The sequence below is a fragment of the Oncorhynchus keta genome, chromosome 33 (assembly GCF_023373465.1).
Source record: "Oncorhynchus keta strain PuntledgeMale-10-30-2019 chromosome 33, Oket_V2, whole genome shotgun sequence".
Taxonomy (NCBI): Eukaryota; Metazoa; Chordata; class Actinopteri; order Salmoniformes; family Salmonidae; genus Oncorhynchus; species Oncorhynchus keta.
The window spans coordinates 9,996,361-10,068,449 of record NC_068453.1 but is presented as its reverse complement, the minus strand read 5'-3'; the positions used below and the strand labels follow the sequence as shown (position 1 = coordinate 10,068,449).

The following is a 72,089-nucleotide window of genomic DNA, read 5'->3' as shown; positions in this document are numbered from 1 at the left end:
CCAGATCGAGGGAGATTATCAGTGGTCTTGTATGTCTTCCATTTCCTAATAATTGCTCCCACAGTTGTTTTCTTCAAACCAAGCTGCTTACCTATTGCAGATTCAGTCTTCCCAGCCAGGTGCAGGTCTACAATTTTGTTTCTGGTGTCCTTTGACAGCTATTTGGTCTTGGCCATAGTGGAGTTTGGAGCGTGACTGTTTGAGGTTGTGGACAGATGTCTTTTATACTGATAACAAGTTCAAACAGGTGCCATTAATACAGGTAACGAGTGGAGGACAGAGGAGCCTCTTAAAGAAGAAGTTACAGGTCTGTGAGAGCCAGAAATCTTGCTTGTTTGTAGGTGACCAAATACTTATTTTCCACTATAATTTGCAAATAAATTCATTAAAAATCCTAAAATGTGATTTTCTGGATTTTTTTCTAATTTTGTCTGTCATAGTTGAAGTGTACCTATGATGAAAATTACAGGCCCCTCTCATCTTTGTAAGTGGGAGAACTTGCACAATTGGTGGCTGACTAAATACTTTATTGCCCCACTGTATGATGAACAGAGAGGAGCAGTAGCACAAAAGAGGGGTTGGCGGGTAGTGGGTGGCGGGACACAATTCCTAATTATTATTTGACCATGCTGGTCATTTATGAACATTTGAACATCTTGGCCATGTTCTGTTGTAATCTCCACCCGGCACAGCCAGAAGAGGACTGCAGCATTGCAGCATTGCAGTAGTCTAACCTAGAAGTGACAAAAGCATGGATTAATTTTTCTGCATCATTTTTGGACAGAAAGTTTCTGATTTTTGCAATGTTACGTAGATGGAAAAAAGCTGTCCTTGAAATGGTCTTGATATGTTCTTCAAAAGAGAGATCAGGGTCCAGAGTAACGCCGAGGTCCTTCACAGTTTTATTTGAGACGACTGTACAACCATTAAGATTAATTGTCAGATTCAACAGAAGATCTCTTTGTTTCTTGGGACCTAGAACAAGCATCTCTGTTTTGTCCAAGTTTAAAAGTAGAACGTTTGCAGCCATCCACTTCCTTATGTCTGAAACACATGCTTCTAGCAAGGGCAATTTTGAGGCTTCACCATGTTTCATTGAAATGTACAGCTGTGTGTCATCCGCATAGCAGTGAAAGTTAACATTATGTTTTCGAATAACATCCCCAAGAGGTAAAATATATAGTGTAAACAATAGTGGTCCTAAAACGGAACCTTGAGGAACACCGAAATTTACAGTTGATTTGTCAGAGGACAAACCATTCACAGAGACAAACGGATATCTTTCCGACAGATAAGATCTAAACCAGGCCAGAACTTGTCCATGTAGACCAATTTGGGTTTCCAATCTCTCCAAAAGAATGTGGTGATCGATGGTATCAAAAGCAGCACTAAGGTCTAGGAGCACGAGGACAGATGAAGAGCCTCTGTCCGATGCCATTAAAATGTAATTTACCACCTTCACAAGTGTCGTCTCAGTGCTATGATGGGGTCTAAAACCAGACTGAAGCATTTCGTATACATTGTTTGTCTTCAGGAAGGCAGTAAGTTGCTGCGCAACAGCCTTTTCTAAAATGTTTGAGAGGAATGGAAGATTCGATATAGGCCGATAGTTTTTTATATTTTCTGGGTCAAGGTTTGGCTTTTTCAAGAGAGGCTTTATTACTGCCACTTTTGGTGAGTTTGGTATACATCCAGTGGATAGAGAGCCGTTTATTATGTTCAACATAGGAGGGCCAAGCACAGGAAGCAGCTCTTTCAGTAGTTTAGTTGGAATAGGATCCAGTATGCAGCTTGAAGGTTTAGAGGCCATGATTATTTTCATCATTGTGTCAAGAGATATAGTACTAAAACACTTGAGCGTCTCTCTTGATCCTAGGTCCTGGGAGAGTTGTGCAGACTCAGGACAACTGAGCTTTGAAGGAATACGCAGATTTAAAGAGGAGTCCGTAATTTGCTTTCTAATAATCATAATCTTTTCCTCAAAGAAGTTCATGAATTTATCACTGCAAAAGTGAAAGTCATCCTCTCTTGGGGAATGCTGCTTTTTAGTTAGCTTTGCGACAGTATCAAAAAGGAATTTCGGATTGTTCTTATTTTCCTCAATTAAGTTAGAAACATAGGATGATCGAGCAGCAGTAAGGGCTCTTCGGTACTGCACGGTACTGTCTTTCCAAGCTAGTCGGAAGACTTCCAGTTTGGTGTGGCGCCATTTCCGTTCCAAATTTCTGGAAGCTTGCTTCAGAGCTCGGGTATTTTCTGTGTACCAGGGAGCTAGTTTCTTATGAGAAATTATTTTAGTTTTTAGGGGTGCAACTGCATCTAGGGTATTGCGCAAGGTTAAATTGAGTTCCTCAGTTAGGTGGTTAACTGATTTTTGTCCTCTGGCGTCCTTGGGTAGACAGAGGGAATCTGGAAGGACATCAAGGAATCTTTGTGTTGTCTGTGAATTTATAGCACGACTTTTGATGTTCCTTGGTTGGGGTCTGAGCAGATTATTTGTTGCAATTGCAAACGTAATAAAATAGTGGTCCGATAGTCAAGGATTATGAGGAAAAACATTAAAATCCACAACATTTATTCCATGGGACAAAACTAGGTCCAGCGTATGACTGTGACAGTGAGTGGGTCCAGAGACATGTTGGACAAAACCCACTGAGTCGATGATGGCTCCGAAAGACTTTTGGAGTGGGTCTGTGGACTTTTCCATGTGAATATTAAAGTCACCAAAGATTAGAATATTATCTGCTATGACTACAAGGTCCGATAGGAATTCAGGGAACTCAGTGAGGAACGCTGTATATGGCCCAAGAGGCCTGTAAACAGTAGCTATAAAAAGTGATTGAGTAGGCTGCATCGATTTCATGACTAGAAGCTCAAAAGACGAAAACGTCATTTTTCTTTTGTAAATTGAAATTTGCTATCGTAAATGTTAGCAACACCTCCGCCTTTGCGGGATGCACGGGGGATATGGTCACTAGTGTAGCCAGGAGGTGAGGACTCATTTGACACAGTAAATTCATCAGGCTTAAGCCATGTTTCAGTCAGCCCAAAATTATGATCAGTGATTAGTTCATTGACTATAATTGCCTTTGAAGTAAGGGATCTAACATTAAGTAGCCCTATTTTGAGATGTGAGGTATCATGATCTCTTTCAATAATGACAGGAATGGAGGTGGTCTTTATCCTAGTGAGATTGCTAAGGCGAACACCGCCATGTTTAGTTTTGCCCAACCTAGGTCGAGGCACAGACACGGTCTCAATGGTGATAGCTGAGCTGACTACACTGACTGTGCTAGTGGCAGACTCCACTATGCTGGCAGGCTGGCTAACAGCCTGCTGCCTGGCCTGCGCCCTATTTCATTGTGGAGCTAGAGGAGTTAGAGCCCTGTCTATGTTGGTAAATAAGATGAGAGCACCCCTCCAGCTAGGATGGAGTCCGTCACTCCTCAGCAGGTCAGGCTTGGTCCTGTTTGTGGGTGAGTCCCAGAAAGAGGGACATTTATCTTCAAATTCTATCTTTTGGGAGGGGCAGAAAACAGTTTTCAACCAGCGATTGAGTTGTGAGACTCTGCTGTAGAGCTCATCACTCCCCCTAACTGGGAGGGGGCCAGAGACAATTACTCGATGCCGACACATCTTTCTAGCTGATTTCCACGCAGAAGCTATGTTGCGCTTGGTGATCTCTGACTGTTTCATCCTAACATCGTTGGTGCCGACGTGGATAACAATATCTCTATACTCTCTACACTCGCCAGTTTAGCTTTAGCCAGCACCATCTTCAGATTAGCCTTAACGTCGGTAGCCCTGCCCCCTGGTAAACAGTGTATGATCGCTGGATTATTCGTTTTAAGTCTAATACTGCGGGTAATGGAGTCACCAATGACTAGTTTTCAATTTGTCAGAGCTAATGGTGGGAAGCTTCGGCGTCTCAGACCCCGTAACGAGAGGAGTAGAGACCAGAGAAGACTCGGCCTCTGACTCCGACTCGCTGCTTAATGGGGAAAAAAGTTGAAAGGTTGAAAGTTTCTGTCGGCTGAATGAGCGACACCGGTTGAGCGTTCCTACAGCATTTCTTTCCAGAAACCGTGAGAAAGTTGTCCGGCTGCGGGGACTGTGCCAGGGGATTTATACTACTATCTGTACTTACTGGTGGCACAGACGCTGTTTCATCCTTTCCTACACTGAAATTACCCTTGCCTAACGATTGCGTCTGAAGCTGGGCTAGTAGCACAGCTATCCTCGCCGTAAGGCGAGTACAGCGACTGCAATTAGAAGGCATCATGTTAATGTTACTACTTAGCTTCGGCTGTTGGAGGTCCTGACGAATCGTGTCCAGATAAAGCGTCCGGAGTGAAAAAGTTGAGGGGAAAAAATATATATATATATAAACGGTAATTAAAAAGTAAAAACCGTAAAGTTGTCAGGTAGCAAAATAGGTTGGCAACAAAACGCACAGCAACTCGAAAACAAGTCTGCAAGTTGTAACCGGACAACTTTAACACTTTTTTGGTTACTACATGATTCCATATGTGTTATTTCATTGTATATTATTAGTAAAGACAAACTAAAAAAAAAAATAGTTTAAAAAAAATAAAAACTCTTGAATGAGTAGGTGTTCTAAAAATGTTGACCAGTAGTGTAAGTATTATACATAAACTACATGACCAAAAGTATGTGAAAACCTGCTCGTTGAACATCTCATTTCAAAATCATGGGCATTAATATAGAGTTGGTCCCCCCCTTTTGCTACGATAACAGCCTCCACTATTCTGGAAAGGCGTTCCACTAGATGTTGGAATAGAGAATTTGTCAGTACGTCTAAACGGCCTCACACACCAATCGCATGCCAATTGTACTTTTTGTGCGTATGGAACATTTCTGGGATGTTTTATTTCAGCTCATGAAACATGGGACCAACACTTTACGTGTTGTGTTCATATTTTTGTCCAGTGTAAATACTGCATTGCACAAGTGATGTGAGGGTATGGAAACTCGTATCAGACGTACAGCCTGAAATGTAAAAAATATAGCTATAATAATTATTGGACCATCAAAACATTTGGGGCTGGACCGAAAAACATCCGGGGATTCAGCCCCGGAAGCCCAGGTCTAACGACGCCACTGTCAGTGTATGAAAAAGTGTGTTAATGTGAATGTGTGTATGTGCGTCTGTGTATGTGTGTGAAAGAGACAACTCAATCCCCTGGCTGACAGAGCCTTGTAAACAGAGTCCTGATTGTCTTTGTGTAGCCTGCCTTTGCTTTCCGGTACTCTGTGTGAGGAATGTATGCTGCAGCAGCACAGACAGGCGATCTGCCTTCCTTCCCCAGCTAACAGCAGGATGAGTCATTGTTTACAGGCCCTTCCATTCTGCCATGCTATCAAACGACGGTGACGCCACTTTTCCATTGAATCACAACCTTTGCATGTCGCTACATGACACAAAGCTGGGCCTACGTTTCCTCTATAAAATGAGACACTCTCTCTCTCTCACCGGCCTCTTGACCATCCTGTTTGTCCGCTGAGAATCGGTCATTGGTATTTTTACCAGCTGCTGTACAATACTGTAGAAATATGGCAATAACATGGGAACAAGTCAAGCACTTTAGAAGGTGAAGAAGAATATCAACAACAGGTCTTTCTGGACCAAACATTTTTACCACTTCAGAATGCACCAAGTAAATACAAACATACACCTCACTGGAACGTTAAATGGAATCGCAGGCTGCAGGGTAATGTTGGCAACACCCCTGGAAAAAGTTACTGTTGAATTAGCCTTCTGTGTCACTGCCGGCCGCAGAGAATACACTTCTACCTCGGAAAAATGCAATCCAACCAGGAACTGTATGGCTTGCTAATGTATATCAGGTTTTGATAAAACCACTACAACAGTGCAATATCAAGAACCTCAAGCACTGCATAGAACACAAAGCTTTTGTTATAAAAAAAACAGCACAGGCATTTAAGAAAAGATGCCCAAGAATCACACCTCGGCAAGAACCAAGAGAGATAAGGAATGAACTGTACTTTGTTTTCCCCCTGCTACAGTAGGCCTTCCCTTCGGAGAGGCACCGGTAAGTATCCTTTCCGTCATACAGATATTAAAAAGCTTAACTGGAGATAGTTTTCAAGTAAATTAGAGAAAACAAAATCTCCTGATTAGCAAATTAAGCGGCACATTAGCCAGGGAGTTAATTAAAAGATAGGGCCATAGTCGTTCAGGATACGTCGCTAAGGCAAGAGGAGTGTTTGAACAACTGGTGCTTATTAAAAAACACATCTTGCACATAGAGCTACACAAACAGATTGTCACACGGTGCCAGTCCTTGGATTCCACTATGTAAATCTTTGGGATGGGAGAAAGCGAGGAGATGGAGAAGAGAAGTGCCATGCTTCACACCATGCTGGCACGTCAAGACGTTAAAGCTTCCTCCAATCAGGGGCTTAGTTTGGCTGCCACAGCAACCGAGGAGGAGAAACACACAGTTCTTACTGTTCACTACGCGTTAATTCTTCTAATTGCTGAAATGAACGTTTTTTAACGTTAGACATAACACATCTCTGGACTGGCGACAAATCTCAGCCACAGATGCTTAACTCCAGAAGTGTCTTGTTTCGCATGAAGGTTTAGCTTGTGCAGAAACAAGGCTGTGGGATGCTGTGTTTGTAAGCAGACGCAATCATTCAGAAGAACATTCAGCGAAAGGGGAATGTTACACCTTCAGAATGAAACAAGAAAAAGAAAAACTCCCTGAGCAAAAGTCAGGAGTTGAGGCAGAGAGACCCCAAAGAGTAAGGTAAAACATCCCAATTCAGTGGGTGTGTGTGAGCCCGCGCATGTCTCTCAGACTGAGCCCTGAGAGTTAGGTACACTAAAACATCACAGTTCACTGCACTGTGTTGCCGCCTCAGCATCACGTTCAATCCGGAACAATGCGACAGCTGACAGCTCACGTCAAGGAGCATCACGCTAAAACTGAATTATTTCTGCCACGTGTTCATTTATTAACAACCTATGCATGCTATAATGTAGGCACATTTGCATATACATTTTTAACCTGGAAGCTGAATCATGAATATTCTTGCCAGGCAGGCATGAGGAATATTTCTCTTTGTTACGTGCGTTTGAATTTTGAAGGATGGGGTGAGGGAAGAAATAGGAGAAAGACAAATGTGTGTGAATGTCTGCAGGCCACTTCTTTAAGGGCAGATATCAACACTTCATCACCTAGAACATATGAGCTATGGCAATACGATCTGAAAGCTCCTCCGCCCCACAATCCTGTCTCTGCAGCTGCAGCTGTTTGTCTAAAAGAAGCAGGCACATACAGAAACAGGTTTTAAACTAACTGGTTTGAAGTGTCAATGTCTTTATACAGTTGAAGTCAGAAGTTTACATATACCTTAGCCAAATACATCTAAACTCAGTTTTTCACAATTCCTGACATTTAATCCTAGTAAATATTCCATGTTTTAGGTCAGTTCGGATCACCTCTTTATTTTAAGAATGTGACATATCAGAATAATAGTAATAATAATTTATTTCAGCTTTTATTTCTTTCATCACAATCCCAGTGGGTCAGAAGTTTACATGCACTCTATTAGTATTTGGTAGCATTGCCTTTAACTTGTTTAACTTGGGTCAAACTTTTTGGGTAGCTGTCCACAAGCTTCCCACAATAAGTTGGGTGAATTTTGGCCCATTCCTCCTGACAGAGCTGGTGTAACTGAGTCAGGTATGTTATCCTCCTTGCTCGCACACGTTTTTTCAGTTCTGCCCACAAATTTTCTATAGGATTGAGGTCAGGGCTTTGTGAAGGCCACTCCAATACTTTGACTTTGTTGTCCTTAAGACATTTTGTCACAACTTTGGAAGTATGTTTGGGGTCATTGTACATTTGGAAGACCCATTTGCCACCAAGTATTAACTTCCTGACTGATGTCTTGAGATATTGCTTCAATATATCCACACAATTTTCCTTCCTCATTACGGCATCTATTTTGTGAAGTGCACCAGTCCCTCCTGCAGCAAAGCACCCCAACAATATGATGCTGCCACCCCCGTGCTTCATGGTTGGGATGGTGTTCTTCGGCTTGCAAGGCACCCCCTTTCTCCTCCGAACATAAGAATTGTCATTATGGCCAAAGAGTTATATTTTTGTTTCATCAGACCAGAGAATATTTGTCTGATCTTTGTCCCCATGTGCAGTTGCAAACCGTAGTCTGGCTTTTTTATGACGGTTTTGGGCAGTGGCTTCTTCCTTGCTGAGCGGCCTTTCAGGTTATGTTGATATAGAACTCGTTTTACTGTGGATATAGATACTTTTGTACCGGTTTCCTCCAGCATCTTCACAGCGTCCTCTGCGGTTGTTCTGGGATTGAATTGCACTTTTCGCACCAAAATACGTTAATCTCTAGGAGACAGAGCGCATCTCCTTCCTGAGCGGTATGACGACTGCGTGGTCCCATGGTGTTTATACTTGCGTACTATTGTTTGTACAGATGAACGTGGTACCTTCAGGCGTTTGGAAATTGCTCGCAAGGATGAACCAGAGTTGTGGAAGTCTACAATTTTTTTCTGAGGTCTTGGCTGATTTTGAGGGATTTCCCATGATGTCAAGCAAAGAGGCACTGAGTTTGAAGGTAGGCTTTGAAATACATCCACAGGTACACCTCCAATTGACTCAAATGATGTCAATTAGCCTATCTGAAGCTTCTAAAGCATTGACATCATTTTCTGGAATTTTCCAAGCTGTTTTAAGGCACAGTCAACTTAGTGTGTGTAAACTTCTGACACACTGGACTTGTGATACAGTGAATTATAAGTGAAATAATCTGTCTGTAAACAATTGTTGGAAAAATGACTTGCACAAAGTCCTCACATACCTTAAGGGAAGAATTCGGCAGTACCTGTATGGTTAGTGAGAAAGTCCATATTGCAAATGTACGGTCCCTTACTAGACGTCCGAAATCGTTTGTAAAATTCGCGGACGGCGTCGGGCCGAGCGGCAGGGCCGGACCTACCAGGAAGTCATCAAATGAACGTTGTCGGACATTCGGTTTCCGTTTACAAAAATAATAAGATTTATGTCATTTTTCCCATGTCCCGGAAATTCCCACAAGAGGGCATAAGCAATCATATGGCTATTGCTACAAAACATCACGATTCACGACGGGGCCTTATCTCGAAAACTGAAAATATTTAGAAGCCGAAACTCGGTGAGCGTAGGGGCGGCATAATGGGCAGTTGGCCCCGAACAAGATGGCGTCTAGGCCTCAACGGTTTTTGAGTTATGGCCATTTATCTGGGATTAAAGGTCCAAAATGAAAATAGAGAAATTATTTTTCCACTTCACGTCAAAGTCAAGGAGCCTCCGGTGTCAATAAAAAAAAGAACCAGCCATTTATCTATCGTCATTTAAGAGAAATCGCACAACGACACCTTGGTGATGTTCACGGATAGGTGTTTTTTTTTTCAACGGTTACAGATCCAGTTGCAGGTTGTTCTTACGAATCTTTTTAAAGTGTGCTGCGGAGCTCTGCGAGATTTCTGTGATTTTCTATGATTTTCTGAAATAACACACACTCACTAAACCCTCCGTAAATAACTCAGTTCTTAACGTAAAGACTTAAAACTCGGGATTCTGTAAAGGCATACCCCAATCATGATATGAGTTTATTTATAGCTTCCTGTGCCAACCGGAAGTGCCTTTAATGGTGTCACAGTGGCAGTTTCCATGGGTTAAAAAGGTCAGATCTTTTCAAAACTTCATATGTGTGACTAGGTAACCCTCGTGAACTGTAAATCAGTCATTTCTCCCAGCAGATGTCAAAGAAAAGCTCTCACACGCACACACAGCAAGGATGGAGTGAAAACGTGTGGTTCTTAAAGACACAGAGAGCAGGCAATGGCATAAACATAATGTCTAGGCCGTGCCGAGTTCAACGAGATATCCCGCTTGACCGTAGCTCGCTCGGTCTGAGCGCAGCGACCATTAGAAAAGTAGGCCCAAAATGAAGCCTGCCCCACAACGTCATTTGCTTTTGGGTGACAGTGAGAGAACCGTTAGGGTGAGAAGCACAATTCGACCTCAGGTATGTTCCTAAGGTCCTTCCGATCCGTGCAAGCCTAACGTTGACAGTGTGGCATTAACCCTTAATAGTTAAAAGATGGTGTTTACTTCAAAAGTTTGCATTGATTTCTCTCCCCATAGGAATACATTGCCTTTACCCCTAAATTCAACCTGAAGTCTATATGGGTTATGAATGCCGTATGAACCTGTCTTTGGTAACAGTCCATCAGGCCAGTATGAGGTCTACCTGTGTTGATTCTAAGCTTCCTGGACCAACCGGAAGTGGTTAAAATCACCCTAAAAGTGTTTTCCATTACCTGCCTGCAGTTTGATAGACATAGTGCATTCAACCCTGTGTAAATCAGTCAATTCTTAACGTAAGGACTTAAAACTCAGGATTCTGTAAAAGCATAGCCCAGTGAGGATATGTGTTGACTTATAGCTTCCTGTGACAACCGGAAGTGCCTTAATTGGTGTCTCAGGGGCTGTTTCGAGGGGTTAAAAAGTCAGATCTGTCCAAAACTTCATATGTGTGATTAGGCAACCCCCATGAACTGTAAATCAGTCATTTTTCCCATAAAATTTCAAAGGAAAACTAAATCACACAGACACACAACTTGGAAGGAGGGACGTATTGGGGTTTGTAGAGACAGACAGTGCCTCCAATAGTTAGCTTTGTTCGAGCTAAAAAAGAACCGTCAGACCTAGAGTTCGAAACTTTAGAAACCTGTTCTAGACCTCGGGTCGATAGTGCGTGGTGAGTTAGGTGGCTCTAGAAGGTTCTCGGACCGAGAAATAGCCTCGTACATTTGTAATGATTTCAATTCATTTTGACCATTACGAAAATGGCGACATTTAGAAAAGTCTCAGAGACACAAGACTAGGTGCATTGGAACCGGCTCGGCCCATAGAGACGGACCCCAACGTTTCGGTCCGATAGCTCATTCAAGGACCCCATAGCAAGGCATGGAAAAAAGTGGATTTTCAGCACCAATTAGGGTTTTACTCGGGCACCGAAGGACCTATCGAGCCGAAACTCGGGATTCGGGGTCGCCTCACATAGGCCTTCACATAATGTCTGACCTGGACCCGCAGCTAGAACGTAACTATGTGTTTTACGTTTTTATTATGTTTTAAACTAATGGCGCTGTGAATTATGGGCCTGCTCTGACATATGTGATAGTTGGCTTCTAAATGAGTTGGAAAAAGTGGGTTTGGTGTCAATTGGTATCAGTTTGGTGTCAGAATGACATCTAATTGACTGGTGGACACTGACTTGCTAGTTGACTTTTGTACATTAGCAATATGTTTAAACGGAGAGGGACCATCACCAAAATGGCATTCTGAAATCAACACAAAAAATGGCATCACCATAGTCTCCAGGCTGTGCAGAGTTCAACGAGACGCCCGCTTGACCGTAGCTCGCTCTGAGTGCAGCGACCTTGAAAAAAAGAAGGCGCAAAAGGAAGCCTGGCCCTCAATGTCATTTGCTTTTGGGTGACAGTGAGAGAACCGTTAGGGTGAGAAGCACAATTCGACCTCAGGTACGTTCCTAAGGTCCTTCCGATCCGTGCAAGCCTAACCTTGACCGTGTGGCATTAACCCTTAATAGTTAAAAGAAGGTGTTTACTTCAAAGAGTTTGCATTGACTTCTCTCCCCATAGGAATACATTGCCTTTACCCCTAAATTCAACCTGAAGTCTATATGGGTTATGAATGCCGTATGAACCTGTCTTTGGTAACAGTCCATCAGGCCAGTATGAGGTCTACCTGTGTTGATTCTAAGCTTCCTGGACCAACCGGAAGTGGTTAAAATCACCCTAAAAGTGTTTTTCCATTACCTGCCTGCAGTTTGATAGACATAGTGCATTCAACCCTGTGTAAATCAGTCAATTCTTAACGTAAGGACTTAAAACTCAGGATTCTGTAAAAGCATAGCCCAGTGAGGATATATGTTGACTTATAGCTTCCTGTGACAACCGGAAGTGCCTTAATTGGTGTCTCAGGGGCTGTTTCGAGGGGTTAAAAAAGTCAGATCTTTTCAAAACTTCATATGTGTGACTAGGTAACCCTCATGAACTGTAAATCAGTCATCTCTCCCAACAGATGTCAAAGAAAAGCTCTCACACGCACACACAGCAAGGATGGAGTGAAAAAGTGTGGTTCTCAAAGACACAGAGAGCAGGCAATGGCATAAACATAATGTCTAGGCCGTGCCGAGTTCAACGAGATATCCCGCTTGACCGTAGCTCGCTCGGTCTGAGCGCAGCGACCATTAGAAAAGTAGGCCCAAAATAAAGCCTGCCCCACAACGTCATTTGCTTTTGGGTGACAGTGAGAGAACCGTTAGGGTGAGAAGCACAATTCGACCTCAGGTACGTTCCTAAGGTCCTTCCGATCCGTGCAAGCCTAACGTTGACCGTGTGGCATTAACCCTTAATAGTTAAAAGAAGGTGTTTACTTCAAATAGTTTGCATTGACTTCTCTCCCCATAGGAATACATTGCCTGCACCCCTAAATTCAACCTGAAGTCTATATGGGTTATGAATGCCGTATGAACCTGTCTTTGGTAACAGTCCATCAGGCCAGTATGAGGTCTACCTGTGTTGATTCTAAGCTTCCTGGACCAACCGGAAGTGGTTAAAATCACCCTAAAAGTGTTTTTCCATTACCTGCCTGCAGTTTGATAGACATAGTGCATTCAACCCTGTGTAAATCAGTCAATTCTTAACGTAAGGACTTAAAACTCAGGATTCTGTAAAAGCATAGCCCAGTGAGGATATGTGTTGACTTATAGCTTCCTGTGACAACCGGAAGTGCCTTAATTGGTGTCTCAGGGGCTGTTTCGAGGGGTTAAAAAAGTCAGATCTGTCCAAAACTTCATATGTGTGATTAGGCAACCCCCATGAACTGTAAATCAGTCATTTTTCCCATAAAATTTCAAAGGAAAACTAAATCACACAGACACACAACTTGGAAGGAGGGACGTATTGGGGTTTGTAGAGACAGACAGTGCCTCCAATAGTTAGCTTTGTTCGAGCTAAAAAAGAACCGTCAGACCTAGAGTTCCGAAACTTTAGAAACCTGTTCTAGACCTCGGGTCGATAGTGCGTGGTGAGTTAGGTGGCTCTAGAAGGTTCTCGGACCGAGAAATAGCCTCGTACATTTGTAATGATTTCAATTCATTTTGACCATTACGAAAATGGCGACATTTAGAAAAGTCTCAGAGACACAAGACTAGGTGCATTGGAACCGGCTCGGCCCATAGAGACGGACCCCAACGTTTCGGTCCGATAGCTCATTCAAGGACCCCATAGCAAGGCATGGAAAAAGTGGATTTTCAGCACCAATTAGGGTTTTACTCGGGCACCGAAGGACCTATCGAGCCGAAACTCGGGATTCGGGGTCGCCTCACATAGGCCTTCACATAATGTCTGACCTGGACCCGCAGCTAGAACGTAACTATGTGTTTTACGTTTTTATTATGTTTTAAACTAATGGCGCTGTGAATTATGGGCCTGCTCTGACATATGTGATAGTTGGCTTCTAAATGAGTTGGAAAAAGTGGGTTTGGTGTCAATTGGTATCAGTTTGGTGTCAGAATGACATCTAATTGACTGGTGGACACTGACTTGCTAGTTGACTTTTGTACATTAGCAATATGTTTAAACGGAGAGGGACCATCACCAAAATGGCATTCTGAAATCAACACAAAAAATGGCATCACCATAGTCTCCAGGCTGTGCAGAGTTCAACGAGACGCCCCGCTTGACCGTAGCTCGCTCTGAGTGCAGCGACCTTGAAAAAAAAAGAAGGCGCAAAAGGAAGCCTGGCCCTCAATGTCATTTGCTTTTGGGTGACAGTGAGAGAACCGTTAGGGTGAGAAGCACAATTCGACCTCAGGTACGTTCCTAAGGTCCTTCCGATCCGTGCAAGCCTAACCTTGACCGTGTGGCATTAACCCTTAATAGTTAAAAGAAGGTGTTTACTTCAAAGAGTTTGCATTGACTTCTCTCCCCATAGGAATACATTGCCTTTACCCCTAAATTCAACCTGAAGTCTATATGGGTTATGAATGCCGTATGAACCTGTCTTTGGTAACAGTCCATCAGGCCAGTATGAGGTCTACCTGTGTTGATTCTAAGCTTCCTGGACCAACCGGAAGTGGTTAAAATCACCCTAAAAGTGTTTTTCCATTACCTGCCTGCAGTTTGATAGACATAGTGCATTCAACCCTGTGTAAATCAGTCAATTCTTAACGTAAGGACTTAAAACTCAGGATTCTGTAAAAGCATAGCCCAGTGAGGATATATGTTGACTTATAGCTTCCTGTGACAACCGGAAGTGCCTTAATTGGTGTCTCAGGGGCTGTTTCGAGGGGTTAAAAAGTCAGATCTTTTCAAAACTTCATATGTGTGACTAGGTAACCCTCATGAACTGTAAATCAGTCATCTCTCCCAACAGATGTCAAAGAAAAGCTCTCACACGCACACACAGCAAGGATGGAGTGAAAAAGTGTGGTTCTCAAAGACACAGAGAGCAGGCAATGGCATAAACATAATGTCTAGGCCGTGCCGAGTTCAACGAGATATCCCGCTTGACCGTAGCTCGCTCGGTCTGAGCGCAGCGACCATTAGAAAAGTAGGCCCAAAATAAAGCCTGCCCCACAACGTCATTTGCTTTTGGGTGACAGTGAGAGAACCGTTAGGGTGAGAAGCACAATTCGACCTCAGGTACGTTCCTAAGGTCCTTCCGATCCGTGCAAGCCTAACGTTGACCGTGTGGCATTAACCCTTAATAGTTAAAAGAAGGTGTTTACTTCAAATAGTTTGCATTGACTTCTCTCCCCATAGGAATACATTGCCTGCACCCCTAAATTCAACCTGAAGTCTATATGGGTTATGAATGCCGTATGAACCTGTCTTTGATAACAGTCCATCAGGCCAGTATGAGGTCTACCTGTGTTGATTCTAGGCTTCCTGGACCAACCGGAAGTGGTTAAAATCACCCTAAAAGTGTTTTTCCATTACCTGCCTGCAGTTTGATAGACATAGTGCATTCAACCCTGTGTAAATCAGTCAATTCTTAACGTAAGGACTTAAAACACAGGATTCTGTAAAAGCATAGCCCAGTGAGGATATGTGTTGACTTATAGCTTCCTGTGCCAACCGGAAGTGCCTTAATTGGTGTCTCAGGGGCTGTTTCGAGGGGTTAAAAAAGTCAGATCTGTCCAAAACTTCATATGTGTGATTAGGCAACCCCCATGAACTGTAAATCAGTCATTTTTCCCATAAAATTTCAAAGGAAAACTAAATCACACAGACACACAACTTGGAAGGAGGGACGTATTGGGGGTTGTAGAGACAGACAGTGCCTCCAATAGTTAGCTTTGTTCGAGCTAAAAAAGAACCGTCAGACCTAGAGTTCCGAAACTTTAGAAACCTGTTCTAGACCTCGGGTCGATAGTGCGTGGTGAGTTAGGTGGCTCTAGAAGGTTCTCGGACCGAGAAATAGCCTCGTACATTTGCAATGATTTCAATTCATTTTGACCATTACGAAAATGGCGACATTTAGAAAAGTCTCAGAGACACAAGACTAGGTGCATTGGAACCGGCTCGGCCCATAGAGACGGACCCCAACGTTTCGGTCCGATAGCTCATTCAAGGACCCCATAGCAAGGCATGGAAAAAGTGGATTTTCAGCACCAATTAGGGTTTTACTCGGGCACCGAAGGACCTATCGAGCCGAAACTCGGGATTCGGGGTCGCCTCACATAGGCCTTCACATAATGTCTGACCTGGACCCGCAGCTAGAACGTAACTATGTGTTTTACGTTTTTATTATGTTTTAAACTAAAGGCGCTGTGAATTATGGGCCTGCTCTGACATATATGATAGTTGGCTTCTAAATGAGTTGGAAAAAGTGGGTTTGGTGTCAATTGGTATCAGTTTGGTGTCAAAATGACATCTAATTGACTGATGGACACTGACTTGCTAGTTGACTTTTGTACATTAGCAATATGTTTAAACGGAGAGGGACCATCACCAAAAGTGACATTCTGAAATCAACCCTAACGAGCCATGGAGATGAACCAGAATCACTGCCCAGCTATCCCGAGTTCATCGGGCCAGTCAATTTCACATTCCTGCAGGATTTTTATAGCATGACAAATTCGTGATGGTACCTGCCCATTGAACCATATTGCAAATGCACAGTGACTTTGCAAAAGTGAGAAAACATAAACAAATGGACATGATGAAATCAACACAACGAGTGATGGAAATGTACAACTATCACTGCTCAGCCATCCTGTGTTCATCAGACCAGTCAATTTTGCATTTTTGAGCATGTCAAATTTCATATGGTAAATGCACATTGAAACATATTGCAAATGCGCGCGCACTTGCAATATGATTCTATAGTGTAAAAACATCACCTAATGGACATGATGAAATCAACACAACGAGTGATGGAAATGTACAACTATCACTGCTCGGCCATCCTGTGTCCATCAGACCAGTCAATTTTGCATTTTTGAGCATGTCAAATTTCATATGGTAAATGCACATTGAAACATATTGCAAATGCGCGCGCACTTGCAATATGATTCTATAGTGTAAAAACATCACCTAATGGACATGATGAAATCAACACAACGAGTGATGGAAATGTACAACTATCACTGCTCGGCCATCCTGTGTCCATCAGACCAGTCAATTTTGCATTTTTGAGCATGTCAAATTTCATATGGTAAATGCACATTGAAACATATTGCAAATGCGCGCGCACTTGCAATATGATTCTATAGTGAAAAAACATCACCTAATGGACATGATGAAATCAACACAACGAGTGATGGAAATGTACAACTATCACTGCTCAGCCATCCTGTGTTCATCAGACCAGTCAATTTTGCATTTTTGAGCATGTCAAATTTCATATGGTAAATGCACATTGAAACATATTGCAAATGCGCGTGCACTTGCAATATGATTCTATAGTGTAAAAACATCACCTAATGGACATGATGAAATCAACACAACGAGTGATGGAAATGTACAACTATCACTGCTCGGCCATCCTGTGTCCATCAGACCAGTCAATTTGGCATTTTTGAGCATGTCAAATTTCATATGGTAAATGCACATTGAAACATATTGCAAATGCGCGCGCACTTGCAATATGATTCTATAGTGTAAAAACATCACCTAATGGACATGATGAAATCAACACAACGAGTGATGGAAATGTACAACTATCACTGCTCGGCCATCCTGTGTCCATCAGACCAGTCAATTTTGCATTTTTGAGCATGTCAAATTTCATATGGTAAATGCACATTGAAACATATTGCAAATGCGCGCGCACTTGCAATATGATTCTATAGTGTAAAAACATCACCTAATGGACATGATGAAATCAACACAACGAGTGATGGAAATGTACAACTATCACTGCTCGGCCATCCTGTGTCCATCAGACCAGTCAATTTTGCATTTTTGAGCATGTCAAATTTCATATGGTAAATGCACATTGAAACATATTGCAAATGCGCGCGCACTTGCAATATGATTCTATAGTGAAAAAACATCACCTAATGGACATGATGAAATCAACACAACGAGTGATGGAAATGTACAACTATCACTGCCCGGCCATCCTGTGTTCCCATAGCGAGCATTAATATCAGAATGACCGGTAAATGCATTTACAACCATATTTTTATTTTTGGGTTACCAGTTGCACAACAATGCACGTGCATTTGCAATATGATTCTATAGTGAAAAAACATCACCTAATGGACATGATGAAATCAACACAACGAGTGATGGAAATGTACAACTATCACTGCTCGGCCATCCTGTGTCCATCAGACCAGTCAATTTTGCATTTTTGAGCATTTCAAATTTCATATGGTAAATGCACATTGAAACATATTGCAAATGCGCGCGCACTTGCAATATGATTCTATAGTGTAAAAACATCACCTAATGGACATGATGAAATCAACACAACGAGTGATGGAAATGTACAACTATCACTGCTCGGCCATCCTGTGTTCCCATAGCGGGCATTAATATCAGAATGACCGGTAAATGCATTCACAACCATATTTTCATTTTTGGGTTACCAGGTGCCTATTTTCAATCACCAGTTGCACAACATGCGTATCCATCAGAATATTTTAAACAGTCCATAAAGCACTCAGGACTGCCCCCATAGATAGAGGGCCGTAGTAGGGTACTCCCATAGCGGGCATGGATAATAGGAGTCCCGGTAAATGCATTTACAACCATATTTTAATTTTTGGGTTACCAGTTGCACAACAATGCACGTGCATTTGCAATATGATTCTATAGTGAAAAAACATCACCTAATGGACATGATGAAATCAACACAACAAGTGATGGAAATGTACAACTATCACTGCTCGGCCATCCTGTGTTCATCAGACCAGTCAATTTCACATTCCTGCAGGATTTTTATAGCATGACAAATTCGTGATGGTACCTGCCCATTGAACCATATTGCAAATGCACAGTGACTTTGCAAAAGTGAGAAAACATAAACAAATGGACATGATGAAATCAACACAACAGGTGATGGAAATGTACAACTATCACTGCTCAGCCATCCTGTGTTCATCAGACCAGTCAATTTTGCATTTTTGAGCATGTCAAATTTCATATGGTAAATGCACATTGAAACATATTGCAAATGCGCGTGCACTTGCAATATGATTCTATAGTGAAAAAACATCACCTAATGGACATGATGAAATCAACACAACGAGTGATGGAAATGTACAACTATCACTGCTCGGCCATCCTGTGTCCATCAGACCAGTCAATTTTGCATTTTTGAGCATGTCAAATTTCATATGGTAAATGCACATTGAAACATATTGCAAATGCGCGCACTTGCAATATGATTCTATAGTGTAAAAACATCACCTAATGGACATGATGAAATCAACACAACGAGTGATGGAAATGTACAACTATCACTGCCCGGCCATCCTGTGTTCCCATAGCGAGCATTAATATCAGAATGACCGGTAAATGCATTTACAACCATATTTTTATTTTTGGGTTACCAGTTGCACAACAATGCACGTGCATTTGCAATATGATTCTATAGTGTAAAAACATCACCTAACGGAGATGATGAAATCAACACAACGAGTGATGGAAATGTACAACTATCACTGCTCGGCCATCCTGTGTTCATCAGACCAGTCAATTTTGCATTTTTGAGCAAGGTCAAATTTCATATGGTAAATGCACATTGAAACATATTGCAAATGCACGTGCACTTGCAATATGATTATATAGTGAAAAACATCACAAAATGGACATGATGAAGTCAACACAACGAGTGATGGAAAGGAACAACTATCACTGCCCGGCCATCCCGAGTTCATCAGGCCAGTCAATTTTGCATTTCTGCAGGAATTTTGAGCATGTCAAATTTCTTACGTCATTTGGCCCACAAAAAAATCCTTATGCACAATTTAAAAAAATATATAAAAAAATATGATAATAAAATTGGACAAAAGTATATTCATACAGTTCTTACACATGTGTAATTGACAAAAAATTGAAAGGATTTCAAAAAACGGTCCAGAAAGCACTTTTTTCAGGGTGTGTGAAGTTTTTTACAAAATTTTGACATTTTTGACTTTTGACTTTTGACTTCCTATGAAATCATATTGGAATTGGACAAAACATATTCCTTATGCGCATGTAAAAAAAAAAAAAAAAAAAAAAAAAAAATTATGATAATAAAATTGGACAAAAGTATATTCATACAGTTCTTACACATGTGTAATTGACAAAAAATCGAAAGAATTTCGAAAAACGGTCCAGAAAGCACTTTTTATGGGTGTGTGAAGTTTTTACAAAATTTTGACATTTTTGACTTTTGACTTTTGACTTCCTATGAAATCATATTGGAATTGGACAAAACATATTCCTTATGCGCATATAAAAAAATTAAAAAATTATGATAATAAAATTGGACAAAAGTATATTCATACAGTTCTTACACATGTGTAATTGACAAAAAAATCGAAAGAATTTCGAAAAACGGTCCAGAAAGCACTTTTTTAAGGGGTGATAAGTTTTTGAAAAAAAGTATTGGGTTACATCTCCAATATGAAAAACCCCGGTGGAGCGCATTTGCCCCCTGTTGAATTTTTAAAGTGTTACAACTGGCAATTACCATATGGCATTTGCAATACACTTTGCATGAATCAACGCCGAATTGGGTGGTATTGGCCAATGTGTATATGGTTTGTCCGATGCCAATGACATGCCATTCATTTTTGTCCAATACAGGGGGTATTCCCTTACCGACTTAAGTGTACGTAAACGTCCGACTTCAACTGTAGCAAACATATAGAAGACTTATCCATTAAGTAAAGAATGAAAAAACACACCCTAAAGATGAGGTACTGATTAACGGATGATAAAATATACAATTGAAAAAGACGAGATAACAGTGTGAAGGACAACTAAAAAGTTAAGTATGTTACCGTATAAACTAGTTAACACCTACAGAGCACTGACAAACAATCAAGTAAGAGGCTGGGTCACAGAGTTCACATGAACATAATTGTAACACAGTACTACTAATGGGGCCATAAAATACTTGATATTTTCATCGAGTACGTTGAGACAAAGAGGTCTGTCCCAAGTGCACATACACCTGCAAAGTTTCTCACATATTATTATTCCCCTAGGTTACACATGTGCGAAACCTGCAGATTCCGTCTTTATGTTATGGTGCTGACATCACAATCACAAACAAAGCCCTTGTGTGTAACAGTGACAGGTTGTTAACGAACGGTTGGTAAACAAGGATGTAAACAGAGATGTATTTGTTGACTTTGGATGAGACGATTAAGGGGTTGACAAGGAAACAAACACATCAAGGCGAAGCGTCTGAGTTGAGAGTCTCAGGTGTAGATGTGTGCCTACGGTGGGTGGTATCTCTGTTACAGTGAGATTGAAAGACTAGAAATGCATTGTTAAAAGTGCTATATGAAACGACTCAATAGGTATACGGCGATTGATCAATTATTACATTTCATCTAAAACCATAGTAGGCATTTATTCATCTCTGTACTGCCTTTCTGAATGTGCAGCCACATTGCTGTGTGTGTGTGTGTGTGTGTGTGTGTGTGTGTGTGTGTGTGTGTGTGTGTGTGTGTGTGTGTGTGTGTGTGTGTGTGTGTGTGTGTGTGTGTGTGTGTTTGCCTCTGTGTATATGACACTTCACTTGTCAGTCATGTTAACTCAATGTGAAGAGGGCTGCTCTAAGCAGAAATATGCGTCCTATAGCAGCACAGGGCTGGTAGTATTAAGACCTTCTATCCATCCGCCCATGTTTTTTTCTGCATGGGAGGAGGTAAACTACGCTCTCTTAACTACCAGCCTATAGTCACTCCGCTGGGCTTATTCAGGGGGGGTCCTGTCAGGATTCTAAAAGCCTGATAGCATTGTTGCATAGTGATAGTTTTAAAACGGAAGACATACTACAATGAAGAATCTACAGAGTAACATGAATGTTAATTATGCCAATTATTTATACATTCCGTCTATTTACTATTGAATAAAAATGGGAGCAAAGTAATGATTGATCTGAAAATAGGATACGTAATAAAGCGAAGATTGTATTTTTAAGAACAATCTTGAAAAATAAACCATTGTCTGTGTTTAGTTTATTAGGATACCCATTAGCTACTGCACATGCAGCAGCTACTCTTCCATGTGTCCACATAAAACATACAAACACATAACAAAGTACAGAACAGTTACAGACAAGAGAAAACCTCTTAAGGATCGGACCCTTTTATTCAACTTCCACCTAAAATGACATACCCAATCTAACTGCCTGTAGCTCAGGACTAGAAGCAAGGACATGCATATTCTTGATTTCATTTGAAAGGAAACACTTTGAAGTTTGTGGAAATGTGAAATTAATGTAGGAGAATATAAGACATTAGATCGGGTAAAAGATAATACAAACAAAAAACCATGTTGTTTTCTATTTTTTGTTGTTGTTCCATCATCTTTGAGATGCAAGAGACAGGCCATAATATAATATTGGCATTTAGGTACAATTTAGATTTTGTCCACTAGATGGCAGCAGTGTATTTGGAAAGTTCAGACTGATCCAGTGAAGTATTGCAATACTGCACAACATGTTGTATCAAGTCTGCCCGAATTGGTCAAATTATACATTTTCAAGTACATACAAAAATTGATATGGTAATAACAAATTAAAGTTTACACACTCTCAGAGAGGTCATATATGATTGAAAATTAGCTTCCCTACAGAAAAGACACTAATCTACACACATCTAGATGGCCGGTCGGGGTGGGAGTGGGGCCAGAAACAGCAGGGTTTCAAACTTTAGAACCCAGTTCCTATATTTTAATATAAAAATGGATTTTATCAAACAAAGCTATGCTACATTTTACCTTTGGGATCCTCAAGATGACAAATCAGAGCAAGATTACTGAATGTAAGTACATTGTTTACCTTCAGAGGTGAATGTATCAAACCAAGTTCTGTGATATAAACGTTGTTGTTCTGCACTCTTTTCAAACAATTGCATGGTATTTCACTGTAATAGCTACTGTAAATTGGACAGTTAGATTAACAACAATTTAAGCTTTCCGCACATATGACATGTCTATGTCCTGGAAAGTTGGATGTTACTTACAACGTCATTATCGTCACATTAGCAACAACATTAGCAACAACCGTCCCAGTGTAGGGACACTGATCCCGAAGAGGTTTAAATTCAAAATGAAAAATTAAATACGAGCTATATTTTGTAAAAAAACACTCTACACAATATGCATATACTACATGACCAAAGGTATGTGGACACCTGCTCTTCGAACATCTCATTTCAAAATCATGGGAATTAATATGGAGCTGGTGCCCCTTTGCTGCTATACCAGCCTCCACTCTTCTGGGAAGGCTTTCCACTAGATAAGGAACATTGCTGCGGGGACTTGCTTCCGTTCAGCCACAAGAGCATTAGTGAGGACGGGCACTGATGTTGGGTGATTAGGCCTGGCTTGCTGTCCGCATTCCAATTAATCCAAAAAGTTTGTGCCCAAAGTCAGGACTCTGTGTAGGCCAGTCAAGCTCTTCCACACCTCTCGACAAACCATTTTTGGATGGACCTCGCTTTGTGCACAGGGGCATTGTCATGCTGAAACAAGAAAAGGGCCTTCCCCAAACTGTTAAAACAAAGTTGGTAGCACAGAATTGTCTAGAATGTCATTGTATGCTGTAGCATTAAAATTTCGCTTCACAGGAACTAAGGAGCCTAGCCCAAAACAAGAAAAACAGCCCCAGACCATTATTCGTCCACAATTCCTTCACAATAACACTTCAAGTTGACCGGGGCAGCTCCAGCAGGGCAGAAATTTGACGAACTGACTTGTTGGAAAGGTGGTATACAGTGCCTTCGGAAAGTATTCAGACCCCTTGACTTTCTCCACATTGTTTTATGTTACAGCCTTATTCTTAGATGAAATAAATAAAAATCCACTGCAATCTACATACAATACCCCATAAGGACAAAGCGAAGCCAGAAATACATTATTGACATAAGTATTCAGACCCTTTGCTATGAGACTCGAAATTGAGCTCAGATGCATCCTGTTTACATTTATCATCCTTGAGATGTTTCTACAACTTGATTGGAATCCAACTGTGGTAAATTCAATTGATTGGACATGATTTGGAAAGGCACACACGTTTCTATATAAAATATCCCACAGTTGACAGTGCATGTGAGAGCAAAAACCAAGCCATGAGGAGGCACAGATCTGGGGAAGGGTACCCAAACATTTCTTCTGCATTGAAGCTCCCCAAGAACACAGTGGCCTCCATCATTCTTAAACGGAATAAGATTGGAACCACCAAGACTATTCCTAGAGCTGGCCGCATGGCCAACCTGAGCAATCGGGGGAGAAGGGCCTTGGTCAGGGAGGTGACCAAGAACCCGATGGTCACTCTGACAGAGCTCACGAGTTCCTCTGTAGAGATGGGAGAACCATCCAGAAGGACAACCATCTCTGTAGCACTCCACAAATCAGGCCTTTATTGTAGTGGCCAGACGGAAGCCACTCCTCAGTAAAAAGGCACGACAGCCCGCTTGGAGTTTACCAAAAGGTTATTTATTTACAAGTTTGCAAAAAAGTTCAGAAGTTCAGCTTCTTCAACATGTTCAACGGTAACACTCTTTACGTACAACCCCAGTTGAGGTTTAGGTCTAAGAGAATGTTTTGAACCAAATACAATGCTTTATGTTTCAGAACAGTTTATTCTTAATTACCCATTCTGACACTGATTGTAACTCCTTGCTAAGAGTCTCAATGACTTAACTGGCTGTAGGTGCTGATGTGTAGAGTGTGAAATCAGCACATTAATTAATAGCCCAGGTGTTTATTTCCTTAAATCACTGAACACAACAGGCACTTAGAGCCAGGCTTCTATTTCCTTAATGCACAAAATGTTGGCTCATTTGCATAGTTCATTGTTTAATTCCAACATTTAAATTTGTTTTACCAGGTAAATTGGACTGAGAACACATTCGCATTTACAGCAACGACCTGGTGAATAGTTACAGCGGGGGGGAATTATTGAGCCAATTGGAAGCCATGAGACACCCGCTTAACATTCCATCCGAAAGATTGCACCTTACACAGGACAATGTCCCTAATCACATTGTCCTGGGGTATTGGGATATTATTATTATTGACCAGAGGAAAGAGTGCCTCCTACTGGCCTGCCAACTCCACTTCCTGCAGCATCTGGTCTCCTATCCAGGTACCGACCAGTACCAACCCTGCTTAGCTTCAGAGGTAAGCCAGCAGTGGGATGCAGGGTGGTATGCTGCTGACCTGACGACTGACTGTGCATTTAGCAGTTCTTACTTTCGCCACTAGAGGGTGATCAGACGATTTCTAGGGGTCTGTAAGTAGTTGACTTTTTATGCTTGCCAATTAGCTGGCAGTTCTCAGCTGTTAGCAGCCAATGACTAGCAGTTTCTCATTGGTGATAAAAACTGATTTTTGCTGTCATTACTGAATTATTTAATGTAACAAATCTAACAAACCTCAACCAATTCATGGTAACATCTTAAACAATGAATTTAAACCCAGCGTTTATTTGAAACAGGAATTTATTAGCTTAAATGTGGGCCAATACCGGGCTATTAGAAAGGGACAGGTGGCTATTTGAGACTGCATTTAATTTATGTTTTACATTAGTAATTTGTAAAAATAGAGAAGAGTAACGGCCCAAGGCAATTGCCCTGAGGGATACCTCACTGTACATATCTGATATTATTGTTTGCATTAGTTAGTTACATACCTTTGACAAGCATGGCAGCATTACCTGGTTGTAAATACCCTGAGTATAATGAAGAAAGCACTCAGCATTCCAAACAAACTGTCAATCCTAACGAGATGACTGGAGGCCACTTGGAGCCGTTCATTTAAGTGATGTTAAGATCAAACAATCAAACCAGCGACCCGGGGAGAAAATACAACACATCCACATCAGTAAATGACGGGTAACAATGGTGACATCTAATTTATAGTTCAAGGACCGTGCACAAGCAAACAAACAGGCATTTCTGTTCCACACGTCCTTCTCAATTTGCCTCTCCCACGGTCCATTGCCTTTGGAAGGAAAAAAAAAGTTGAAAGTGCACAACTTTAGTCTGATGTCTCACTTGCAATGCAGAGGCCTGAGCCTGCAGCCCACCAATCTTAAACTACCCCCCCCACCCAAACAAAGGAAACAAGCTGACAGGCCTTGACACAAATGGTCCATTTACATGCACGCTTACTTACAGATACAACCCAGAGGGTGGGGTGGGGGGCTAGAAGGCTGTAATGGGTGGGGGTGCACTTTGTGCAATCGAGCGGAAATGATTTGAAAACATCTCAATGTGTCTACCCTATTTCCTTCCATCCCTCCTTGCCTTCTTTCTTTCCTTCATTTCTTCCTTTCATTCTCTCAGGCAGGTGTTGTCAGTCCCCACTTCACAGAGTCAAGTGGCAGAAACTTTGAACCTCTGCGCCCCATTCATCTGGCAGGTTTTGGGCTCAGCTCGTGATCTTTATAAGCGCCTGGCTCTTGCTGTCTTTACATGTTGTCAGCAGCGCCTCCAGGTAACAGAGAGATTAAGCACAGTGAGATGCCCTCGTACATCAGCAAAGCTTTAGTGAAGGGGGTCTTTAAATATTTAGGGTATGAGTAGAATGACACGTTGCTGTGCAAAATAAAAAAAAAATACAAATCTAACCATTTACATTTAATTCCTGGATGTCTGTTTTGTAGGTAACTATAGTTTAGAAAAACTGCAAAAAAAATATTTTTGTACAAGATAATACATTTGTTTGTATGACAGTGATATCCTATGTGAGGTGATGGAGGAATATTTCATGTTAAATATAAAAGCGTTCATACATCATTAAATGCACATACATCAAATCAGCATTTTAAAAATACATCTATAAAGGCTCAGATATCTAGACATTTCTATAAATAATCATCCATCAAAATGATACAATTTTTAAAAAAAGATCAAACTTTCTCTCAAAAATCCCTTTTACGTCACTTCCACTATCTTTTCATCTTAATCCATCAATATAATTTTCATGTGTGCAGACTCTAGCCACATTCTCAAGCATTTTCAAAACAAGCAAATAAACATCACGTGATTTCACTGTTCTGGCCCTGTGTCAGACTCAATTAACTTCTCCAGGTAATGACCCTATTTGCATAGTAAACCAGGCCCGCGTGTGTGAACCCTAATGGGGCCACTACCTGAGGAGATTAATTGAGAGTGACATGAATTGAACTCTTCTTTTTTTCCGCCCCTCTTTCTTGCTTACCCCCTCCGCAAAGATCTGTCTCATTTTATTTTCTACCGCGCTACAAGCCTAAATAGCAGGAGTCCTTCAAACTTTGACACGGGGCTCTGAGAAGAAAGGATGTTGCTTGCATTATGCATCATTACATGTGATGTTCGGAGCAGGTGCATCACTTGGCTGCATGGTGTTCCTAGCCATGGCAGAGAATACAATAAATACCCCAAGCTTCATAAGTGAAATGGAACATGAGATGTGTCTCTTTACCAAACATGCTGCGTCTCTGTTCTAATTACCAGGTAACGAGGTTTAAATTTGCACAGGCTGAAAAGGACAGCAGTACAAAAGCACACAAAAACAGACAAATCCCACTGTAATGCTAAACATAAGAGTACTATATGGCGCTTGTAACGCCAGGGTAGTGGGTTCGATTCCCGGGACCACCCATACGTAGAATGTATGCACACATGACTGTAAGTCGCTTTGGATAAAAGCGTCTGCTAAATGGCATATATTATTATTATTATTATATTTTTATAGCTGGAGCCATTTGGAAGATAGTCCTCTCCGGCAAATTGCCATGTAAATGCACCCATCCTCGTTTCCTATCAAATGACTTGTACTCGATATAATTAACGGTGTGGTTAATCTTATCAACATGTGAATGAAGTCCACCTCTAATGTGAAACTGAGGCAACTAAAAACACCATTAAAACCCCGTCCCTTTAAACCCCCGTCCCTTTATGCAATAAAAAGTGACAGAATAAATTTGTTCTCATGGCTAAGGGCAGCAGACATTCATTTTCTAAGTGACAATTCCATCCCACCCAGAAAGGAAAGTAAGGAAGTGAGAGAGAAAGAGTGTGCGCGCGAGAGAGCGTGGAAGAGAAAGAGGGGTGGCAAGGCACTCTGACTTATTTAATATTGTAAGAGCGATGACCCCAGGTCCAAGAAGCCCCAACTTTTAAGACTGAAAACAGAAACAATGGATTCGTCTTAATTGTGACATTACAGGCACTCGCACAGCCAGGAACAGAGGGGGACTGATTAAAAGGACGGGAAAGGTGGGGGACTTTGTGAAAAGGTCATCGCACACTTATACACCTGGGGTTTTCACGTATTTTCCTCTAAAAAAAAAGAGAAGGAGAAAAAAAAAAAGAAGAAACTCCTATGTGATAAAAAGAGTAAGGAAAGGCATTTCGGGTGCCGGGGATGATATTTTACAATGCATTAGTGAAATAAGATGGTAATTTCGTGGGCAGTGTGTATCCGGGCAGAAAATTACAAAAGGGAATGATCCTCCCTGTCTCTGTTAGCTTTCAGCGAGTTCGCCTGCCATCACCCAGGTGGGCTAGGAGTGGGGGTTAATTGAGAGGTTAACAGGAGGTTGTGTCAGTCAAAGGTCAGTGCTGTGCTCTACCCGGCAGGGGGCCCCGTGGTCTCCATGGTCCCTGCTAACCTCGCCGAGTGTTGGTGGCCGTGTTTCTGTGTTCCTCCACTGCGTCTATGCGAGAGGCTTTCTAATAGAGAGTAGAGCAGAGGGGAGCCACACTGAGCCGTACTACAGACTACCTATTGTCTCAGTGATGAATAGTGGGAAAGATGAAAAAGGACAGTAGCGCAACAGAGTATCATAGGGTCTCTGGTCAGTGCCGTAGTCATACTACTGACCTCCCACATGACACACCGGTGTCATTTGATGTTACAATATAGTTGGATAAAAAAAATATATACTATAATACTATAAATTGCATAATATTGTAACTAACTGCCAATGCATAAGTATTTTGGAAAGCAGACAGTATAATTACAGAGCACCAGCTAATAGAGTTGGTCAAAGTAGAAAGCACACAGACCTGACTTGGAGACCACCACACATTGACTGCTGCCAACCAATTAAGGATGTACAGTACATATGACATTCAGTGCATTCGAAAGTATTCAGACCCCTTGACTTTTTCCACATTGTTACAATTTAATCCATTTTTTGAATAACGCTGTATTTTTTTCCTCAATCTACACACAATGACAAAACAAACAAAAAAACTTTTGCTTTAAGGACAAAATTTTACATCATATTTACATAAGTATTCAGACCCTTTACTCAGTACTTTGTTGAAGCACATTTGGCAGCGATTACAGCCTCGAGTCTTCTTGGGTATGACGCTACAAGCTTAGTGCACCTGTATTTTGGGATTTTCCCATTCTTCCTCTCTGCAGATCCTCTCAAGCTCTGTCAGGTTGGATGGGTAGTGTCTAACCAGCCCCATAGCATGATGATGCCACCACCATGCTTCACGGTAGGGAAGGTGCCAGGTTCCCTCCAGATGTGATGCTTGGCATTCAGGCCAAAGAGTTCAATCTTAGTTTCATCAAACCAGAGAACCTTGTTTCTCATGGTTCGAGAGTCCTTTAGGTGCCTTTTGGCAAACTCCATGTAGGCTGTCATGTGTCTTTTATTGAGGCTTCCTTCTGGCTACTATACCATGATTACCTAATTGGTGGAGTGTTGCAGATATGGTTGTTCTTCTGGAAGGTTCACCCATCTCCACAGAGGAACTCTGGAGCTCTGTCAGTGACCATCGGGATCTTGGTCGCCTCCCTGACCAAGGGCCTTCTCCCCCGATTTCTCAGTTTGGCCAGGCGGTCAGCTCTTGAAAGAGTCTTGGTGGTTCCAAACTTCTTCTATTTAATAATGGAGGCCAACATAGTCTTGGAGACCTTCAATGCTGCAGACTTTTTTTGTTACGCTTCCCCAGATCTGTGCCTTGACACAATCCTGTCTCGGAGCTCTACGGACAATTCCTTCGACCTCGTGGCTTGGTTTTTGCTCTGATATGCACTGTCAACTGTGGGACCGTATATAGACCGGTGTGTACCCTTCCAAATCATGTCCAACTAATTGAATTGACCATTGGTGATGTAGAAAAATCAAGGATGATAAATGAAAACAGGATGCACCTGAGCTCAATTGAGTCTTAGAGTAAATAATGTATCGTTTAAAAAAAAGGTTATACATTTGTAAAAATCTAAACAAATCTGTTTTTGCTTTGTCTTTGTGGTATTGTGTGTAGATTGATGAGGAAAAACATTATCCATTTTAGAATATTTTTTTTTAAATTGAAGGTGTCTGAATACTTTCCAAATGCACTTCATGTGCTTTAGCCATGTGTTCATCCTGTTAAACTCATGCCAATGCTAGGTACGGCATGACAAGAGTGACAAAACAGTTGGCTAAAGTGCCAACAGATCTGCTTCCATGCCAGGAAAGTGTTACACAACGGCTCATAGCAACTCTGAAGACAAGTAAATAAAAGTACATTTACAACATTCACACTTATTTTTAAATGTTTTATTATTTCAGACATGATTCTGAATTCATGTAAAACAGCCTACAAAGTGTGTATGCTAAAGGCAGTGAAAAGAGGTCTTCTAGAAGATAGAAAACGGTGAAGACGGTACAGTATATCACATACACATCGACTCATGGACAGAATATAAAAACATACGAGTTTGAAAAGAAAAAGATAAATACATGTAAATACTATGTCTTCACATTATCTATAGTGTTGTTCCTGTTAATAGGCCTGCATATCCAGAGGAAGACTTTGGTTAGTTTGTCATACGAACGTTAAGAGGTCTGCGGCTTCGTTTCATACAGAGTGCGACGGAACGCTATCGGCTGCGGAGGTGTCCTTCCAACTCCTTTAAACATAATGACAATCCACCATTAGAGAAGCAAGCCTAAGATTTGACAGCACATTATCTTTTGATGGTGTGAAGAGGAACATTACCATTTAGAATAGCTACACACTAATGAGTCCCCGTGTTAAGTATCACTAAAACAAGATCAAAGCAAATCTTTTCTTCGAGGCCGAGGGAAATGATTCACCAAACTCAACTTGATACACAGAATTAAGACGAGAAAAAAAAATCTGCTGGGGGAAAAAAAAAATGTTGCGCATTAGTTTAGGATTCTCTTCTCCTCCGACTGACAGTCAAGAATATTTCATTATTGTGTTGCGAGTCATTCACTTGTAATCCAAAAGCCGCTTATGGCAAACAGGGTCAGCCATGTCATAATTCCTTATCACTTTCTGTTTCTAAAGAGTGCAGTTGAAGTGGTAATACTGGAGGCAGTATCCCAAATACATGCCAAAATAACATCACAGAAGTAACCGTCGTACCGTACAGTATGTAATCAAAGTGGAGTGTAAGACTGGGCAAATAATTGGTCGTCGTCAATGTAAAAACATTGTTTCCTACAATATGAAAATGTTGTGCAATTCACCAGTCCGACAAATTTCTTAGCACTTGTATATTCCAGGTAGCCAGTATTTACAATGTATATCCAGTATATTCCCGTCTTGAAAGACTGACAGGTGAAAACCATGGTGAGAGTCTTCAGGATAGACTAAAACCATTATTTCCAACAATATGGCTTTAACATTGCGTAAGGGCACACGCTACAGCATAACTCAAATGTTAATTAAATCATTAGTTATATCAGGCCAACAATCAGGAACAATCTGACAAGATTAATACTACGCATATCTGGAGTGAACTGCTGACGGTAGGCCTAAATCAAAATCTCCTCTGATCTAATAACAGCAATGGCAGCATACTCCAAAGCCTGACAACCCAGATGTCCTTTAACTCAATGTTAACCCTGTAGTTAACCCTGCCTGTGATCCATCACTCCTTCTCGAAGAGATTTGTTGACACAGGAGGAAGATATTTTGCTATTAGACTACATAGCAAAAATGGTATCGTAACATCTGTCAAAAGACACTGGGATGGGACAACTAACAAGCGATGGAGATTTTAGTTCTAGGTTTCCGAGATTAGCATTGGTTATACGTAATGGAGCTTCATTTGTAAGTAATTCAAGCACACTTGAACCCGAAAGACAACTAAAATGTGTCCTACAAAGCATGTACATTTACATCATTTAAATGGCACAGAACAAAAAGTGATTAAATACATTATTAACAGAAAAGGTATACATTAATCTCCCGGATTTAGTGCTGATCTTCAAACTTTCTTTACATTAAGCTTTTCAATACATATAGGTTTTGCAAACTACAGTAGATATGGACTAGAACTACGGCTGTTCTGATCGGTTGATGCATATTGTTCATGAATGTGTGTCATGAAGGTGTATTAATATGAGTAGGAAAAACACATCCCAGAAACATCAACATTATTACAGTGTCATACAGTACTGACTAAACACTAGAGGTCGACCGATTAATCGGAATGGCCGATTAATTAGGGCCGATTTCAAGTTTTCATAACAATCGGAAATCTGTATTTTTGGACGAACGATTTTGCAGATTTATTATTATTTTTTACACCTTTATTTAACTAGGCAAGTCAGTTAAGAACACATTCTTATTTTCAACGACGGCCAAGGAACGGTGGGTTAACTGCCTTGTTCAGGGGCAGAACGACAGATTTTTACCTTGTCAGCTCAGGGATTCAATCTTGCAACCTTACAGTTAACTAGTCCAACGCCTGCCTCATGAGGAGCCTGCCTGTTATGTGAATGCAGTAAGAAGCCAAGGTAAGTTGCTAGCTAGCATTAAACTTATCTTATAAGAAACAATCAATCATAATCACTAGTTATAACTACACATGGTTGATGATATTACTAGTTTATCTAGCGTGTCCTGAGTTGCATATAATCGATGCGGTGCGCATTCGCGAAAAAAGACTGTCGTTGCTCCAACGTGTACCTAACCATAAACATCAATGCCTTTCTTAAAATCAATACACAGAAGAACATATTTTTAAACCTGCATATTTAGCTAAAATGAATCCAGGTTAGCAGGCAATATTAACCAGGTGAAATTGTGTCACTTCTCTTGCGTTCATTGCACGCAAAGTCAGGGTATATGCAACAGTTTGGGCCGCCTGGTTCATTACAAACTAATTTGCCAGAGTTTTACGGAATTATGACATAACATTGAAGGTTGTGCAATGTAACAGCAATATTTAGACTTAGGGATGCCACCCGTTCGATAAAATACGGAATGGTTCCGTATTTCACTGAAAGAATAAACGTTTTGTTTTCGAAATGATAGTTTCCGGATTCGACCATATTAATGACCTAAGGCTCGTATTTCTGTGTGTTATTATGTTATAATTAAGTCTATGATTTGATAGAGCATTCTAACTGAGCGATGGCAGGCACCAGCAGGCTCGTAAGCATTCATTCAAACAGCACTTTCGTGCATTTTGCCAGCAGCTCTTTACTGTGCTTCAAGCATTGCGCTGTTTATGACTTCAAGCCTATCAACTCCCGAGATTAGGCTGGTGTAACCAATGTGAAATGGCTAGCTAGTTAGCGGGGTGCGCGCTAATAGCGTTTCAAACGTCACTCGCTCTGAGACTTGGAGTGGTTGTTCCCCTTGCCCTGCATGGGTAACGCTGCTTCGAGGAAGGCTGTTGTCGATGTGTTCCTGGTTCGAGCCCAGGTAGGAGCGAGGAGAGGGACGGAAGCTATACTGTTACATTGGCAATACTAAAGTGCCTATAAGAATATCCATTAGTCAAAGGTATATGAAATACAAATCGTATAGAGAGAAATAGTCCTATAATTCCTATAGTAACTACAACCTAAAACTTCTTAACTGGTAATATTGAAGACTCATGTTAAAAGGAACCACCAGCTAGCATATGTTCTCATGTTCTGAGCAAGGAACTTAAACGTTAGCTTTCTTACATGGCACATATTGCACTTTTACTTTCTTTTCCAACACTTTGTTTTTGCATTATTTAAACCAAATTGAACATGTTTCATTATTTATTTGAGGCTAAATGGATTTTATTGATGTATTATATTAAGTTAAAATAAGTGTTCATTCAGTATTGTTGTAATTGTCATTATTACAAATAACTAAAAATTGTCAGATTAATCGGTATCGGCTTTTTTTGGTCCTCCAATAATCGTTATCAGTATTGAAAAATCATAATCGGTCAACCTCTACTAAACACACTAAAAGGCTGCTAAATATCAAAGTAAAATATGTATTCCTTTGATTTTGCGTCAGGAATTGACAGTTTGGTCGAGAAAAAGAAGAACACTTTTAAAGGCAAATATGTCAGTCGGATAGGATTCCTGAAATGATAGAGATCTTCCTATCCAATAAGGCATCTAAAGTAATACTGTTTAAAGAGCTGATTAACATATTTGTCAACAGTAAACACACTTTGGTTAATTAAAACAACATGTTTATACTTGTGGTATGTAACAAAAGCATTTCTAAACTATTTTTGGCCCCTGCTTGGCCATGTTGGCAGAGAGGCCCAGTGTAGATTAACAGATCTCTCGGTGTAGGCTTATATCGAAGGCACGCACTTGTACACACGCACATATGCTAACTCACCCCCCCATTAACCCACACACACTTTCCCCCTCTCCCTCCCTCTGCTGGAGTGTAAAGTACAGGTTACAGTAGCAATACGGCCATCATTCCCAATCCCATCATGGCCCTTCCTATGTGGGGAAGCAGATGCCACAGCACTCCATGCAGATCTCCAGGCAGTCGGAGGACTCGCAGCAGGCGTCCATGATGCCACAGTCCATGTCGTCGCAGGGGCAGTTGCAGTCGTCTCCCATGTCCTCAGCGCAGCAGCAGCAGCAGACCTCCGACGTGCAGGTGCCACAGCTAGCCTGGGCCACCACCATGTTGCACAGGGTCAGGAACTCACAGAACAGACAGGCCAGGATGCAGTGGACACAGCAGTCTGGGTCCAACACACACCATGTCCATAGAGACGGGTGGAGGATGATGAAAAAGGATGAAGGATGCATGAAAAAAAACACAGAAAACATGATCAAATACAAAGAAAAACAGAAAACAAGAACTAAAGCCTATTAAAAGCCAGTGGGAAAAATCTGATTAAAATCCCCGCCTGGAACGGGGCGAGTTAATCCCTGGGTCCTTCGTAATCAGAAGCCTTGAGCAGGGCTCAGGCAGTTATACAGTCACAAATCAGACTGGCCAATTACTCAGACACATACAGTATGATAATGTCCTAACAGTAAATAGGGCAAGATAACAGACTATCACTATTAACTGACAAAATAATTTGCAAAACAGACAAAACCACAGATTGAAATGGAACAACAGTAGAATAGTCAATAGTAGAATATTGTCTCTATGGATGAAACTGTGTCCATGACTGGGTGTGTGTATTGTGTGGGCGTGAACCTGTGTGTGTGTGTGTGTGTGTGTGTGTGTGTGTGTGTGTGTGTGTGTCCGCACGTGTGCATTCAGGTGCATAAGAGAGAGTGTAAACTGAGTAGAAGGTGCAGACTAAGCAGGGAGGAGGAAGGAGGGCCAAATGGAATCAGGGAAAATTCCAAAAGGGACTGAATTCCACTTTTGAGTTTTGATTAGCAGCTTTCTAAATAATTGGGGCATTATCATGCAAATGCAGACATGATTACGTAAAGCTGATTAGCAAAGTCCGAACTCTTCTCCCTGGCAAATTGTTGTGCCAATGCTGCCGTTTTCCTCATCACTGATTAACATTCAACCTCTTCTTCGACCTTTTACGTGGCTGGGGAGCACAACGCCAAATCACTGTTCTCTTCCAATGAACGGATGGAAAGCCCTCTCTGCTTCACCAATGAGACAGCTGTCGTTTTATTTCATGGAATTTATTACTCCGGTTTTTGTTCAGAATGTAAGTGATGTCATGCACTAATGGCCGTTACATGAAAATCAGGTGGAACACAGTAAAAACAAAAAAAATTGACGGACAACAGATTTAGACAAAACGATAAGCAAAGAACATGTAGAAATTTTTAAAAATCAAAGCACATGCAAGCATTTTAAACAATGTTAGCTGAAATGAATAAACAGCTTTGTACTAAGTCCTGTGTCCTACGTCACAGATCTCCTCTGCCGGGCTGTTTTCTGTACCATGCAAGGAGCTGAGAAGGCTCTCCCAGCAGAGAGATGCAGAAAAATGCCAGTACAAACAGAGTGCATTTTCAGACCATCCTCAACCTGTCAGAAAGACAGGGCTCCTTTCTGACTGGGTTTGAGGAAGAGAATGAATGAATGAAGGAAATGAGGAGAGGATGGGACGGGCTGAGGAATGCTCATGTTTGAGCAATCAAAGTTAGTTTTTTTTCCCCCTGTTCCCTCACACAGGCAAAGCTTGACCAGTGGCGCTGTATAAGATACAAACCAGATAGAATGCCAACATGGAACGATACAATTGTGTTCCCAAAGATGTTTGAACGCAGCTAAATCATAGGCAAACTACCACGGAGACACTTTCGAAGAAACGCTTCATTTGTCAGCATTTGAAACGATGGCATTAAGTTACTGAAAAATCATGAATTCATGATACTGTGCCTATACATATTGTGCACCGTATTCTAGAACTGAAAGCGCTTGTGTACTACTGGAGAAAGTGGAATGAGCAGAACTTTGCCAATGTCAAATGATGAAACCTCAAAGCCTCTCAAACCTTGAAAGACGCCTGGCAATAATTAAGCTAGTACCAGAACAGTACACGGTTCTGATACAAAATGATCTAAATACTGGCCATAGCGTCAAGCAGTTAGGGCATCTTAGTTAGCTATTCACTTGGATGTATGATTCAACAGCAGCGATTAGTGAAAAACCTTACAGAAGGGGGCGAGGAAGGGGGCTGGGTCATGTACACAAGAACGCCAGACATCTCTCCTACCACAAAGAAAAATACGGCGGAAATTGACACTGCCTCAGCGAGAGATCGTTCATGTTTAATGTCAGGCCGCGGCGAAGATGCCCAGATTCTGGAGGGCCAAAAACAGCGGCGAGCGCATCAGAGGAAATTGTTTGAGACATCTGGAGAAAGAAAAAAACTCCAAAGGCTCACATCAAAAAGAGGAGCAGCATGACATAAAACAAGCTGGAATGGGTGCACACCATCGAGCCAAAATGAAAACATTCAAAATGAAGAGAGACTGTTGGATGGAGGGCCAGGATACTGCCTAGCTGCCTGCCAAAAGCACAGGGAGGGAGAGAGGGAGGGTGAGGGAGAGCTATTGAGAGGAGAGGCCCACCCCATGCAGTAGCCTTTACTGTGCAAGTCCATAACACATGAATGAGGGTCAAACTTGTGGCTTTGGGGAATATACAGACAAACCAAGGTGTGACGACAGAGCATGCAGACTACAGAGCAAAGAAAGCATTCCAAATTAGTCACAACAAAGCCCTTAAAAAGTATTGAATGGGACTTAAGGAGCTCAAATCATTTATTTTTTAATTTTTTAATTTAAACACAAAAAAAGGCCCCAACCGACCCCCCAGCCTGACTAAAAGACGAGTGGTAAACAACTCTTCAGTCAGTAGGAACTTATCACAGCTTTATTTCAGTGCTAGAGATCATGTGCCAAGAATGCTCTGTTGTAGAATCCCCTGAGCTAGGTCCTCTTCCAGAGGAGCTGTTTGGTAGCTCATTTCACAGGCAAACAGATTATGGTAATCCATGTAAACATTAAAACACAACAGCTTGCTGTTTTCCGCCGGGAAATAAATACTTGAGTGTGAACATATTGACTTTAGAAAACACAAGTCGGGAAAATAAGCAACACAAAAGCTGTAATGAGACAGACTTATTGAACTGTTGCTGCTATTTGAGTTTTGCCAATTAAGACGTGGAAGAAAACATGACACCGGTGGAATACATCATTGGAGAATATTTCACTTGTATCATACCTTATATTTATAGGGAACTCTATCACTTGTTAGTCTTAGCCCTACCGCCAATCTGCTGCATATTTCAAATAGCGTAACCTTGGTGAAGACAATCTCAAATTCCCCAATCCATATAAAAAACACACAGTGAGCTCCAAAAGTACTTTGTTTTGGCTCTGTACTCCAGCACTTCGGATTTTAAATTATACAATGACTATGAGGTTAAAGTGCAGACTGTTAAGCTTTCATTTGAGGGTGTCATTCAGGACTACCCATAATCATGGTAGCATCCACATGAATGAAGGTGTGTTTAGTAACATATTCTACTCTTATTTGCAATCAAAGTGACTCCAGAAGGACAACACATTATGTACCATTCATTTCTATTGGGCGCCAAAATCATCTGAAAACACAACCAAAATAAACAGCAAATGCATCCAACAAGTCTGTAAGAGTCACAAGCTTGATGTAATCATTCTGAGCTATGAATATAGGACCAAATAATACACTTTTGACTACTTGCACACACATAAGTGAATTTTGTCCCAATACCTTCAGTCTACTAAAATGTGGGGACTATGTACAAGAAGTGCTGTAATTTCTAAACGGTTCACCCGATACGGACGAAAATACACAAAAATTAAAGCTGGTAGTGTGCACTTTAACCTCAGTCATTGTATCATTTCAAATCCAAAGTGCTGGAGTACAGAGCTAACATAAAAAAAATGTCACTGTCCCAATAATTTTGGAACTAACTGTATCACACTTCCTATCATCCAATCTTATTTTTACTCCCTCTTCCTCTATAAGACAAAGTAAAAGACAAAGTGAGAGGAGTGCGAGACGAGGCGATGATAAGCAGGGAGCAGCAGGCAGGTTAGATAATGGATAGCAGATAACAGATAGCAGACAGCTGTTACAAGATAAAAAAGAGGATGTGTGTGTGTGTGACTCCCAGACAGACAGAGCCACTGTTAATGAGGAGCCACAGTGGGGCTGGAGACTGGAGGACAGACATGAGCCCATGCAGAGGGAGGAAGGTATGAAAGGACGGATGACACTTCGCAGGCAACCTGGGCGGCTCAGCCTCATTAGCGGGTCACACCTTACTGACCATTAGTCATTCAGAACACCAATCACCTTCATTACACTCACCTCCGCACAACACCAGAGAAAATGATGGTTCCTCCTGAATTCTAAAATCCATCCTTTCGGTTGTTGTTGAGTAAAATAAAGCCATAGGAAGCAGGCCTTGACCAAATGAAAGTGTACTTTCATCATTAAAATAAGACAACCGACAGAATCTGTCCATTTTTGACTGTCTATTCTGTCCCCTCCACAAATAGCATTTTAAATGGTGGAAGACCTGCCCTAAAGGTGTTGATGAAGTGCTAGGGGAAAGTCAAGCCAAGCAGATGAAGGATGTGTGTGTTCATTGTGTGATTATTAGTGTGTGAGTGACTCTAATGACCTTAAGTTGGAGCACAGTACTTACCTCCTAGTGAGAGAGTGTGTTCTATATAAGACAGAGTATGTGTGTGTACAGTCGGCGCCCAGTACTTATAACTCACCCTCTGGTAACGTCCCAGGCTTGTGGGATCCGGTGGAGCTTCCCTTACTCTGTCTGCTGCTGTCACTGTTGACCGACAGGCTGGAACGAAGCTGGCTCTGCATCTTCTGGGAGACGCCGGGCGATGGGTGCTGCTCCACCCCACAGGTACATTGCCGGCGAATTCCATTGCCGTTACTCAGGCCGGTGGAGGATTGGTGGTCATTTTGAGTGCTGGCAGAAGCAGTTTCTTCTTCTCCCTCGTCGGGCTCTCCCTGCGCAGAGGTGGTTGGCTGGGGCAGCGGCTGAGGTTGAGCTGGATGGGAAAAGTTTTTTTTTTTAATGTCACACTCCTCTCTTTTCAGTTAGTAAGGACTTACTGTGCTTTCAGCATGTTTGACAGAGAACATGGCATTTATTCTCTACTCAGGTTATATAGAGAAGGATGTTTAGAAGGTTCAAGGTACTGCGTGTCTTTGTTATGTGCTCATGACAAGTACCAAATAAGTCACTTAAGGTTACTTTTTTTGTAACCCTCAAGATTTCTCGTTTTGATCTTTGCATACCATCAGAACAGATATGGGAATCCCGAGGCTAAACCTTCAACAACTGTCCTTTTCTTGTACTGTCATCGTAGAGCCTTAACAAATAAAAGAGCACAGAAGAGGATGCAACCTTCACCACAGCCAAATGATCACACAGTACAGTATCCCTGTAGGTGAACAGTGATTGAACAAGCGTTTTCTTGGAGAAGCACCCAGGTGAGTTAAGACGGAGAGAGAGAGAGAGAGAGAGAGAGAGAGAGACTGATCATGATCATGCATTCCTGCCTCTGCTACAGTAGAGTAGTGATTTCCCTTCCCCTTTCGCAAAGCTCTGGCTCTTCACACTCTTACAGTCGCTCCACGTGTGACAGGTAGCAGCCAGCCATGAAGAGTCAACCCCGAACAAATGAACGTCGGGCCATCTGATAAAATAAAGGGAGCGGTGACATTTCCAGGGGAAGAGACTCCTGCACCTCCAGCTCTACAGGGAGCTAGCTAGCTCCTGCATTTTACGTCCCATCTGCATCACAAAGGAGAGACAAGTAGCAGCACGGTAACTTATTGATCTCTGTTGAATTATTCAGCTCTTTAGGGTTTCTCCCCCTTTCTTTTTCACAACCTCTGCATTTTTAGGGTGCGAGTGCTGTACAAGAGGCAGCCCATACAGCAATACAACACTCACAGGGGAACTTTGTTGGCGACAGCCACACGATGTAGTGTTGATTTGCAGAGTGCTACTACTGTACCTGAACTTTTCCAAGTCCAAGTGGATGCACCAAACAGCGATCTGAAAATGCCCATTCTTTCGTTCCTTTCTGCTCACCAACTAGTACAAATTGTTAACAAGAGAAATGAAAATTGAGCTCTAGCCAAACGTTTTTTTACAACACTCAGCACCCGGGGGGAGACTTCTCTGACGAGAATGTAGATGCAAAACAATGCAATTAAAGAGAGACACTGCTTTGTCTCCTCGTACAGTGGTCCGCATGCTGCCTCTATAAACAAATAAGACTTTTGGGACCAGGTTTCAATGCAAATTGAATTAGCACAAAGGAGAATTCATTATGCTCTGGTTTAAACCCAGGTTGATGGATTTGACAGCTTTTGACGTGACATTGTTAGTAAACTACGGTGGCTAAAAAGGAGATTCAACAATTGCTTGTTGTTTTCTTTCACCATATCCACATGTAACTTGTGTGATATCAATTTTGTTCTTCTATAGTGAACATCAACAATCTATTCTGTGATAAGGCACATTTTGTAACAGTGGAATTCAGAATCGGCAACAAATACACCATAATATAAACGAGTACAAAAGTTATCTTAAGCTTGCCACCCAAGTGGCGCAGCGGTCTAAGGCCCTGCATCGCGTCACTACAGCCTCGGGTTCGATCCCAGGCTGTGTCACAGCAAGCCGTGTCACAGCAGGCCGTGACCGGGAGACCCATGAGGCGACGCACAATTGGCCCGTCGTTGTCCGGCTTAGGGGAGGGTTCGGCCGGCTGGGATTTCCTTGTCTCGCCATGCTCTGGCAACTCCTTGTGGCGGGCCGGGTGCCTGCAAGCTGACCTCGGTTGTCAGTTGGACGGCGTTTCCGCCGACACATTGGTGCGGCTGGCTTCCGGTTTCAGCGAGCAGTGTGTCAAGAAGCAGTGCGGCGCATGGCTCTCGACCTTCGCCTCTCCGGAGTCCGTAGAGGAGTTGCAGCAATGAAACAAGACTAACTACCAATTGGATAACACACAATTGGGGAGAAAAGGGGGTAAATGTAAAAAGTGATATATAATAAACTCATACCCTTTACTGAAATAGCCTACTGGGTGGGTACAAACACAGTATGTAGGCAGGTCTATGTGACGCCACACTGGCCTAAAAGACGACATTTGCCTATGAAATAAATGACCCATAGCAGCTTGTGTAATAAAGCAGTCTCTTTTCTCATACAGAGGTCATGGAGGCATCCACAAACGACCAACACACAGTCTGTCTATTCCCTGCCTCAGCCAGCATAATTACCTTTCCCTTTGGAGAAAGTCAAGCTTTCAATTTACGAAGTATAAATAGTTATTAGGAAACCACCAGATAAAAAAGCAGCGGTTTGGGTTTCCGACACACTAGAAAGCCTAGAAAGTGGTTCAAGTGCGAGCCTAGGAAGACACATTTCCAGGGACAGGTTCCCAGAGTCTCTGGCAGACATTTTTATTTTTACCCAGAGAAGGCAATGGGAGACGAAGATGAATGAACAGGGTAACATTCAGAATCATTGATCACGTTAATGATGATCCTGCCAAAGATGACGGCATGATGAACCACGTAACCACACTGAACCAAGCCAGCTTGTAGAACATAGAATATACTGTAGAACTCCTTCTGGTAATACGAGAGAAATAGAACTAGCAGCAATAGACAGTAACAGTCAAACATCAACTTGGATAACAACTGTATACTCTATAGATCAGGTATACAATATAAATGCCTATGTAATATAAATGCACTACAAAGTCAATATTCCTACCCAGACAAGGAAACATATCCCCCATAAAAAAATATATATGAAAGAAATCCCCCCAGAAGTTTCAATAATCATAAGCGATTAAAATTGAACAGTTGAGTGGTTTACCACAAAAACTTGTTCGGAGCTGGTGGACGTACACAACCTGACAGAGCGCATTAAAAAAACATGTTTAGGAGAGGAAGAAAAAAAAAAGCACACTTCAAAATTGGACTTCTAACCACCCGATTTCTAACACAACAACTGTTGAGAGTGTACATCTGTAGTTGAATAATACATGGAGTAGTCCTCTACACAGGCTGTCAAACATATCAGAGGGAACTGGGGGTGAGTGGTTCTTGACTGTCTAAGCAGCATCCCAATTTGGTCCCTTATATCTGACAGGCTCAAAATATCTCGGGAGCATTTTTTATTTTATTAAAAGGCCAGTGTTTGATGGATTCATGAAGAACACACAAATATAATTGCCATTTGTCACCAAGTGTTCAGCAAGTAGTACCCCCACGCCATGGGGACAGCAGCACCGGTGCGCCTAGAGCGCGCTACGGTCTGTGTGCGGGATCGCTCTGTATGTAAAACTGTGTATAAACACCTACGTTTTGTTTTGTGTGCCAGAAAATAGGTCCTACAGGAAGAATTCAAAATTGCACCCAAAAGACACGAGTATAACACTGACCCACCAGGAAGACACAGGAATATGAACATCAACTCAAATGTGCTGTATAAACAATTATACGACTAAGAGGTCAAAACAGGGCAGCTTGGAATTCTCATTTGCATATTACTACGCTGTAAGTCATAGGTAAGGCAGGAGCTGGATTGAAAAACATAGAACGCTGTGCTTCTATGGCTCAATCCTTTTTAATATTAAACGGGAGAGAGAGTTCTGTTTGCAGAGACCTATTAGGATGCCTATCATAAGGAACATACAGTTAGTTATTCAAATGTCACACGTCAGCAGGCTAAACAGATCCATCCAGCCCCATCTCCTAACAGCTAGCCAGATACAGCTTGTCAAATGCACTGTGGAATACTCACAGGGGGGGGCAAATATGACAAACAAGATGGAAACTAATCCAACAGGAGCATCTTTCAAAAACACTGAAAGGCACTTAAAATGGTAATTCTTCAAGTAACTTGTTTGTTTATCTTTGTACTCATTACATATGTACATATGTACATATATTCCTACACATGTTCCGACCTTATACCTGGTTGATCGAAATGCTAATTTGTGAATGTGCCCATGACCTAGCAGCGGTCTCATCGTCCCCTAAACAGCCTGGGGTGGCGTTTCCCCTCCTAACAAACACCCCTGTAATGTCTGGCTGGCTGGGTTGCTCAATCCAAAAGGGATAGATTTTCTCATTAGAAATTATACGTCTCCCATTCCCATAGTTATAGACGCAAAACCAGGGGAATTATATGTGGAGAAGGAGGGGGAAATAAATAGCACCATAAATGTTATTACAAAGGCTCTGATTTTAAAAAAAATCCTTCGGCATATCAAAGCTCATTTACAGTTTGACCTTCCAACTCTGTGACAAGGACTTTCTTTATTGTGTCAGAGGACAGGTTGTTGGAAGCGACATGCAATGTCAGAGTCATCGTGAGTTGTCCTTTCAACTCCCCCAACTCAACACAACCCAGGCTGTGATCATTGCACATGTGAGCATCAGGCGTAAAAAAAAAAAAAGCATTTTAATTGCATTCAAATTGATTCAAATGTAGCGTGAAGATGATGATGAGTGTTAGGGTGCTGTAGCTTAGAATAGCCTGGATAAACTAGTCCAACAAGCCTAGTCTAACTAATTAATGGACACTAGCTAAGAAACCTAAGAAATTATTGTATAGCAAGAAGGCATTCAACACATGCAGCATAACAGGAAAATATCATGCTTCAACAGAATACAATCTCAGAATGACTCTGTGGTGGTTGTCGTGGTAATGTCAGATCACTCCTATACTAAAAAAAGTAACCGTCCAACTGATCACACAAAGCTCTATTCATCTTAGCCTAGTGACCATCGGCCATCTGTGCCCGTTGAGGGAACTAAATGACCTTCTCTAATTGGATACTCTATCAGCAGGACGTGACAGGTTACGCGACAGAAGTGTTTTAACTTCATTAGCCCCCCTACCCTCCATTCTGATGGTATTTTATAATATAGCATCTAATTCCTGGAGAAACATCCATATCTACAGTAATGTCTTATTTTCTTGCCGTTTTGAATGAGGAAAGTTACTACTACTCAGCTGGTTTTCACCGTGGCACACTTAATTCTCTGTGACAAATTATCATTCAAATTTGGGCCTTCAAATGTAACCTGCTGTAGTGATCTGACACTTGAGTGTTTTAATATTCTGAGCCATCCTCTCTTTCCCTTGTTTGCAGTCTCTTCCCTATTTTAGACTGCCTCTCTCTCACCCTCTTGATAACAATGACAAGGAAAGCAGGGCGTCTGGGATTTACTCATTTCAAATTTGGTCATTTCGCCGCTGATTGAGGGGTAAAAAAAATAACCCCTTCGGACCTTGTTCTGCTTAGTTACATTTTACAGTGGAGAAGGCAACTTGAAAGACAAGAGCTTGATTCGACGACCTGAGCCTTTCAAGGCGCTCTTGGGAGAGGTGGAGGCTATCATCAATTACCCTTCGATTTCAAAACGGAACATTTGGCGAGATTAATATGTCTGACTGCTATACAAATCATTAAAATCACCCAATGAGATGCCGTTTTCTCTTAAATGAATCACATTGAGAGGAAAATCATTCACATTGTGCAAACGCCAAAAGCTCACAGGCGTTGAAGTTCTTCTCGTTCCCCCTCTCGTGTTGTGTGGAATTTGGTGTGCTGCTAATTTGAGTGGTGCAAATGTAGCATAACAGAACAGATCAAAGACATCCACCACAGCCTTAAAATTAAACTTTTCTCCCTCCTTTTCATCCAAGATAAAAATAAATTAAAATACCTGTGCTGTGACTGTCTTAAGCTTTATAAAATCCACATTTTTCCCAAATCTGTTTCCATCTGAGAGCAAGAGAGGAACGTAGTAAAATCAAATGTAAACATGTCTTCACAAGTTTAAGACAATTCACATATAGCACAGATTTATGCTTTACACAGGCATCTACCACATTTTCTAGAAAGATCAATTATGACGTGACTCAGAGCAGGCCTAGGGGATCTGCCAGACTCCATACTCGCAGAGTGCTCCACCCTCTCTGACGACTCAAAACCAAAATTAAGCAGCAGCGAAGTGGAGTGAGGAGATTATTTTCAGCTTCAGTTACATTGATGACTCACAGATTCCACAACTTTCTAAATCTCTATGCTGAAGTTCGCTACAAATTCCACAGGAAACAGACTTGTTTGAAATTCAAAAGGGGCACAATGCATCTGGAGGGAGGGCATTACTGTACTAACAGCACCTGAGAGGAGGACAGATGCATTCCAAATCAACACACAGCAACAAAAAAACTACAAAAGGAACTAGGCAAAACTGAGCTGTCCATAACGGCCAGCTAGTATAGGGTCTGTATGGGGCAGTCAGTCTATAAAAAATATCTATAGACATGGTTCCTTTATTTGCTCAGTATCAATCTGAGCATTAACCACAGCTAATGGGACAGGTGTGGGTCAATGGTCTTTGTCTTCAGAGGTGCCAATCAGGGCCTTAAGCTGTGTGATCAGACTAGGGGACAGAGGTGCTAGTCTGCCTCTGAGTGGGTTTTTAACGGAGACGGACGTATTGATTTCAGCTCTAGCCAGGGAGCGGCGTCTGCACTGTCTGAATGGAGCCAGCCCTGCCAGGTCCCCAGTCACAGTCCAGTGATCAGAGCCCTGGCAGAATGACCTACCAGAGAGGTGGTGAACTTGCAAACATCGTGGGGCCAACATCACTAGAGATCTCTGTAATAGAAAAGGGTTTTAACCTTAATGTTAGAGTCAAAACCCTGTTAGAAGCCAAGTAATCCCCCCTGCACTGCTCTCATTTGAAGTGGGACCCTGTGTGTGTGTGTGTGTGTGTGTGTGTGTGTGTGTGTGTGTGTGTGTGTGTGTGTGTGTGTGTGTGTGAGTGAGTGTGAGTGAGAGAGCTTTTCTTCTCTCTGCTCCAAGGCACTCTCTCTGTGCTGTATTGTGGAGTTGGTTGGGGAACCAACAGAGTGGAGCTGCACCAGGGCATTACTGTTCAGGGAATGCAGCAGAGCCTTTGCAGTAGAGTTGATATAGCGGAGCTCTGTGCACACCTGCTCTGACTGCTCCAAGAAGACAGGTAAACTAGGGAATGAGATCTAGGCCTGTGTGTTTTAGTCCGATTACAAAACTGACAATTTGAATGTGTTTGAGTATTCAAATCTTCCCTCCAACACGGCAAAACAATATTTCGTTCTCCATAGCCAATAACCTTGTTTATTTGCATTATGGCGGTGATAAGATATCCACACATTAGAAATACTTGTGTATAAGATTTCAGTACACAGATGGGTGTGAATACAGTGCCTTCAGAAAGTATTCAAACCCCTAGACTTTTTTCACATGGTTACAAAAAACAGCCTTATTCTAAAATGGATTAAATAAAAATCCTCAGCATTCTACACACAATAGCCCATAATGCCATAGGGAAAACAAGTTAGTATGAATTTTTGCAAATGTTTTACCAATAAAAAAAGTATTAAATTTTTTTTTTTTTTAAGTATTCAGACCCTTTGCTATGAGCATCCGCTACAAGACCATGGTGCTTGCCTACGGAGCTGTGAGGGGAACGGCACCTCAGTACCTCCAGGCTCTGATCAGGCCCTACACCCAAACAAGGGCACTGCGTTCATCCACCTCTGGCCTGCTCGCCTCCCTACCACTGAGGAAGTACAGTTCCCGCTCAGCCCAGTCAAAACTGTTCGCTGCTCTGGCCCCCAATGGTGGAACAAACTCCCTCACGACGCCAGGACAGCGGAGTGAATCACCACCTTCCGGAGACACCTGAAACCCCACCTCTTTAAGGAATACCTAGGATAGGATAAAGTAATCCTTCTCACCCCCCTTAAAAGATTTAGATGCACTATTGTAAAGTGGCTGTTCCACTGGATGTCATAAGGTGAATGCACCAATTTCTAAGTCGCTCTGGATAAGAGCGTCTGCTAAATGACTTAAATGTAAATGTACTCGAAATTGAGCTTCGGTGCAACCTGTTTACATTTAAGTGTCTACAGGTTGTTTGGAGTTCACCTGTGGTGAATTCAATTGATTGGACATGATTTGGAAAGGCACACACCTGTCTATATAACACAGTTGACAATGCACGTCAGAGCAAAAACAAAGCCATGAGGTCGAAGGAATTGTCCGTAAAACTCAGAGACAGGATTGTGTCAAGGCACAGATCTGGGGAAGGGTACCAAAAAAAGTCTGCAGCATTGAAGGTCCCCAAGAACACAGTGGCCTCCATCATTCTTAAATGGAAGAAGTTTGGAATCACCAAGACTCTTCCTAGAGCTGACAGCCTGGCCAAACTGAGAAATCAGGGGAGAAGTGCCTTGGTCAGGGAGGTAACTAAGAACCCGATGGTCACTCTGACAGAGCTCCACAGTTCCTCTGTGGCGATTAGAGAACCTTCCAGTAGAACAACCATATCTGCAGCACTCCACCAATCAGACCTTTATGGTAGAGTGGCCAAATGGAAGCCACTCCTCAGTAATAGACACATGACAACGGCTTGGAGTTTGCCAAAAGGCACCTAAATACTCTCAGACCATGAGAAACAAGATTCTCTGGACTGATGAAACCAAGATTGAACTCTTTGGCCTGAATGCCAAACGTCACATCTGGAGGAAACCTGGCCCAATCCCTATGGGGAAGCATGGTGGTGGCAGCATCATGCTGGGTGGATGTTTTGTCAGCGGTAAAGACTGGGAGACTAGTCAGGATCGAGGCAAAGATGAACGGAGCAAAGTACAGAGAGATCCTTGATGAAAACCTGCTCCTGAGCACTCAGGACCTCAATATGTTCACCTTCCAACAGGACAACAACCCTAACCACACAGCCAAGACAACACCGGAGTTTCTGAATGTCCTTGAGTGGCCCAGTCAGAGCCCGGACTTGAACCCGTTCGAAGATCTCTGGAGACAACAGAAAATAGCTGTGCAGAAACGCTCCCCATCCAACCTGACAGAGCTGGAGAGGATCTGCAGAGAATGGGAGAAACTCCCCAAATACAGGTGTGCCAAGCTTGTAGCGTCATACCCATGAAGACTCAAGGCTGTAATCGCTGCCAAAGTGTGTCAAAGTACTGAGTAAAGGTTCTGAATACGTATGTAAATGTGATGTTTTAATAAATTAGCAACAATTTCTAAAAACTTGTTTTTGCTGTCATTATGGGGTATTTTATGTAGATTGATAAGGGGGGAAAACTATTTCATCAATTTTAGAACAAGGCTGTAACCTAACAAAATGTGGAAGTCAAGGGGTCTGAATACCTTCCGAAGACACTATCTAATCATTTCACTTTATTATTTTCAAATCTCTTTTTTTTGTTTAAAACATCCACAATGAAAATGCTTCAACACTTCTGGAAATGCTCATTTGAATGCTTAAAATGTCCCATATGAAATCCATCTACAGCAAGACAATGAGGAAATAATTACAATGGCCATTTTAATCAACCCCTGTTCTACCTTTTCACCCTGTTTATACTGTTTTTGATTCCATGACCCACGGGTAAGTAATCACTTGAAAATGATGCCTCTGTTTTTAATGCACTCTTGCTTTAGACACATTTTGTTCAGTAGAGACAGGGGGTCTACTGGATTACAAGAAAGATTTAGCTCATGGATAACAACAACCATGCTGTTCTTTTTGGCAGAAAGAATAGCACAACAAAATTGATGAGACACATTTTTTGGAATATTGATGATATAGGAACGTTTCTGAAGTTCACAGGATCTTACCCTGTTTACTAGGGTGCTACATTTTGTATGTGGGTCTAACTCGTTTTTACACAACACTATTCAAAACAATGACAATTCCTGGATATCTCACTATTCTGCATTCATTTCATAGATGCTATATTGAGGCATCAATAAGCAAGCTCTTCTGCAACAATTCATCAACACACATCTACCATTGGAAGTGTCAAATATGAACTACCTAAAAGGTCATTTCTACACCCGGGTAAATAACCTTGAAGCTTCCAGAGTAAAAGCACAATCAGGGATTCACACAAAGGCCACACTAATGTCTTTCTTTTCAAGGCGACAGCCATGTTATTTGACCTCACGACTTCACTTCAGAATTTCCCTCAAGATAAAAAAAAAAAGGAGAAAAAAAAAGAATCATTTGAGCAGCCAGGGTTCTTCTTTATCCACGGCGAGAGCACTTCAACTATTTGACAATCACAGTGAATAATGTGGCAATTAAACACCTAAAACTGGCATTAGGTCATGGCAATTTATTTAAGGCCCGGGCCTGCAGAGGCAAAGCCCAGTCTGGAGGAGATATCACCTGAGTGTATTCCCCTAGGGGCCAAGCCTCACAAGACCCTGCTAGCTGCCACATACTGGGGCCTTATAGGTGAAGGGCTCTAACAAAAAAACAGTGACCTGAACATACATGCCCTTCACGCTTTGCATAATTAAGGTCAGAAATAAACTTGCGTTATTTAGCTCAAGTTGACTGTTAAGAGTAACTTAATTTAAATCTGAAACCAGTTGTTTTAGGCTAAGTTGTAGTGAAACACTTCAATTCTGGTCTTCATTTTAACAGTTTGTTGCAAGTGATATATTGGTCTTTTAGTAGTAAATCTAGCTCTTTTTACCCCTAGCGGATCAACTCTACTCTAGCTTGAGAAGGTTCCTCTATGTTATCTCAAAGGTTGGGTTCAGTATGAAATCCACTCCATTCTAGATGTGCTGGGTGGTACCACCTCAATGCTTACTATAAAAGCAGGTGACAGCGCGCCTTATTTGGCAATGGTCTTGGTATGTGGAGTGTGCCGATACATTTAGCTAAATGCTTCCTTGACCACTGACGTTACACGAAATTCAGTAAGGCAGTAAGGCACGTTTCCACATATGATCAAATGCAACATTTTTGCTTACCGTTTCACACACCTATGTGCTTTTATGAAGAAAAAACAAACATGTACACTACAGTTCAAAGGTTTGGGGTCACTTAGAAATGTCCTTGTTTTTGAAAGAAACACTACTTTTTGTCCATTTAAAAAACATCAAATTGATCAGAAATACAGTGTGGACAATGTTAATGTTGTAAATGACTATAGTAGCTGGAAACGGCTGATTTTTAATTGAATCGAACCCAAAAATGCTGATGGTTTTATTGCTTCTTTAAATCAGGACAACAGTTTTCAGCTGTCCTAACATAATTGCAAAATGTTTTCTAATGATCAATTAGCCTTTTAAAATGATAAACTTGGATTAGCTAACACAACGTGCCAATGGAACACAGGAGTGATGGTTGTTGATAATGGACCTCCGTACGTACACCTATGTAGATGCTCCATAAATATATTATTATTATATAAATAATATATATAAATTAGCCATTGCCAGATACATTAGTCATTTAAAACATTAGCAATGTCTACACTATGACAACATTAGCAATGTCTACACTATTTCTGATCAATTTGATGTCATTTTAAAATGGACAACAATTTTTATTTAGCCTTTCATTCAAAAACAAGGACTTTTCTAAATGACTCCAAACTTTTGAACGCTAGTTTAGGCAATGAGGATTATAAGTTTATATTCATTGCTACATCCATCGTCAAAAGACAGATGACCACCATTGTCATGACAACTATTTTCCCAATCTCTATAACTGGCAGTCTATAACAGTTGGCTGATAGTTCACTGGTTGTGAGTTCTAATCCCACAAGGGGCAGATATTTTTCCTGGGCCCAAATACTTTTTATTCTGAAAAGTGAAACCATACCTGTAACTACCCTGGTAGTAGTAGTTTTTTTTTTTTTTTACAGTGCCCAAAACCAATTAGAGTTCATTTGACCATTTTATTTAACTAGGCAAGAACACACTCTTAATTACAAAAATGGCCTACACCGGACGAAGCTGGGCCAATTGAGTGCCGCCCTATGGGACTCCCAATCACGGCCGGTTATGATACAGTCTGTATTCGAACCAGGGTGTCTGTAGTGACACTAGCACTGAGTTGCATTGCCTAGGACCACTGCGCCACTCTTGACCCCCCCAAAAAGAGCTACTGCATAAATACTGCAATGCGGGTTGGATTGAATTGATTCCCTGATTTTCATTTTGAAGGTGCTGATTGCACTTTTCTTCCCAAAGCAAGAACGGAATAAATGTGGGTCCACATATCAATTATTTTTGTGCCCCATTGGGGACTCGAACTTACACCACAGGTGGCAATACATAAAGAACTCAGCGCCTTACCACTGTGCGTCAACTGTCCAGAGCCTAATATACTCGCAATGCACAGAATTGTTGGGGACTCGAACTTACACCACAGGTGGCAATACATAAAGAACTCAGCGCCTTACCACTGTGCGTCAACTGTCCAGAGCCTAATATACTCGCAATGCACAGAATTGTATTATCAGAGTGCCAATGGACTTCTGGTAAGTATGCTTTAGTGAGAAAGTGTTAGGATCAGGAAAAACAAAGTTTACCCACCAGCAAAATTAATATTTTTGAGCATCTCCCCACCCACAACTTCTCACCTGAATGCATAATTTGGGGGGGTTGGACAAAGGCTGAAATTGGGGCTGAAGTTACCCTTTCAAACAGAAATAGACAACATGTTCAGATAACAAGCGCCAGCTTCTCTGTTTTGATTCAGGCTAATAAAAAAACAACAGACCCAGACAGATCCCATGCAGCCTAGGGCACCCAACAAATTGGAAGTCGGACAGCGGGAGGAAAGAAAAAGAAGTAAAGTGGCACTATGTGGTCGGTAAGATGATTTCCTGTTTCAGTAAGCGAGGGCTTCATTAGAGTCAAGCAGGACCTCTATCCACAGGTTGGGTTTTTTGAAATCATTATTTGAAGTGACTAACACATGTTCCTGTGGGGTGACTACAATTGCTACATTAAAAATGTTGGCACAGACTTCTTTATTTTGTAGATGAAAGTAATGCATTTCACATGCAAGTAATGCAGAACACCATGGAGTACACTACATAGCCTACACTTAGGGCTGGCACAATAACCTTGTAACCGAAAGTTACGGATGAAGAACTATATGAAAATAAAATAACAGTCATAGCCCTTTAAAAAAATATATATATATTTTTAATTTGGGTGTGGAACAAACAGCTGACTGAAGACAGGACGGCCTACATTAGTGTGGCAATTTGACTCACATACACTCGCAATGGCTGCCTGGTATTGTGATGCAATAATTGTAATGGCAATGTAGAAAGTTCATTAAAATTATGCATTGGAATGTATTTTTGTCAGGAAGGAAGAGGAGAAAATTTACCTCAACGTTTTTTTTTTTTAACTTTTTTTTTGCCATTCCGTTATTACGGTGACCATGGTCATTTGGGTGGCCAATTCCCATCATCCAAAATTCCATGACCATCAGAACACCTACTTACACCTGCTAGCTACAGTGGAGACCTTAGTTTGACAAGTTCTTGCTTCAAAATCCCCGTTTGAAGCTGCGCCGGTAAACAAACCAATGGCAAGTCAATTAGCGTGAGAGCGAAAAGGCGCCCTTGAAAAGTTTAACAGCCTAGAAACAAAGAGCTGCTGCATCAGAATGTAAACAATCCTCTTACAGCTACATGGATGGAAGCAATCAGGTTGTTGTTGCTATTAGTGTTGCCTGACAACACACTCTCCTTATGGAGTGGCAAACACAACAGGGTTTGAGAGGAGTTCGAGTTGCTGCTTTTTCTGATTCTACTGCTTGTACTGACCTGGAATGTGGATTATCGAGTTTGTTTCAAACAGTCAATCTTGAGGTAATGAGATTGCTTTAGCCTCTTTTGCAAAAGACAGTGCGATTTAAGTATAAAATATTGCTTTGGCAAACTTGGCAGGTTAAATGACAAGCAGTAAGAGGCATTGTGAGTGGGTTAATAGTGACACCTCAAGACAAGAGATTTGGTTGGTAATGAACTGGCAGAACATTCTGGAAAGAACTTTGATAATAGAAACAACCTGTTCCGTTCTAACTCAGAGTTGGAAATAGGTTGACATTCACTTTCCATTCAAAAACGGTGAGAACTTTCCAATCAATGTATTTGTTTCCCCTATTATTTCTGCTGAACAAAAGGGCATGAGGAAGTGTTTACATTGCTTATTAACCCTTTACACTCGTTGCGAATTGAAATGTTTTACAGAAGAAATATGAAAAGCATATGCATAACCATGGTAGCAGTTGAAAGGGAACAGTTTGGCGATAATGGGACAATTATTACACTATAAAAAGGTGAGGACACAACAGTTCACCTGACAAGACTGAATCCAAACCATTACACTGTAGATTTGATCTGCATTTCACATTTACTGTACATTTTGCCGCATTTGTTGATAACGAAATCTGAAAATTCTCCGGAGACATTCAGTAACATGATAAGACTATTCCCGGGAAATGTGAGGTAGGTGCATCATAAGACCCCCCAAAAAAAAAAATGACAGGAGTTTGGTTGAGTGTCTCCAAGTGGCCACACACCTCGCCAAAGTGTGCACAGCTCCTAAGCAATTTCAATGCACTTTTAGAATGCAAAGAACAGTCTTTAACTCTTGTCGCGTGCGGTGCTCAACCTCAGAATGCCTGCCAGTCAAAACCCATACAGCGCTGTGAAGCACAGAGCCAGAGCTCTGACGTCATGTATAGCATGTTACTGTACAGCCACAATGTTCCAATTTAGACGCTTATTATTTTCAACTTGTATACCGGTATGAGTGTAAAGGGTTAAGAAACAACCAAGTGTGTCTCACCCTGACTGCTAAAATAACCACAGATTCCTTTGTTGCTATGGCCCCTTCTTTCGCTAGTAACTGGATATTTCAGGAGTGTAGCATATTTACATTTGAGTCACTTAGCACACGGTTTCCCAAACTCAGTCCTGGGGGACCCCCGGGTGCACATTTTGGTTTTCCCTAGCACTACATAGCTGATTCAAATAACCAACTCACCATCAAACTGTGATTATTTGAATCAGATGTGTAGTGCTACGGCATAAACCAAAACGTGCACCTAGGGGGCCCCCACCAGAGAGTTTGGGATCTAGCAGACGCTCCTCTCCAGAGCGACTTACAGTTCGTGCCTTCATCTTAAGATAGCTAGGTGGGACAACCACATATCACAGTACATTTCTCCTCAAAGTAGCTATCAGCAACGTCAGCGCTAGTAAGGGAGATTTTTTTAAATCTCACAAATAAAGAACCCCCTTGGGTTGTGCCGTGGTGGAGATCTTTGTGGTCTATACTCGGCCTTGTCTCAGGATGGTAAGTTGGTGGTTGAAGATATCCCTCTAGTGGTGTGGGGGCTGTGCTTTGGCAAAGTGGGTGGGGTTAAATCCTTCCTGTTTGGCCCTGTAAGTGGGTATCATCAGATGGCGCCACATTGTCTCCTGACCCCTCCTGTCTCAGCCTCCAGTATTTATGCTGCAGTAGTTTGTGTGTCGGGGGACTAGGGTCAGTTTGTTATATCTGGAGTACTTGTCCTGTCCTATCCGGTGTCCTGTGTGAATTTAAGTATGCTCTCTCTAATTCTCTCTTTCTCTCTCGGAGGACCTGAGCCCTAGGACCATGCCTCAGGACTACCTGGCATGATGACTCCACCTCGCCGTGCTGCTGCTCCAGCTTCGACTGTTCTGCTTGTGATTATTATTATTTGACCATGCTGGTCATTTATGAACATCTTGGCCATGTTCTGTTATAATCTCCACCCGGCACAGCCAGAAGAGGACTGGCCACCCCACATAGCCTGGTTCCTCTCTAGGTTTATTCCTAGGTTTTGGCCTTTCTAGGGAGTTTTTCCTAGCCACCGTGCTTCTACACCTGCATTGCTTGCTGTTTGGGGTTTTAGACTGGGTTTCTGTACAGCACTTTGAGATATCAGCTGATGTACGAAGGGCTATATAAATAAATTTGATTTGAGTTTGATGTTATCCGCTTCACTCTAACATGGCTGCAGTGCAAACACTCCATGTAAAACACTATGCTTGCCTTCTAAAAAGATTCAAGTGCACTGAAAGCTGAAACAAGTGGGCCTAGACAGTCAAAGTCAAACCACAACAGGATTTCCTCATTCACACTACAGAAAGCCGAAGGGTTAGAAGAGCAACCATGCCAACTATTGGTCATTATAGCAGAATGAGAGAACACGCATGCTACTTCATCCCATGTGATTGTTATTTAATCCCACAAGACCATTGTATTGGACTTCAAAACCATCTTGCCATTTCTCTCTGAAACTGGGAGGGTAACTTTTCAGAGGGACCATGTCAACGGGCATATGTCACTCTGCCACAGGGCCTTGTGACAACAAGTGTTGATTGACGATGCCAGCTTATGACAAGTCCGAAGGTCCTGACAGAACATGTTCATGACAAAAATATTACTCAGGTATGATAGCCGGGCTTGGCTACTACACAAGGCTATACATGTTTAGAGTGTTTCTGTCGCAATGTCATTGTTTCTGTCAATGCGCACAATACAGTTGTTAGGTATTGTGTTTTGTGTGGATCCCAGTAAAGTAACAGATGAGGATCTGGGCAAACACGTAAGAGCAGGATTTCCCCGAAGTGCCCCTCATTGTAACACTTACTTCGAACAGGGTCACAATAGGCCGTGTTTCCCTCCGTCACGTGACTTTGTACTTCGGTGGACGTGCCTCTGGGACACGATGTTCCGGATGGGTTTGTAGTTTCAGATGATTCGTTACGGTCACAAGCATCTAGGATCAAAGCCACAGAACATAAGAAAATGAACAACTGTTTAGCAGAAGAAGAAGGTGGGAGAGAGAGACGGAGAGATTGTTTGCATGCACTCCCACTGAACAACTCAACTGGTCACAATAAAGTTGCACTATGTACTTCTACTCAGAAACAGATGTAAACGGTGATGAGAAGGTCAACTTCGGTGGACGTAATACTACTATCAGGGACAGAAGGACAAGCCAAGTCAGGGCTGCCTTATTTTTTGCCAGAGAAAACATTGTCCTTTGTCGAAAGGTTACACAACAGAGTCGGGAGCAAGGCGGTTTCAGGTAAAAGCCAAAGCCAGATTTCTGGATCTCATTTTCTCTACTCTCGGGTGTGCACTACCTGCCAAGGTTGTTATAACCATAAAGACAGCCTTCATCTACATTGAAAAAAAGTATGTAGGCAAAAACCTGCTCCGATAACTATTCAAAAAGGTCAGATCCATCTCTCTGAGTGGCATTATTAGTACTATGTGATCCCTCATCAAATACTGTACATTAAATGATCAATGCAAAAATGCCATCTCCATTCCTGTTATGTTTAGTTAATTGGCTACAACATCAAAAACATCTACAATGTCTTTATGACATTAAAAAAAGAGGACCAAGGCACTCTTCATGCAATTAAAATGCCTTTATTTGTATGGCTTGTTCAACGGAAACAAAGTTTTTAAATTCTCACGCGTTTCGGCTGCATGACCTTTGTCAGGGAGTCTTTATGACATAGTTGAAAAGACAAATTCCGTTTGCTTCAGACAATTCCTGTATGTTTTTTTTTTTTTTGGGGGGGTTATGTTTTGGTTGTATCCATAGTCCTTTCATGTTGTTTGGTTCTGGAAAAGAAGGTGACGAATGGCTCAGCGCAACATGGCAAATGTTATTTTCCTTAGACGGATGATGTATTTGTTGCAGGCCTGTAATGCTGCCGCTCTGTTTGGTAAGCAATGGCAGATAGATGAACGAGCCACAGTGGCTCTAGATAGATATGGCCCAATCTTAGCCAGAGGCATGGGCTGATAGATGGCAAGTCTTTAGTCTTGGTGTGACTCCCTCCCTCTCAGATCGATGCACACTTACAGTAGCAGTGTGTGATGCATCGCTGTATTTAGTGACTACAGTTAGAAATAAATTAGCCTATTCTCAGAACATCTACAGCCTCCTGAGAGAGGGGAAATCCAGTCTTAACTGAGAAAGGCTTAGAAGGTCCAGGGAAAATCCATTGGCCACCCGTCCCTGTGATTGCTTACTCTGTCCTACTTTGCTATTTTTGACAGTGCTGTAATGATGCTTGGTATAAATAAGATGGGGTAACGGTTCACTGGCTGTTTGAAAGAAGAAAAACATATATTTTTTTTAAACAGGGCCAAGCTTATTTTACATGTGATAATCTTACGGCAACTAGAAAGTTAATTAAAAACTATAATTGGCTGTGGTTCCTGCTAATAGTCGCCAAGGCGTTCCTTCAATCTTTATTGCGAAATAATGAAAACATGAACATGCCTAATGCTGGTGAATAGATACTGATGTCTGGTAAAACGGCAGGAATATAATTTAGCGTTAATGGGTTCATGTTGGTTGTTATTATTGTTCTGAGTGAAGTGGTGGATTTTAACATGCAAGATCATGACTTCAATGATGACTAATCTCGACCAAGTTATTATTGATGGAATATCCCAGCAATGGTAAATTGACACCAGTGTTCATTGAAAGTGAAAGCGATATAGAGCACAAGTACAACACTGGCACCAAACCAGTAAACAACAATTTCATAAGAGTCATGTTGTCAGCCCTTATAAGCAGTATATTGTCATACCGTGGGAGTTTGGGAGAAGAGGACTTGTCTCCTGTTGAAGGTTCTCCCCTGGCCCAGCAGGCCCTTCCGGAGGTAAGACGGTATCCGTGGACATGAGACAGTCCTCTTGGAGAGATACACGACAGATAACGAAGGTTCTCCTTTTCCTCCTTAGCCCTTAACCCTGGGGATTTGAATGTAGACGTGAGTAACAAACTACCACTCAAGTGAACGACAATGCTGGTTCTCTCTCATAGAGAGCAGAGTATGAGTGACGTCAACCCACAATATGTCGTTAAAAGTTAGTGGAATTTTCTCCCTTTACTGCCTTACAGAAACTATACAAACGGCAAGGAAACCTGCAACTAAGTAGTTTACATTTCTACATATATGGTTATTTATTATAGGCCTGCACTGTAAACACATGCATAATAAGTTTGTTGATAAGTACCTTACAAACATGACAACTCCCTGCCTCAAGTTTGACTCATTCCCATCCCTCCTCCATAGTGAAACGCCTTCCCGTTTGAAAATGCAGCACTAGTTGTAAATTCAAATATCTCCAAAGTTATCCATAAATTTCCAATGATTCGCTTGATTCCGATTATCGCGCGGGACGAGTTGTAATATTACTCCTAATTGTCCTCGACGTTCTGCTGGTTCGCTTGATAAAAGTTTGGTCTAAAACATTTTCATCATATCCGGATTCTGAAAGCCACTCGCACACGCTCGGCCAGCTGCAGAAATTACAGTAGAGAGCAGTGTCGGAAAAGTCAACTTTGACGCGTAAACAAACTATTGCCACTTGACCGTATCCTAAACAAAGTGTCCTCAAGGTATAGCTGCTGCTTATTTGCTCTGAAGATTATTGTCTGCTTGTCACCTATCATTATATTGATATGCATCGATGCACCTTGTCCAAGAATGATGCAGATCGTCCTCCCAAGTCATCACACGACTCAAATCGTTTTTTTAAATCGAACTATTAGACTGATCACTACTGAAGTTTAAAACGTATTGAAGAGTACGTTTACAACATAATACGTGGCATGGACTCGCACTGTGTTCAATAATAGTGTTTAAGATGATTTTTGAATTACGACCTCATCTCTGTAACCCGCACATACAATAATCTGTAAAGTCCCTCAGTCAAGCAGTGCAATTCCAATACAGATTCAACCAGGACAATTGTCCAATGCCCTGTAAAGAATGGCACCTATTGGTAGATATATATACAGTACCAGTCAAAAGTTTGGAGACACCTACTCATTCCAGGGTGTTTCTTTTATTTTTACTATTTTCTACGTTGTACAATAACAGTGAATATAACTATGAAATAACACATATGGAATCATGTAGTAACCAAAAAAGTGTTAAACAAATCAAAATATATTTTCTATTTGAGATTCTTCAAAGTAGCCATCCTTTGCCTTGATGACAGCTTTGCACACTTGCCATTCTCTCAACCAGCTTCATGATGTAGTCACCTGGAATGCATTTCAATTGACAGGTGTAAAAGTTAAATAGTGGAATGTTATACAGAAGATAGCCCTATTTGGTAAAAGACCAAGTCCATATTATGGCAAGAACAGATCAAATAACCAAAGAGAAACAACTCTCCATCATTACTTTAAGACATGAAGGTCAGTCAATGTGGAAAATGTCAAGAACTTTGAAAGTTTCTTCAAGTGCAGTCTCAAAAATGGTCAAGTGCTATGATCAAACTGGCTCTCATGAGGACCGCCACAGGAAAGGAAGACCCAGAGTTACCTCTGCTGCAGAGGATAGCATCATTACAGTTACCAGCCTCAGCAACTGTAGCCCAAATAAATGTTTCACAGAGTTCAAGTAACAGACACATCTCAACATCAACTGTTCAGAGGAGACTGCATGAATCAGGCCTTCATGATTGAATTGCTGCAAAGAAACCACTACTAAAGGACACTAATAAGAAAGAAGAGACTTGCTTGGTCCAAGAAACACGTGCAATGGACATTAGACCAGTGGAAATCTGTCCTTTGGTCTGATGAGTCCAAATTAGACATTTTTGGTTCCAACCGCTGTCTTTGTGAGATGCAGAGTAGGTGAATGGATGATCACCGCATGTGTGTTTCCCACCGTGAAGCATGGAAGAGGAGGTGTGATGGTGTGGGTGTACTTTGCTGGTGACACTCTCAGTGATTTATTTAAAATACAAGAAACATGTATGTTAAACTATTGTCCTGACTCTCTGTGGTCACAAAATATCCCATGGTACTTGTTGTAAGAGTAGGGCATAGGAGGCTGCTGAGGAGAGAACGGCTCATAATAATGGCCGGAACGGAGCCAATGGAATTGTGTCAAACACCTGGAAACCATGTGTTTGATGTATTTGATGCCATTCCACCAATTCCGCTCCAGTCATTACCACAAGCCCGTTCAACCCAATGAAGGTGGCACCAAACTTCACAATCTGGCCCTCGTACCATGATGGCCACCTAATCATCCCCAGTTTTCAATTTTCTCATTCATCCCCCTGCTCTTCCCTGTAACTATTCCCCATGTTGTTCCTGTAAATGAGAATGTATTCTCAGTCAACTTACCTGTTAAAATAAGGATTTGAATTTGAACCATGTCACCATGAGGCCAATGGTGACGTTAAAACAGTTACTGAGTTTAATGGCTGTGATAGGAGGAATCTGAGGATGGATCAACAGCATTGTACTTACTCCACAATACTAACCTAAATGACTGAATGAAAAGAAAGAAGCTTGTACTGAATAAAAATATTACAAAACATGCATCCTGTTTGCAACAATGCACTACAGTAATACTGCCAAAAATGTGGCAAATAAATACACTTTTTTGTCCTGAATACAAAGCGTTATGTTTAGGACAAATACAACACAACACATCACTGAGTAAAACCATTTATATTTTCAAGCATGGTGGTGGCTGCATCATGCTATGGGTATGCTTGTCATCGGCAAGGACTAGGGAGTTTTTTTGGATAAAAAGAAACATAATAGAGCTAGAGGAATGCCTGGTTCAGTCTGCTTTCCAACAGACTGTGGAAGACAAATTCACCTTTTAGCAGGACAATAACCTAAAACACAAGGCCAAATATACACTGGAGTTGCTTACCAAAAAGTCATTGAATGTCCCTGAGTAGCCTCGTTACAATTTCGACTTAAATTGGCTTGAACTGGCTGTCTATCAATGATCAACAACCAACTTGAAAGAGCTTGAAGAATTAAAAAAATAATAATGTGCAAATATTGTTCAATCCAGGTGTGCAAAGCTCTTAGAGACTTACCCAGAAAGACACAGCTGTAATCACTGCCAAAGGTGATTCTAACATGTATTGAATACGTATCTAATCAAGATATATTAATTAAATGTACATTTTCTTTACAGAGTATTTTGTGTAGATCGTTGACAAGAAAAATGCAATAACATCCCACCTGGTAACACAACAAAATGTGGAAAAAGTCAAGGGGTGTGAATATTTCCTCAAGGCACTGTATCCTCCTACTTTGAAGGGGTAAGAGGGGTAGGCTCTAGTCGAGATGATCCTATCCGCAAATGAAATATTTTAATATATATCAACAAGGCCACATAAAGGGCCTCCCGAGTGGTGCAGCAGTCTAAGTCACTTGAGGCGTCACAACAGATCTGGGTTTGATCCCAGACTGTGTCGCATTTGGCTGCGATGGGGAGACCCATTTGGCGATGCACAATTGGCCAAGCGTTGTCCGGATTAGGGGAAGATTTGACTGGTCGGGATGTCCAAGTCCCATCGCACTCTAGCGACTCCTTGTGGCGGGCCGGGTGCACGCAGGCTAAATTCAGGGTGTTTCCTCCAACACATTGGTGCGGCTGGCTTCTGGGTTAAGCGAGCAGTGTCAAGAAGCAGTGCGGCTTGGCAGGGTTGTGTTTGGAGCACGCAAGGCTCTGGACCTTCACCTTTCCCAAGTCTGTACGGGAATTGCAGTGATGAAACAAGACTGTATCTACAAATTGGGGAGAAAAAGGTGTAAACAGTACTTGTAAAATTATTTTAAAAAACAAGCTTATACAATCAGACTGAGCAATGGCAGAAGGAAGTTCAGAAAATAAATTATAAAAAATACGTTGCATTATTGTCATGAAATAAATACACACTGTGATTTATTAGACATACAGTGATGATTTTAAAAGGCTACACAGGGGCTTTAAAACAGGCACCAATAATGTTCAAAATAGTTTAACCTAAGACTAAACCAGCAGACAGACCACTTCAACTACAATAACTTTCTCAGTAATGGTTACAGAAAAAAACGAATCTTGCTATGACTTCGATATGTTGTTGTTTATCTACCCTGAATGCACTATAAGTTACTCTGGATAAGGTTGTCTGTTGAATGACCAAATGTACATTTAAAAACAAACAATTGCAAAGCATGTTGGGTATTATTCTAATAAGCTCCACCCCCAAACAAGTACACATTTTGATGTTCCTGACCTGACCAAATCTGAACGAATCATAGACCTCTAGGCTATGTTTCACAAGTTTGAGCAGCACAATAAAGTATGAAACAGTTCAGTATAGCACAGTAGAGTACAGTATGGTATGGTACGGTACAGGACAGTACAGTTTTATCACTGGGGCCTATCTCTCTGCCATCCAGGACCTCTCTGCCAGGCGGTGTCTGTTCTCTCTGCTACCGCACGGCAAGCTGTACCAGTGCACCAAGTCGGGAACCAACAGGAACCTGAACAGCTTCTACAGCCAAGCCACAAGACTGCTAAATAGCTAATAAAATGGCTACCCAGAGTACCTGCACTAACTCTCTTACACTGACTCTATGCACACACATTGGACTCTACCCACAAACTCAAACATACAGTGGGGCAAAAAGTATTTAGTCAGCCACCAATTGTGCAAGTTCTCCCACTTAAAAAGATGAGAGGCCTGTAATTTTCATCATAGGTACACTTCAACTATGACAGACAAAATGAGAAAAAAAATCCAGAAAATCACATTGTAGGATTTTTTTATGAATTTATTTGCAAATTATGGTGGAAAATAAGTATTTGGTCAATAACAAAAGTTTATCACAATACTTTGTTATATACCCTTTGTTGGCAATAACAGAGGTCAAACATTTTCTGTAAGTCTTCACAAGGTTTTCACACACTGTTGCTGGTATTTTGGCCCATTCCTCCATGCAGATCTCTTCTAGAGCAGTGATGTTTTGGGGCTGTTGCTGGGCAACACGGACTTTCAACTCACTCCAAAGATGTTCTATGGGGTTGAGATCTGGAGACTGGCTAGGCCACTCCAGGACCTTGAAATGCTTCTTACGAAGCCACTCCTTCGTTGCCCAGGTGGTGTGTTTGGGATCATTGTCATGCTGAAAGACCCAGCCACGTTTCATCTTCAATGCCCTTGCTGATGGAAGGAGTTTGTCACTCAAAATCTCACAATACATGGCCCCATTCATTCTTTCCTTTACACGGATCAGTCGTCCTGGTCCCTTTGCAGAAAAACAGCCCCAAAGCATGATGTTTCCACCCCCATGCTTCACAGTAGGTATTGTTAAAGCACCTTTGGCAGTGATATTACAGCCTTGAGGCTGCTGGGGTATGATGCTACAATCTTGGCACACCTATTGTAACGGTTTTGACTTGAGGTTATTATTCATAGGGGTGCCAGGTAGGTTGTGCCTACCAGAGAAAACATTGGTTTCTCCTTTTAGTTTGGGTGGGAATGAGTCCCATCTGGTCCGTCAAGTCTACACCAATACAAAGGACGTATGTAAAAGTCAGGAGGAAATAAACTTTTCATATACCCTTAAAACATTGAAAGAACTTCAAAAACAACTATATTCTGTTGCGTGGGTTGTATTAGCAACAACAATGATTACACACACACATATAATAATATCACAATGAGTTCTGGTTCCTCCAGAAATGTCCTGTACCTCGGGCCTAAAAAGAGTCCTGCCCGGTAAAGGAGTTCAGTGAACTCAAGTGACTTTTGTCACGCGATGTTTGTCCGTTCATTCCGTGTAGCGTAAACCCAGTATTAAACATACAATCAATATAACAATTACTTTACCACAGAACCTTAAAGCGGATCAACTCTTAATTAAGTCCTCAACTACCACTAACTACACAAATCACAGTATACATCACATCCAAACAAATGAAATACCGTATACAAAAAGGTGGTAGTCAGTCGGTCAGTCAGACAATCCAATCCGCCAATAGATCTCCAGCGGAGAAAGGCCACGAAGAACGGAGAGGTGTAGTCCCGGGACGCGAAGAGTGGATCCGATCCTGTGTAAACTCTCTTAGGCTACAAAACACACGTTTAACGGCAACAAAACAAACGGAATAGAGAAGCTTAGGAACTGAGGGTTGAACACATCCTCATGCACGTCTCCATCACAACCCCACTTTCGCACAGCTGATGCTGGCTATTTAATTGGGAATTAAAGGGAAAGCGCCCTATTGCAAGGAGCTGCACTGAGACGGTTCAGAAAAACAGGGCCGTCACACACCCCTCCCCTGGAAAAAGCCGACCATTGCCCTGGAAGGCACATCTTGGTCGGGGAAACCGAGAAAGGTCTCCTCATCACTTTCCTCTACAAAAATATTCATTACTTTTTGGAGCTCACGCTCCTCAGCTGAGGGGTCACAGGCCTTAAGGTGCGAGACTTCTGGGTCTGGGAATCCGAGAAAAGTCTCCTCACTTTCCTCTTCAAAGATATCCAGGACCTTGCGGCGCTCAATCGCCTCCAATTCCTCAGCCGAGGGGTAACAGGCCTTAAGGCGTGAGACATGAACAACGCGCATATCTTCACCTGTGTCCTCTTTCACCACTCGGTAGTTCAAGGGCCCATCTGCTCCACAATCCTATATGGTCCTTGCCATTTCGAGCTTGGCCGAGAAGAATTGTTCAGCTTTCGAGTAAGGATGAGAGCGAAGCCACACCCGATCACGAAGCTGGAACTGCATGTCTCGTCTGTTCTTATCATAATTTCTCTTCTGCTTGAGTCGAGCCTGGATCATGTTCTTTGAGACAAGAGCTCTCAAGTCATGGAGATGGCCTACCTGGTCATAGCAAGCAGCGTCTGGAGTAAGCTGCTGGGGCTGTAGCACCATATCCAAGGGTCCTCGGAGAGGACGACTTAGGTTCAGCTCTGCAGGTGTGACTCCAGTGGACTCTTGCACAGCAGAATTCAGGGCAAATCGAAACTCATGAAGGTGCTTGTCCCAGTGTTTGTGCTGGGTCCCTACATAGGAAGCAATCATTGTCTTCAAGGTTCGATTTACTCTCTCAGTGAGATTGGTCTGTGGGTGATAGGCCGTGGTCAACTTCTGCCTCAGGTTCCATCTTTGGCAGGTCTCCTCAAAGAGATCAGAGACAAATTGGGAACCTCGATCAGACAGGATGTAATCAGGCACTCCCAGCGAGTCAGGATCTCTTTCGTAAGGATGTTAGAGACGGTCCTTGCTGTGGCCTGACGCAGGGAAAAGAGTTCCACCCACTTTGAATAGTAATCAACAAAAACAAGTATGTACACATTCTGATTGGAGCTTCTAGGAAATGGACCCATCAAATCCACTCCTAACATTTCCCAAGGTCGGGTAACCACCGTTTGCTGCAACTTGCCAGCAGGCTTTCTACCTTCTGGTTTGTACATTTGACAAACCTGACAATTTTCGGATGTGTGACTTCACATCCATGCTCAGATGTGGCCAGTAGAGTAACGCTTGCAACCGACAGGTTTTGAACCTGCCCAAATGACCAGCTAATGGGTCTTCATGGAAATGTTGAAGCAGTTGTAGGCGTAGAGTGTCCGGTATGTACATTTGGTAGAGTGTTCTGTGAGGTAGTTGTACGACTCGGTAGACTTTATCTTCAATGATGGTCAGCTTTGTGGTAGGATTGACCATCTTTTCTCCATCTTCCAGGATAGTCTGGTACAAAGCCTGTACTTCTGGATCATCCTGTTGAGCTTTCCATATTGCCTCATCAGAGATGGGAAAGTCTGTTTTGGGCGAGTCTCGACTGCTTGACAGGACAGTAGCACATGTAAGATCAGGGCCACCGTTATCACAAGTAGGAGCTCTGGACAAGGCATCTGGAACAGTGTTGTATTTTCCTTTCCTGTATTCCACTGCAAATGTGAACTCTTGCAACCGTAGAGCCCATCTTATGAGTCTGGTGCTTGGTTTGTTGGTCTTGAACACCCACACAAGGGAGGAATGGTCAGTGACCACAGTGAAGTGTCTTCCTCCAAGTAGTACCTCCACTTTTCCAAAGCCCAGACCACTGCAAGGCACTCTTGCTCTGTTGTGGAGTAGTTCCGTTCTGCTCCATTCAATGTCCGACTGGCGAACGCTAGCACTTCTTCAGTGCCAAGTCCAGTCTGTTGGACTAGGACAGCACCAAGTCCAACATCACTTGCATCAGTGTAAACAACAAAAGGGCAATCAAAGTTGGGATGACCTAAAATGGGAGGTGTGACGAGATGTCGTTTCAGGGTTTCAAAGGAAGTCTGGCACTCTGCCGTCCATTGGAATTTCGCTCCTTTTCGCTTCATCGTTGAGGGGTTCTGCCACCTGGGAGAAGTTCGACACAAACCGATGGTACCATCCAGCCATACCAAGGAACCGTTGAAGGGCCTTGAGTGTGGTTGGCACAGGGAAGTCTTGTACAGCCTTTGTCTTTTCAGGATCCACATGAATGCCGTCGAAAGACACAATATGGCCAAGGAACTTCAGGGAGGTTTGGCAGAAGTTGCTCTTCTTCATATTTAAGGTCAGACCAGCTTCTCTTAACTTGTCCAACACTGCTTGAAGATCTTGAAAGTGTCTTTCTCTGTTCTGAGAGTAGATAATTATATCGTCCAGGTAGACGAAACAGATCTTCCCTTTGAGCTCACCTAACGCAATCTCCATGAGTCTTTGGAAAGTGGCAGGGGCATTCTTTAATCCAAAGGGCATCACCTTAAAGGAAAACAAGCCCTCGGCACAGACAAATGCAGTCTTGTCCTTGCTTTCCTGGTCCATCTCAACCTGCCAATAACCACTATTGAGGTCAAGGGTAGTGAACACAACAGCGCCAGACAATGACTCCAGGATCTCATGGATGGTGGGAAGAGGATAGGCATCAGTCTGGGAAACATTGTTGGTCTTCCTATAGTCCACACAAAATCTAAGACCACCAGTCTTTTTTTGGGATGAGGACAACAGGAGCAGCCCAGGGAGAGGAGGAACGTTCTATTATATCTTGGGTTAACATATCATTTATGAGTCCCTTTTGGATGATTAGCTTCGCTGGGGACAAACGATATGGCTTTTGCTTGATTGGCATTTCCTGTGTTAGGAATATTTTGTGCTTCAGGAGCCTGGTGCGTCCTAGCTTTGAAGTACATACATCAGCATTATTCTGCAGCTGCTCCAACAGCCTTAACTCCTCTGGCTGTTCCAGCTGAGCTCTTCTCACAGCCTGTAAAGGAGATCATCAGAAGGATTATCAAGGGTTAGTGGTACCGGAGCAATGGCAGAGAAGACTGCCACATTTGAACCCCAATCATGTAACTTTTAGCTTCCGATTGTGCGGTATTAACTGAAAGGAAGGGGATGTCGATGGGGGCGTAGGCAGTGACTCTTGGGGTTTCAGCTCTGGTTAAAGCACCCAGAGAAGGATGGTCATTCCTGCGAAGAGAGTTAGGTGTGTTGGCCTGTTGTGATTTGTGGTTTCTGGAAGGGTTTACTTGATACGGTCTTGGACATTCAGAGGTGCCAGCTTGGCCCTCAGTGGTCTGAACTGAAGTGGACACCAGGAAACTCTGTGTAAGGAGTTGTGCCTAATGGAGGCCATGTCCACAGACACGTCATCCAACATTTTAACACAATTAGAGAGTTCTGTCTGCAAGTGGTCTACAGTGTTAACCATGGGAGAAAAAACAGAATTAACATCCTTGAGGACCTCAGTGTGGTGATGTTGCAGGCGCCATTGGAGAGTGGCAGTGAGTTGGTTTCGTTGGTAGTCAAACTGCCTGTCCATGGCACCAGTCATTTCCGTCTTCCACTCTCACTGAGCTCTTTCAGCGTGTGGGTTAGAGTGCTCAGTGAGTTTCTGAATTCCATGGCACTCTGTTGTTGCTCTTCCCTCAGACATTTGAATTTATGGTGGATAAGAGTTTGGAGATGTTGTTGAGTCTGACGAATATCAAGGATGTCACCTTGAAGTTGTAAGACTACAACCTCTGGAGATAAACCAGACAATGGAGGAAGGTTGGGTGTCAGAGGGAGGACTAGCTCAGTACTTCCACACAGATCCATGTCAATAAGTGAGTAACTGGTTAGACCTCCTGTGGCCTGTGGCTCAGGCCGAGCATTCAGATTCCCAGGGCTCTGGCCCAAATCAACTCCATTATCTCCATTCACATTATGATTTGTATTGTCAGCTTGATGGTCAGAATGGCCCTGTGTATTCCCATTGACAGGTATGACATGGATGAGCACATTATCTTGGGGTGAATCCATTGTTTTAATTCCACACAAAATATTTGCTTTGGTTAGTTCTCAATGTTGAGCTGTCCCATCTGGGGTGCCATTTTTATGTAACGGTTTTGACTTGAGGTTATTATTCATAGGGGTGCCAGGTAGGTTGTGCCTACCAGAGAAAACATTGGTTTCTCCTTTTAGTTTGGGTGGGAATGAGTCCCATCTGGTCCGTCAAGTCTACACCAATACAAAGGACGTATGTAAAAGTCAGGAGGAAATAAACTTTTCATATACCCTTAAAACATTGAAAGAACTTCAAAAACAACTATATTCTGTTGCGTGGGTTGTATTAGCAACAACAATGATTACACACACATATAATAATATCACAATGAGTTCTGGTTCCTCCAGAAATGTCCTGTACCTCGGGCCTAAAAGAGTCCTGCCCGGTAAAGGAGTTCAGTGAACTCAAGTGACTTTTGTCACGCGATGTTTGTCCGTTCATTCCGTGTAGCGTAAACCCAGTATTAAACATACAATCAATATAACAATTACTTTACCACAGAACCTTAAAGCGGATCAACTCTTAATTAAGTCCTCAACTACCACTAACTACACAAATCACAGTATACATCACATCCAAACAAATGAAATACCGTATACAAAAAGGTGGTAGTCAGTCGGTCAGTCAGACAATCCAATCCGCCAATAGATCTCCAGCGGAGAAAGGCCACGAAGAACGGAGAGGTGTAGTCCCGGGACGCGAAGAGTGGATCCGATCCTGTGTAAACTCTCTTAGGCTACAAAACACACGTTTAACGGCAACAAAACAAACGGAATAGAGAAGCTTAGGAACTGAGGGTTGAACACATCCTCATGCACGTCTCCATCACAACCCCACTTTCGCACAGCTGATGCTGGCTATTTAATTGGGAATTAAAGGGAAAGCGCCCTATTGCAAGGAGCTGCACTGAGACGGTTCAGAAAAATTCAGGGCCGTCACACTATATTTGGGGAGTTTCTCCCATTCCTCTCTGCAGATCCTCTGTCAGGTTGGATGGGGAGCGTCACTTCACAGATATTTTCAGGTCTCTCAAGAGATGTTCAAGTCCGGGCTCTGACTGGGCCACTCACGGACATTCAGAGACTTGTCCTGAACATGTCCCAGGACATAGACATATCAGATATGGGCAGAAAGCTTAAATTCTTGTTCATCAAACTGCACTGTCCAATTTACAGTAGCTATTACAGTGAAATACTACCATGCTACTTTTTGAGTACAGTGCACAATTATGAACTTGTGACGTTATTAATAAACCAATTATGCACATTTCGGGCAGTCTTGAATCAACATTTTGAACCGAAATGCAATTGTTCATTGGATCAGTCTAAAACTTTGCACAGTGCTGATGCCATCTAGTGGCCATAATCTAAATTGCGCCTGGGCTGGAATAATATGTTATGGCCTTTCTCTTGCATTTCAAAGATGATCGTACAAAAAATGTAAAACAAATTGTTTTTCTTTTACCAGATCTAATGTGTTATATTCTCCTACATTAATTTCACATTTCCACAAACTCCACAGTGTTTCCTTTTAAATGGTGTCAAGAATATGCATATCCTTGCTTCAGGTCCTGAGCTACAGGCTGTTAGATTTGGGTATGTAATTTCAGGCGAAAATGGAAAAAAAGGAGCTTATCCTTAAAAGGTTTTAACTAGTCGGATGCGAAGGATTTACTTTAGACACCCGACATGGCCCACATCCCCGTCATTCGCAGGAGAAAGAGATGGAGATATTGGGGACGTTGGTTGTGTGCCTTGTAAGGATCCGACGACGAGTGGGTAATCTGCCTCTACCATCAGTCCTAATAGCCAACATACAATCATTGGATAAGAAAATAGACAAGCTACGATCACAAATATCCGACCAACGGGACATTAAAAAATGTAATATCTTATGTTTCACCGAGTCGTGGCTAAACGATGACATGGATAAAATACAGCTGGTGGGGTTTACGCTGCATTGGCAAGATCGAACAGCTGCCTCCGGTAAGACAAAGGGTGGCAGTCTGTGTATATTTGTAAACAACAGCTGATGCACGAAATCTAATATTAAGGAAGTCTCAAGGTTTTGCTCGCCTGACGTAGAGTATCTCATAAAAAGCTGTAGACCACACTATTTACCAAGAGAGTTTTCAAGTCCGCACTCAATGAGCTGCATTAGGCCACAAGCAAACAGGAAAACGCTCATCCAGAGGCGGTGTTACTTGTGGCCGGGGACTTTAATGCAGGGAAATTTAAATCCATTGACCTAATTTCTACCAGCATGTTAAATGTGCAACCAGAAAAACCCTTTACACAGAGACGCGAACAAAGCTCTCCCTCGCCCTCCATTTGGCAAATTTGTCCATAATTCCATCCTCCCAATTCCTGCTTACAGGCAAAAACTAAAGCAGGAAGCACCAGTGACTCGGTCAATAAAGAAGTGGTCAGATTACACAGATGCTAAGCTACAGGACTGTTTTGCTAGCACAGACTGGAATATGTTCCAGGATTCTTCAAATGGCATTGAGGAGTACATCACATCAGTTACTGGCTTCATCAATAAGTACATCGGTGACGTCATCCCCACAGTGACTGTACGAACATACCCTAACCAGAAGCCATGGATTATAGGCAACATCCTCGCTGAGCTAAAGGGTAGAGGTGCCGCTTTGAAGGAGCAGGACTCGAACCCGGACCCTAATAAGAAATTCCACTATGCCCTGAGACGAACCATCAATGAGGCAAAGTGTCAATACATGACTAAGATTGAATCGCACTACACCGGCTCCGACGCTCGTCAGATGTGGCAGGGCTTGCAAACTATTAGAGACTATAAAGGGAACCACAACACCGAGCTGTCCAGTAACACGAGCCAACCAGACAAGATAAATTACTTCTATGCTCGCTTCAAGGCATGCAACACTGAAGTATGCATGAGACCATCAGCTGTTCCAGATGACTGTGTGATCACGCTCTCCGTAGCCGATGTGAGTACGACCTTTAAACAGGTAAACATTCACAAGGGCATGGGGCCAGATGGATTACCAGGACGTATACTTTGAATATGCACTGTCCAACTGGCAAGTGTCTTCACTGACATTTTCAACCTGTCCCTGTCTGAGTCTGTAATACCAACATGTTTCAAGCAGACCACCATAGTCCTTGTGCTCAAGAACACTAAGGGAACCTGCCTAAATGACTACCGAACCGTGGCACTCACGTCTATAGCCATGAAGTGCTTTGAAAAGCTGTCCATGGCTCACATCAACTCCATTATCCCAGAAACCTTAGACCCACTCCAATTTGCATACCGCACCAACAGTTCCACAGATGATGCAATCTCTACTGCACTCCACACTGCCCTTTCCCACATGGACAAAAGGAACACCTATGTGGGAATGCCATTCATTGACTACAGCTCAGCGTTCCACACCATAGTGCCCTCAAAGCTCATCACTAAGCTAAGGACTCTGGGACTAAACACCTCCCTCTGCAACTGGATCCTGGGCTTCCTGACGGGCCGCCCCCAGGTGGT

General features: G+C 42.1%; 1 protein-coding gene across 1 annotated transcript; it reads right to left on the bottom strand.

Moving 5' to 3' along the window:
• Window positions 1–34,401: 34,401 nt before the first annotated feature.
• LOC118366197 (myoD family inhibitor domain-containing protein-like) lies at window positions 34,402–58,956 on the bottom strand. The gene is made up of 5 exons (XM_035748685.2): window positions 58,473–58,956; window positions 58,043–58,205; window positions 56,074–56,202; window positions 39,264–39,557; window positions 34,402–34,738 (listed from the first exon to the last, which is right to left on the bottom strand). The coding sequence occupies exons 2-5, from the start codon at window positions 58,134–58,136 to the stop codon at window positions 34,488–34,490; spliced, it is 768 nt and encodes a 255-aa protein (XP_035604578.1). The 5' UTR covers window positions 58,137–58,205; window positions 58,473–58,956; the 3' UTR covers window positions 34,402–34,487.
• Window positions 58,957–72,089: the final 13,133 nt, after the last annotated feature.

Coding starts and splice junctions, on each gene's coding strand:
- LOC118366197 (XM_035748685.2), bottom strand. CDS start 58,136: ATGTCCACGGATACCGTCTTACCTCCGGAAGGGCCTGCTGGGCCAGGG. Junction 39,558..56,073: donor CTATTGTGACCCTGTTCGAA/GTAAGTGTTACA, acceptor TTTCCCATCCAG/CTCAACCTCAGCCGCTGCCC. Junction 34,739..39,263: donor GCCTGGGACGTTACCAGAGG/GTGAGTTATAAG, acceptor TGTTGGACCCAG/ACTGCTGTGTCCACTGCATC.